Below are 69604 nucleotides of genomic sequence, written 5' to 3'. Positions count from 1 at the left end.
CCTTCCCCCCCCCCCCGTCCTTCTCTCTTCTCCCCCATTCCCCCCCCCCACCCCCCCCCCTCTTCTTCTCCCCCACCCGAGCCCCTCCCTGCAACCCAAAAAAAAAAAAAAAAATCCCAGTTCGTCTTCCCCTCGCACCCACCCCCCACGGAATCGGCCGAATGAACGGGATCTGGGTGTTTTTTCTTCTTCCTCCTCCTCCTCCTCCTTCTTTCCAGGTTGAAGGGGGTTGGATTTGTTTTTTGGGGCCGCGGGGGGGGGGGGGGGGCCGAATTGGGTTGGGGTTTTTTTTTTTTTTTTTTTTTTTTTTTTTTTTTTTTTGTTTGCTTCTTCTTCTTCTCCTCCTTCCGGGGAGGGGGGAGTTAGGGGTTGATGGGTTTTCAAAAATTTTTTTTTTGGTTGAAGATTAAGCAGGGAAGAAGATGCTTCTTCGGGGGGGGGGGGGGGGGGGTGTTGGGGGTTGATGAGTTTTCAATTTTTTTTTTTTTGTTTTTTTTTGTTGAAGATTAAGCAAGGAAGAAGATGAAGATGGGGAGAGAGAGAAAGGGGGAGGTGAGTGGAAGGGACGAAAAGTTTTGTTTTTTGTTTTTTAACTTTCTTTATTATTTTAATATTTAAAAAATATTAAACGATTTTTTTACTATTTTTTTAATATTTTATTAATTTGTTAATAGAAAATGGGGTCTGGATGAAGCTACGTCAGCATTTAACTGACAATTTAATGCCAAGTAATGGAAGGTATAACATTGACACAAATTCGTAAGATGAGATATGACATTGTTAATTTTAAAAGATGAAATATGAAAGTGTTGTGACATCAATAATTAAGGTAGTTCTTTATCATTTATCCTAAAACTTTTTATATTTTATCTCACTTGATCTCAAATTGATCTTCAATAATGCCAAAGTTCTTTATAGTCATGTAGCCCTATCAAAATTTCTCTCGAGGCACGACCATCTATAGCTAAGGCAATCAAAGGGGACCATCGTGCTACTGCTGCTAGTAGGCTGCTAAAGCATTAACAGGGAAAAGCACTCTTCCCCTGTTTTTTTAACTTTTTAACTTTTTTTGTGTTAAGTGAGATATTTGTCGCCATAAGTGAGATATTTGGTAGCAGCTTGGTACAGAGGTTTGCATTACAACTTTAAAGAAAACACAGCATCTTAGATCAATAGAAGGCAATGCAACATACAGAAATAGACATCAAAATTTCTATAATACCAAACATAATTAGCAAGAATATGAAACAGGTATATTACGTGAAGAAATTGAATTTCCACCATAAAACCAATTGGCAATAGGGAGTAACCCAACTTTTTATAAGTACAAGCAAGGCAGGGAAATAATTTACTTTCAACACGTCCCTTCATATGCGGCCAATTTTCAAGCCTATCATGTGGACAATACAAATCGGATGACGTGAAGCACATATGACCATTGGGCTTGACACATGGGACAACCTACTCTGATACAATGAAAAAAATTGAAGTTTCACCATAAAACCAACGCCTTATAAGCATGCAAGATGCAAAGCCCCTTCTTTCTCTGATGTGAGATTCACTTGCAACAGTACGTGATACGATACATATGAATATAATACAAGTACCAAACCTAACTTATCACATTCCTAACACATTATCTCACCCTCCCTAATCGCTTGAGCTAACCCTAACAAGTTTACAGGAAGTTTATAATAGCAATGAATTAAGAATTTACACCATAAAATTTGAAGGACAAAGAAATGTAAAATCAATTCCAAACAAATGCACTCCCAACATAAATCAAATTTCAGAATCAACTTATCTCAATCAAATGTCGCAAAATTGTATTGATTAATCAACTTAATTTCGCCAACGAACCCAACATCGCTCTGCAAATTCAACAAATTTTACTAACATATTCACAACCTAAATATCTGCATATATATAAATAAGAACTAATCAAGAAATTAACATGGATTAATCAAAGGGTACAACCGCAGAAGAGAAAGAAGAAGCAAAGCATACAAGCCAAGGCCAAAGACTCCACCACAGTTATCAACGTCCACAGCACATCATCGAGTATTGAGAAGCCGAACCCCCCGAAGCTCTGCAAGTTCAAACTCCACCCAGAAGTGAAGTACGACAGGTTGAATATTTCGGCCCACGACCGCCGGAATATTCCTAATGACGGCATAGAGAACTCGAAATCCAGACAGCTGAAAGCTGCCGAGTACCACCTTGCTGCGCACATGATGGACTAACAGATGATCTCTCTCAAATACTTCTTTGTTCTGGCAGAGGGCTTTCTAGCATGTTCATAACAAAGTTGGAATATTAAGTAGGATATGTCTTGTATTATATGCTTAATTAGGTAATATTTATGATTGACACGTGTTCCAACTACGATTTATTTGGGTGGTGTTAAGAATTTGATGTGGGGACGACTGTCAGGTAACATATATATCCATTTTAACACAAGGAACTAATGAAAAAAAGTTGAAAATTTTGAGTTTTAACAATAAGGACAAACTAAAGGGTAAAGTGAATAGTACCATGATTGACTTTTTAGCAAAGTTCTAAAAAATGCTAGGTGCTAATCGGGCGGCGGGCTAGCGTCTAGGCAGATTTAGGTAAATTTCTTGTATATTTTGTAAATAAGTGCATATTGACACTTACAAAAAATTATACTTGTATGAAATCCATGAATAAGATAATAAAATAATGATAAAATGCAAAAAGAGTATTCAACAAGTCCAAAATTTAAAAACACATTAAGCATACATGCCATATAACCATAGTGAGGAGTATTGTAGTTAGACACATGTACAACAAGTTCACAATTTAAAACAACATAAAATGGAAAATAAGAGGAAAATAAGGAAATTTAGTAATATAAGATATTTATCTTTAGCATCCCGGAATTTAAGTTGATACACAACACACCTATTCTATAAAATTAACAAAATTTCAAGGTATAATTAGAACTTAGACTTTAAACAAATTTCACCAAAAAAAAAAAAAAAAACCACCCAACCGCCTAGTGCCACCTAGGCCGCCTAGGGCCGCCTAGAGCCACCTAGAGTCACCTCGATTTTTCCAGCCGTTTTGCACAAAATCGCCTAGGTTCCAAGGCGCCTAGGGCGTTTTTTAGAACACTGCTTCTTAGTGTAAAAATGTGGTTTTTCATTAAAATGAACAATACTGGAAACTTTTCGTTAAAGTTCTCTTTTAACATACAGTGACATAGATTCTACTCCTTTTATATTATGTCCGGGAATGTGGTTTCATTTGCATCTTATTCTAAGAATTAGAGTGGGAAAAGGTTCCTAGCCATCCATGAGAGATGATAGATGCTCTCACAATGCAACAGTGGTGGAGTCATAATTTTTGTATAGAAGGGGGCACAAATGTCTCAATTTGTAACGTTCTCTCGATCTTACAAAAATTACTTTGTCATGTTTGAGCAACCGATCAACATCTTTTATGTATAGTACAATTTCGTTTTCATTATCCTCTTCCTTAAACCTAACCCCAAGCCTTTATGACTTTCTTCTTCTCTCCCCCGCTGATTCTAGCCCAAAGTCATCTTCAAAATTCACAAGAAACGAATTGTCTGAATTCTATAGGAGCCACCAAATTTTTCTATGTGAAAAAAAAAAGGTCAGGATTGGCATGGGTTTAATTACAAAAGAGAGAATTGAATTTTTATCGTGAATAGTGAAATAAGTGTTGATGTTAGAATAATATTACCGTCTAATGATAATAATATATTTTAAACGATACTTCTCTTTACATGTAAGTGAAATATTTTAAATTTGTAACCCGTGAAAGAAGTGTTCCTACGAATGAGAAGAGAGACATTGAATCCAGACAATTGCTCTTGCAAGAGGGAAGGTCATCAGCTTCTTCGGTCGAAACGAAACGGTAGTTTCTTTGGACTGTTATGGATCATGACATTGAGATGATGACGGGAGCCATGACTGCTGACTCTTAGGTGGTGAGTACACATCTCTATTGCTATCTTAATTGTGATATTTATGTTTTTTTCTTTTTCTTTTTTTCCAAATAAACAGAATAATATACTATATAAAATACAGTTTGAGCAATGAGTTGCTATCCAATAGCCAACACGATATTCTCTGGATTCTCTTAGAGAGAATTTTGATGATCAATGAATTGTGTTCATTTATTGTATATTATACGGTTAGTTTTCGTTAAGTACTGTTTGTGTTAATTTTAAATAAAATAATTTAAAATGATTTTAGACTGCATAATATATGATAAAGAAACATGATTTACGGATCTCCGAGATCCTCACAAACAGACTCCAAAGAGGATCCGGATTCATCTTGTAGGTTATCTACTAGGTTATCTACTATAGTAGCTAAGGCTTTGAACACCATACCCTGTCATTCTCAATCTTTTATTTTATTTTATACTTAATAATTTTGAATTTTCTTTTTCTTGCAGAGGAATTTGAAATTCTGACCTAATCGGGTTTGAATGGCAGAAGACAATGCAAATTCCTTCACGAATATAACTTCTCCTAAATAAATCACTCTCATTAAGTTTTAGAATCTGCTGGCTAAAAATCTTTTGATATAACCAAAACCGCTTATAACGATGATATTTTTCAGAGAAGCATTACCAGAAATCTTCACTATTAATTACTGTCGTGTTAGTCTTCTTGTCGTCGTGTATGATGTTGCTATGAAGAAAGCAACAATTAAAATTTTGGCCATGTTCGACAAAAAAAAGCCAGATTTTGCCCACTAATTAGTTTTGCCATGATTTTGAAAGTTAGATAAGGACACCGACATGTGCCTCGTAGGGACTTTTTTGTTTAGTAAGCTGTAAACCAAAAGAAAGTTTACCAATAAACCAAAAGGAATTTTAATGAAAAACTTCCGGTACTGTTCACTTTAACGAAAAATCACATTTTTACATTAAAAAGTTAATCCTGGTATTATTCACTTTACCATTTGTTTTGTCCTTATCCTTAAAACTCAAAGTTTTTAAACATTTTTCATTAGTTTTCTTTAAACCAAAATGTCAATAGAGCATGAAGACCTTTGATTGAAATACTCAAAAAGTAAATAACAATTAAAAACCAAACCATAAACATATGATTTTTCATGAATAGCCAAATAAAGACGAAATGTCACCGATATATAACATTAGTAATTAGTTTTGCCATGATTTTGCAAGTTAGATAAGGACACCGACATGTGCCTCGTAGGGACTTTTTTGTTTAGTAAGCTGTAAACCAAAAGAAAGTTTACCAATAAACCAAAATGTTATTAGAGCATGAAGACCTTTGATTGAAATACTCGAAAAGTAACTAACAATTAAAAACTGTTTATGACTTTTCATGAACAGCCAAATAAAGACGAAATGTCACCGATATATAACATTAGTAATTTGTTTACCATTTCGTAAGAGAATTGTAATTCAGTTCAAAATATTTTAATGATAGAATGTTTAGAGAGAGGGGAGACTATTCTATTCTAAGATCAAGGCGCCTTATATGTTTTTATGAGGACTTACAAATGGGGACTTATCTCCTTTTTTGGTTTTTGTAAATCACCGACAAAAAGAGATTGCCGATAGCAATACTCAAGTATTTTAATGATAGCTATGATCCTTAACTTAACCAACCCTAGTTGGCATTGGTTCAAAATATCCACCACATCTAAAGATTTGTGCTTTCCTTCGTATTAATGCTTAAAATGCTATTTTCACCGTCTATTTATATTATTTTTTTAATAAAGATGACATTCATATACATTAATAGGCCGTACCTCTATTAAAAAAATAATACAAAAAAATAATAAGTGTACAACTCTATAAATATATATTTTTTTGTTGGTGCAGAAACTGCGCTTAGATTATTACAAGTGGCGCAATGCAACCAAATAAAAAAAATATTGCCAGCTTAATACCACTAAACTCATGTGTTTAGTGCGAACGTGTCAAGGTTATTTTTGACTAATGCTCGTGGGACATATTGCATGTTTTGATCCAAGAGGTAGATTCTCTGTCCTCTCATTTTCTGTGTCTTTCTGTTTTATGTAATCATAGTTAAGTCACGTCAATATTTTATATTAATTTTTTTATAAAGATAATAAGATAAAAATAAATAATAATATAAAATCTTAACGTAATTTAATCGTGACCATACAAATAAAAGAACACGAAAAATGAAAGGGCTGAGAATCTGCCTCCCCCTTGAAAACAAGTTGTTGTAAACAAAATTCTTACCTTAAACTGTCTACGGATCTTCGATGGGTGAAAGTACACAAGAGAAAACGCTCTAGTGCGCAACATACACTGCACGCCTTTTCTGGCATTTTTATTGGATTTTTACAAAGTATATCCACACTTTAAAAAAAAGTGATGTGATTATTTAAGTTTTTTTTAACAAACAATATTATTTACATTAAGAAATGAGAAAATGAATTAAATCTTACAATAGCTAGTAATAATATGGTTCAAATTCGCTTTTAACCAATAATATGGTTCAAATTCGCTTTTATCAAAAACCGAATATAAGATCTCTCACTTACAAATAATGAGGAATAACATTAGAATGTAGTACTAATAGACAATGTTTGTTTTAGTTTACTTATAAAAACCCAAAAAATATAAATAAAAAGGGAAATAATTATCCACACATTTTCATACGCACTTCTCCTGATATTGACTTTAAATTATTTATTTATTTAATCTCTTTTTTTTTTTTTTCAAGAAAACTAATGAAATAGGTTTTAAAATTTTGAGTTTTAACGAAAATGACAAAATAAAGGGTAAAGTGAATAGTACTAGGATTGACTTTTTGGTGTTAAAATGTAATTTTTCGTTAAAATAAACAGTATCGAAAACTTTTCGTTAAAATTTTATTTTATGTTATCAAAGTATTCAATCTCATATCTAAAAAAAAATACTTGAGCAAAAGTTAAAACAAACAAAGACAACGCGAGGAGGAGGTGGGGGCTCCACAGCATATGACCCACTGAAAACGATGGGCCAGAATTTTTGGTGTGTTCCCATCAATTGAGAACCTGGATTTAGAAAATAATCGAAGTAGACCAAGAGCCTAGCCCAACAACATGGGCCCAGAATCTGGAGAACCCGAAAAGAAACCCTAACCCTAGTGACCTCAGATTACGCCATCCCTTGCACGTGACAAAGCATCTGATTACAAAAGTGAATATGAAGCGCCGCAGCAGGTTACCCTATTAGCGCAGAAATACAAATTGGCTCACCAGGACCGTCCGATTTCCCCCCACGTCACCTATCCGCGTCAACCCGCGTTTCAGCGGCTCAGATCGCTGGTTGCAGAGCTACTGCTTGAGCGAACGAAGCAGCTCCTCTCTCGTCCTTCTCTCCCTCTATCTCACTCCCTCTTCCAAATCCAATCCCAATTCGTTTTCTCGAGAATACAAAGAGCATATTTTCTCTGGAAATTTGTGTGAGCTTTGAGAAGATGAAGGCTATGGAGGAAGTTGTGGAGGAAAACGAAGTTAAGCCCTTGACTGCCAAGCAATTGGAGCTGTACGAGTCGCAATCCGAGTCCGAGTCCGAGTCCGAGGACAGCGTAGGCGAGGAGGAGGAGGACGCCGACGAGGATGACGACGACGACGACGACGCGGATGAGGACGAAGACGACGACGATGAGGACGAAGAGGACGACGACGACGATGTTCACGAGGTCGTACAGTCGTCTGGTGGCCCTCCGGTTCACGCGGTGGACGACGAAGACGACGATGACGAGGACGAGGACGACGAAGGCGGTGACGACGATGACGATGGCGAGGGAGATGACGACGACGACGACGACGATGACGAGGCTGAGGAAGAGGTATAAACGCAAGCTTTACATTTTTCCAGTTTTTTTTTTTTTTTAATTATTTATTTTTGGTTTAGATTCAACAGATCTGGTATTTTTATATGTTTTTGTTGTGTTTATATGAAGAAATAATTTTTGATATTATTAATCTGATTTTTCTAGCGGCCTGGTCTTGAAATTCAAGTTGGATTTAAATTTTCTTTTGATTTTTTCCTATATATATATATATATATATATATTTAATTTTAATTAGATTTCATATATTTTTCTGCGATCTGTTAGTCTGTGTTTTTGCAGTGGAGCATGGCTATGTAGTTTATTAATTTGTATTATATTTGAGATTTCTAAATATTTATTTCCTCCAGTGAGAAGATTTCTCTTTTAGCCAAATTTAGAGAAAAGTCCTCCATCAGATATTCTTGCAGCTTTTATTTCTCTGCCTCTGCTAGGCTTGTCATATAACTTTTTTAAAATTATTCTTAAAGCCTTTTATTAATTTTGTTCTGTTTTTTTATTTTTATTTTTTTTGGTACAGATTAATTTGGTTTCTTTGTTGCTTGTTGATTTGATCCTTTATTTTCAGTAGATCGAAGAGCTTTTCCTTTTTACCCTTGTGTAAATTCGGCTATTTTTATATGTTTTTGTTGTCGCTGTGGCTAGTGTTGCTTTTAAATCGAAAAGATTTTCGGCCTAAAGCCGTTTGAGATTACCGTTCTTCCTTCACAAATTATGTCTACTTTCGTAGTTACCCGTTGTCGGAATTTGACAGCGACAAGCCTAACAGATCTGTCTGTCTACCAGTTATGTTTATGCTGACTGTCGTAGTTGCTCGTTTATTGTAATTGTTTGAATGGCAGCTTCTGTTATCGGCTCATTTGTTCATTGTGTATGTTTCCATTTTGTTATGGTATGTGCTGGTTCAACTGCTGCTGACATCTTTTGAAAATCTGCAGGAAGAGCTAGGAACTGAGTACCTCGTCCGCCCAGTAGGTCGTGCTGAGGATGAGGAAGATGCGAGCGATTTTGAGCCCGAAGAGAATGGAGTTGATGAAGATGAAGAGCAGGGCGATGATGCTGGTGGGAAGGTGGAGGCTCCCCCAAAGAGAAAGAGATCGGACAAAGATGACTCAGATGACGACGACGACGATGGTGATGGAGGAGAGGACGATGAGAGACCCTCCAAACGATAGGGGTTAGAGGACGGACCATTAACAAAATGGGTCAGTCTCTTGCTCTCACTCACGCTTAAACTCATCGTCACGCTTGTAGAAAGAAGGATAGGATGAATTCGGAATTCTGTGGTGCCGTTTATGTTGGTGTAGTAGTATGATGGTGGAGTAAATTTCGTAGGTTTACAAGAAGCTTTTCATATTTGGTTAATGCTCAGTTGATGTGAGTCAGTCAATTTGAAAGGGGTTGGTTTTAGAGAAGTTAATGTAAGTTTAAGTTTAAGAAACTTGATTAAGCTTGATAGTCTTCTTAATATTCTCTTGTGTTTTTTTATCTGGTAGGGTTGGTTGCAGGTTTATTAGGTAGGACCCTTTTGAACTCTTGAACTTTTGGTTGGTTGAGACTTGGAACTTGAAAGGTTGGTAGATCTCAATGTCTAATCCGATGATGGTTGATTCTATTTCTATATGTAATGGTGGACCGTCATTTTTAGCTTGTGAATGAATAAACTATCATCAATTTATATGAATTTTTGCACAAATGACCCTGTAAATTGTATTGATGATTGATGAGATTGAGAGTTGAAACGGGGAGGTATAGGTTTGGAAGTGTTTTTAAAATTGGTTTTTATGAAAATATTTTCGGCACGAATTTTTTGTAAAAATTCAAGTGAATTTGTTTTTTTAAAATTTCAAAATGCTTCTTGCAGTAAGCATCAAGAAGCACATAATTAATATTTTTTGCATGAAGCACTTGAAGTGCTTTTAGAATTCAAGATATTTTTTAATAATTAGTTTCTCATAATGATTACCATGAATTTCATAGTCGAGTAGATTTGCTGGTTATGATTTGTGCAGCTCCTATAATTATTCGTTGAGTAAAGAGTTTTTGTTATTTAAACTATGATTAAACATAGCGTGGGCTTATAAATAAAAACACAATTAGTATATTTTGAAAGGAAATATTTGCAAATTAAAGAATAATAGCTGATAACATATGAATAATTTGAAGTTAAATATGAATAATGGTCGTTGATTTTATTTAATTACTTTAATTTTATGCCTATGAATAAATAAAAATACGTGAAAAGTTAAAAAAAAAAATTGAAAATCATTTTTATTAAGATTTCGTCGCACAGTACGAAAATTATCCAAACTCTGATTAAAGCAAACTCTTCAAAATCCGCCGACAAAAATTAGGAGACCAAATAAAATAGGAAAAGCTAAAAATAAAAATAAATAAAAACAAATAGGAAAAGAAAATTGATAAAAATATCCAAGACGGCAGTGGCAATGGCATTGCTTAGTAGTTACTTCTCTCGGATGGAAACGAATCTTGACGATGGTCGGTCCTTGGATCCTCTAATCAAATTTGTATTAAAATATGGAGTTTTAACACTATTATTTTAATTCATATTGCTTCTCTAAATTATAAAAGTATAGAAATAGGATAAGACTATAAAAATAAAAATATGATAAAAAAATGAAAAGACAAAGTTTGATAGGTGGGTAGAGCCCAAAATTGGAAACATTTAATTATAAGAAAAACTAATAAAAATGGTTTGAAAACTTTGAGTTTTAATGATAAAGATAAAATAAAAGGTAAAGTGAATAGTACCAGGTTTGACTTTTTAGTGTAAAAATATGATTTTTCGTTAAAGTGAATAATACCGTGAACTTTTCGTTAAAACTCCCATTATTATAAGCGTTATGGTTCCATTTACTTGAATCAAGAGTCATCCTCAAACTAAATAGATAATAGAATTTTGTGGATATTACCCAAATTGCAAGATTGGATGGTACAAATTTGGCGTTGCATCTCTCTCTCTCTCTCTATTCAAAATTGAATACATAAATAAGACAACCAACACAAAAAGGGAAATTTACGGTGAGTTTGAAAAATGTGATATGATTTGAACTTGGAATGAAAATTGAAAATCTAGTTTTTAATCTCATTCGTCTGAAAATCACCCTTAGCTCGTTCTGTGCAATGTGAAACCAAATTTAATTGTCTTTGTAGTTTGCATTAATGATAGAAATTCAATATGAGTCGTCAGGCCTCCCTTTAGGCAAGTTTGTTCAATGTGAGGTCGATCTGGTAGTACCCTAATGGAAAACTGGAGGTGAGCGGATCGATCGAGTTTGTTAAATCTGCTCCTAGACGGTGTTTTGTGATATGATTTGCTACCACGATATCTTTCTATAATGTTCCTATAAAAATATAATTTTTTTTCACGTCATAATTGTTTTAAGAATTTTCATCTCTCACATGATATCGCAATAATGAACATGGACGCTCCCATCTCTTTCTGTATGAAGTTGTATTTGGTCTAATCCGATCTATTTACACGTTTAGGCAGAATTCATGAAAAATCAGAAATGTTACCCGCAAATCCACATCCACACCGTCAGATCCAAATCCAACGCCCCATAAAAAACGAAGGGCACAAATTTAATTAATGAAACGATTTAATAGTTAGAAGAAATGGTGCTATCACAAAAGAATTGTAAGCATGTATGGTTGTCAGTTGTCACTCATTAACTCGCACCGTCTCTCTCTCTCTCTCTCTCACACTGCGTCTCTGTTCCTCAGTCGTTTTTCACCTTCTTCTTCTCTCTCTCTCTCTCTCTCTCTCTCTAAATTGAATACTCTGCATCGCAGCGTATATTACAACGCAGACATTGCATTTGCTTCCTCAGATTTCAGCGGCTGATCGAATCCGATCTGTGAAATGCTTGCTCATTGATCTCTCATCTCCGTCCGATACGCGGCCTTCCAAAGATGATGATCTTTAGCCCTGTAACTGCCGGCCAGGTACTCAATTTCTCAGCTTCTACTGTTTTCTTCCAGATCTTGCTCGAATTCAAGCCCATGCTTCTTGAATTTGTGTAATTTTGTCACTGATTCTGGTATAAAGTGGTGATTTTTGTTGAAAGATAGTGATGATTCTGTTCCGTGTGGTTGCAGGTTTCGTTCTTGCTCGGAGTTATTCCGATAATCTCAGCTTGGATTTATGCCGAGTATTTGGAGTACAAGAAGAATTCACTTTCTTCCAAATTGTGAGTTGAACAATTGTTGCGCTTTAGCTCAATTAATTTCTATGCATTTAAGCATAGCACTACCGAAAGCTCAAACTTTGTATGTATATGTATGTGTAAATTTTTGTAGTTTTTTGCGTATGTGAGTGATCGAAATGAGATCGTTCGGATTTGTGCTGAGTGAGATTGGTTTTTAACATTAGTAGGTGCTCCGAGGTGAATTTAGTTGAAGTGGAAAAGGAGGCGGTTAAAGAGGATGACAGAGCTGTTTTGTTGGAGGGAGGAGGTCTTCAATCTGCCTCCCCGAAAGCTCGAACTCCATCTGGATATCCGCCAATTTTCAGGTTTCTAAATGACACTCATTGGACTCCGAGTTGTTAGTAAATGATTGCTAAGCCATGTGCTAACGCCTAACGGTCATTATATGTGTTTAGGTTCATGTTGATGGAGTCGTCTTTCTTGCTTGATAATCGGCTGACACTTAAGGCAATGTAAGTGAATTTTTTCATGGCTTGAATAAAAGGTATATCCTTTTTTAATGTATCAGAATGATGACCTTGCCTCTCTTTGTGTCTCTCTTACAGATCTGAATTCAGTGTTCTGTTAGCATACTTCTACTTATGCGACCGCACGGATTTCTTCAATGCATCAACAAAGGTGACATTGATAACTTAGTTATATTATGTTAAACATGTCCCTCTTCATTATCGGCAATGTTTGGTTTCGAACAAAGCAGTGTCTCTCAACAAAATATTTGATAAAAAGAAAGTACTGCCAAAATTCATCTCTATTTCAACTTTTTTTTAAATATCTTTCTGTGATGAGCCTTATGTTGTTGAATGTCATCTGTTTGTGCAGAGTTACAATCGGGATCTTTTCATATTTCTATACTTCCTTCTCATCATAGTTTCAGCAATGACTTCTTTCACGATACATAATGAGAAGTCTCCATTAACCGGGAAAGCCATACTGTATTTGAATAGGCATCAAACTGAGGAGTGGAAAGGGTGGATGCAGGTTGGTAATTTTGTAATCTTTTATGATGTATGCTTGTTTATGTGCACTTTTTGGTACCGATGTCCAATATAAAAAGCCATTAGGTCTTTATGTATGATTACCAAACCATGCTTTTGTCATGGCGATTAATAATACAAGTCATCTGGCTTTCCATGTCGGTCTTATCATCATTAAGGTCTAACTCTTCTTTGCTCTATGTCACAGGTGTTATTTTTGTTGTACCACTATTTTGCTGCAACAGAAATTTATAATGCAATCCGAGTATTTATTGCTGCATATGTCTGGATGACTGGATTTGGAAACTTTTCTTATTATTATGTTCGCAAAGATTTCAGCCTAGCAAGATTTGCACAGGTATTGGGGGTTTCCTAGATCTCTAAGATTGTGTGGGTGAGTTTGCCATGTTTAGCATTTATATAACTCATCTCATTCCTTTTTGTTGTGTAGATGATGTGGCGGCTTAATTTCTTGGTACTGTTTTGCTGCATTATCCTTAACAACAGTTACGTGCTGTACTACATCTGTCCGATGCACACTCTATTCACTCTTATGGTTTATGGGGCACTTGGTATTATGAACAAGTACAATGAAATTGGGTCAGTGATAGGTGTGAAAATCGCCGCTTGCTTCTTGGTTGTTATCTTGGTGTGGGAAATACCTGGAGTGTTTGAATTTCTTTGGTGGCCATTTACATTCCTCCTTGGTAAGTAACTGGTACAGCTTTATTTACCATGTCAAACGTTGCAGACCACTGACCAAAATTGCTAAACAAATTTGCAGGCTACACAGATCCTGCGAAACCAGGTTTACCCCTCTTACATGAATGGCATTTTCGGTCGGGCCTTGATCGATACATATGGATAATTGGAATGATATATGCTTACTATCATCCAACTGTAAGTCTTGATTAAAATCCCGTCCATTTCGCCCATTTTCCAGTCCAATTTTGTCATTGGTGTAATTTTTCGTACTTGACTGGTGGACTCAATATGAAAGCATCTGTTTAGGTTTTGTCATTCTTTGGAGTCAGTAGCTAACCAATTGGCATTTATCTTTATAGGTTGAAAGATGGATGGAGAAACTGGAGGAAGCAGAATGGAAGCGTAAAACATCGATCAAATCAGCTGTTTCTTTGATGGCCTTAACGGTATTATAATGTCGTATTCAGGAAAATCCCTGCTTCTTAAATATTGATCACTGACAGTCTGAATTTCCAGGTGGGGTACCTATGGTTTGAGTATATATACAAGATGGACAAACTTACTTACAATAAATATCATCCTTTTACCTCATGGATTCCTATAACGTATGGTATCTCTCCTTGAATACTTTTAACAAATTGAATTGTATGTAAGTTATTCTATATACTAATATAGCATCTTGTTCTTGTTGATCAGGGTCTACATATGTTTGCGAAATGTCACACAGCAATTCCGCAGCTACTCTTTGACTCTTTTCGCGTGAGTGGCTGTCTTGTGATATCTCTGTTTTTAATCTATTTTATCTCAACCTTTTAGAGTATTATTTGTTTTGGACAGCATTAGGTTTAACTCTAAAACATTATGGTAGCTTTAGTTTTTAGTTTTAGTTAGAAAATGCGCCTTTATCTTTAATTTCGAAAGGTTCTTTTATATTTAAAATTTCTTTTCTTTTTGTCCTTGGGACATTGTCTTTGGTTTACCAGATGGCTTGGAAAGATCACACTGGAGACCTACATCTTGCAATTCCACGTCTGGTTAAGGTAAGCGTTTGATTGTTCCTGCAGCACGTTTAAGGTTTCACTAATAAGACTGGCTTTGCAAGTACCCCCCCTTTCCCTTTGTCAGCAAATATTTAGTCAGTGAGAATCGGTGGCGCATTGTATACATATTTCCGATTATGTACATACCTATGTTGGCAGATACCTTTCTTACTCTGGTTTCTGTGTGACTTTGCAGATCAAGTACCCCTGATGCTCAGCCTAAGTTGTTGCTTTCTATCATCCCGGATTACCCAATGTTGAACTTCATGCTCACTTCTGCCATATACGTTGCTGTAAGTAAATGACGTTATTTGCTGTAATCAGAAGAAGATACTCTATTTCTCATGGTTTAAACTTTGCTATAATGCAGATCTCTTACAGGCTTTTCGACCTGACAAATACATTGAAAATAGCATTTGTACCTAGTAAAGATAACAAGCGCCTTGTCTCCAACATAGTTACAGCTACCGCAGTTTCATGTGGGTTATACTTCATCTCCTTCGTCTTCCTAAAAATCCCCCAAATACTGGTAAGTTTTATGCCTCCGAATTGGTTAGTTAATTCAGTCCGAGCCCATTTCACATTGTTCAAAATGGTAGTACGGGTGTTTCCCTGCTTCATTTGTTTACTTCAAAAGTTCTCACATGGTTCCCATCTCACACTGCGATTTTATTACTCTTAAAACTCCACAGGCTTGAGCAATCAAATATGTGAAAGATATGGAACAACACAAGGCCAGTTGCTTCTCAAGGTTTCTGTGTCACGGGAAAATACCGTTCGACCGCAAGAGTTATTGCATCTGTAACCCGGTGGGGATATCAATTCATCGGCTGCTAATCAGAGCACTGGGTTGTTAATCAAAATGCAGATCATTGTATCAGCTCTGTTTTTCATTGTTTTGTCTACGTTGTAATAGTATTAGATTTCGGGACCTAAATTGTATAGGGAAGGGTGAGTAATTGAATTGATTTGGCCTCCAACCAGGAGGATACCTTTGCCATTCTTAATACTACCAAATGTCGACGTTTTTACTAGTTTGCTACTGTAAAAATACTTGGAGCCATGGCTGTTACTTTCTTTGTAGATATGAACTATGAATGCAATTTACCCCCCTTCCCGTTAATTTATAGAGTGCAAGTTGCGGCAAACATTTGAAGCATTCGGAGTTGAACAGAGCATTCGTTTTTGCACTCGAGCACCTATGTTCGATCTCTCCCATACAATATTGTATGATACATACTAAATATTTGAGTTTTAAAAATTTTAAACACCTGCAAACTAACTAGGGCCTGTTTGAAATTGCTTATGTAGGAAGCACTTTTACCAACGTAAGAAGCATTTTTATTAGCAAAAAGCGCTTTTCGTTCTTCCAATACAATATCAAACAAGCCACTAGTCCTAAAGAATTCATCAACCGTGAAAAGTTAACCGCTGTACTCTCAAGGCTCAAAGGCGGCCTCAAAATAGCCTTTGTCCAACATTCAAATTGGTTAATAGAAAACTAAATCCAAATATAAAAACAGCCTTCATAAACATGAGCTAAAACAAAAAGTTCTCCAGAAATCACCAACAAGCCTACGCCTTTTAGCTATAAGTAGTAATCATCGGAAAAAAAGCCTACAACGACATTCGTTTGGTACAAATAACTAAAGACCATTTTCAAATGGGCAGTGAAAGACGACATTGCAGGAAGCAGCATGGGGTTCAGACCCTTCTTGAAATAGAAAACAGTTAGCAGCAACACAGGGTACCTTTCATCCGAGGCGTAGCTGATAATCCCTCAGAATATGTGTACAATGTCATATGCAAATGTCCAGAACAACACGAATGATAAAAGCCCGCCCAGAAAGCCATCTAGTATAATCTGGGTCCAGCTATCAAAATATGAATCAACTGCAAACCCTGTCTTGGCAATGAGTCCGACCGAGGTGACGGTCATGATAAGAAAATACCAAATAAATCCGGTAAGGCCAGTGAATCCCAAAATTCCAGCAATGATCCCACCGATGATAGACATAAATGTTCGGCTGCACGAAGGAAAAATGCAGACATTTAAGTATTAACCCAGAAAGTTATAAGAATGTATTTTCTAGCATGAAAACGTTTTGTAGATAACAAATCATTTGGTTTGACATCTTCCCGCATGCTATATGATTCATCCACAAGGTCATTATGTCACACAGTTACACTAGCCAGACGTGATACAGAAACCGACATGATTAATAATTTAATACATGGAACTGTGATCCCTCCCAACATTTAGCAAGATAATTTATCATCGATTACTGGAGGATTGACATAGAAAGCAACATTTTAAGGCTTAACAAGTCCACATAACAACACATGGGAGACATAAAATAGGTTTCACGATGGGCCATGAGTTTGTCAAACAAACCTGTAATATATAACTTTCATGTTGCTTTGCAAATTTTCAGCGTTGAGGGTTGGCACATCAAATGCGGCCTCGCTAGATTTCTTCTCAGATGCACCCATACCTTCTTCTTTCTGTGAGCTGAGAATTAATTCCTGAAGAACAAGAAAAAACGAACCAACCTTCCCTCAGTTCTGTATAAACCATCAGCCTAATGTCATTGGGATAAGTAATTAATGCAAGTTCAACAGAGCAGCTAGTCCATAAAAATGCAAACCATAGCGTAATAGGGAAAAAGAACACAAACTTAAACAGGTAAAACTGTGGAGGAAGCAAATATACACAAAACTTTCAGAACACACGGTACGGAACTCCCAGGCATTCGCTACACTCACAAACATACCGCAAATCTGAAATTTCCACCAGAGGGGAAATCTATAGAGTACAAGTTCTAGAATCACATAGAAGACTCATTGCTGCTTCGCAAAATTACGATGAACTAAACTATCGAGAATTCAATGCAAAAACAGCACATAACCAGCTAAAACAAGTCCCGTAAATTGCCAATCTTCGCACCTGAAATCCAAATCAGACGCTTGATATCGCTCACTCAGCAGAAACTGAACTGGGTTTTTTCGGTGCCCGAAGATTTCTACGTTTCGTGAGATTAGATGGGCTGGGCTATGTCTTCGGTCTGGACTAAGGTTTTCATAGTATAGGCACAGTGTGCTTACAGATTAGTAAACGAGCCATTAGTGTCCCGAAGATTTCTAGGTCTAGGGTTTTTCATAGTATAGGCACAGTAAAGTAACCAGATTACAAACAAGTCAACCACTAACATCGCACACCATGAAAATTACACATCAACAGAAACAGAATCACATAAACTCCAAACAATTACCCTGAACTTCTACGAATTCAAAACCCACCCCCCTGTTCTGGAACTAAAATTTACAAAAATTAAAACCTTGCCCCCAAAACTCCAGATTCAGTGTAATTATCGAAAATCTAGTGGAACAAGATCTGTAATTTGTGAACTATCATCCAATTTGCTGAAATACAACACAAAGGAATTGAAGAAATTGCAGAGATGAACTTACAGTGAGGAGCGATCGGAGGGCTCTGCTCTTCCAGTTTGCAGAACGAATGAGAGCTTTGTTTTTGCCTAATTGGGTTTATGGGTCTTTGAAGGAAACCGAGTCCGAGTCGGAGTGTCCGACCCGTCAATCCTCTTTTGATTAATTTTCCAATCTCGCCCCGAACGTTTATAAATTTCATAATTTGCTCACCTACTGAACATGAAATCCCATTTCTGTCCTCCCCTTCTTCACTTGGGCTGTATTTTGGAGCCATCTTCTCTGCAACCCAACCATAAAAAGCCTTCAAATTCTTCAACGTTAATTGGATATCGAGCGTCCCAGAACACAAAAAATTGATCTTTTAGCTGTCATTTGATTAGGGTTTTGAAGTTTGCTTCAGATTACACCCATTAACAACCACTTATGAAACTTTTTTTCAGATTACACTCATTATCTCAAGTTTTGGGTCGAACTAATCCATTGACGCATATAGTTCATGGAAGAAAATCGAGTTATCCGGGCCCTGGCTTCCGCTTCGTCAGTAAATGTTTTCGTAGGTGCATCTGAGACTTGGAACAACATGTTGAACCGTGTGGTTGGCGTCCTAATGTTGTAGCGTATACCTGCATGGTGGACGTTATTTGTAGGAATTTTACGTTTCATCAAGCTCATAGTCTTGTAGAAGATATGTCTGCTGAAGGTTGGAGTAGGTTATACCAGTATTGTGTGGGGGGTTTGTAATTGGGTACGTTTAGATGAGGCCTTGGTTTATCTTGATAAGATGATAAGTGAAGGGATCTGCCCCAAAATCAGTACATGGTATGTTTTTGCACCGAGATAGCTTACAGACATGCTTACACATTAAAGTCCGGTTACCTGTGAATATCTAATTAAGTTAGTTCATACATTCGTTCCAAGCTTCCAGAAGTCGAACATACTGTTAATGCAGTTGTAAACCTTGGAGGCCATGGAAAATTGATGTACAGATGGCTCTGGCAGCAGCAATATTCGGTCTGCACTGGAACTCTTGCATTGCCTGAAGTCCGATAGTGGCAGATTAAGAGCAAAAGCCAAAGCAACATGTTGCCCAGGATGCTGCAACAGGTTACTGATCTTTACCTCTTTTTCTTATGGCATATTTGCTTTGCGATCTTGTTGTAGCACTGTGCAAGTATTTTTATGTAAGTAATATACGTAGTTTCATTCTTTTTTTTGGTCGAAAATGTAATCTGTGTGATTTGCTCACTTATTTCCTTATCATGTTCATGAGTTGTGAACAGAAAATTTTGGATGAACAGATGCAAGTAGTGCAACATATTGTAAGAGTATTTTCTTACTGCATTTGGCCTTTTCGGTCTATTTTTCCAAGTTCCCATGTAATCTGATATTATGTGAACAAATCGAACGATTATACAAACAAAATGAAGCGTGAAACGTCATTGGATCAAATTATTTAAGAACATGATCTCTTCTGTCTAGCAAAGAAAAAGAAAAAAGATCCTTAACAGGGTAAAGTAAATGGCAACCAAACTGGTCCCATTTGTTCAGGTTCTATTCCTTTGTCAAATAATATTTAGCAATCCGGCCGTCAGCTCCTTTAGGGTAGATACCGCCAGTGACACGTTCATCACCGCTACCATATACGATCCTCAGTATCTCCTCTGGAGTCCTGTCATATGCAACCGAGTACTTGTCTCCAGCGAGAATGTTGCCGCTGATTTTTCCCTCAGCACCTCTGTATTCGTGAACCACAAGGCCTTCATCGTTCAAACCTGTGCGTCCTAGCTTATTCCTTAGATCTGAAATGCGATTTGTGAACTCAGCCACTGTAATACCATACGGTTTCACTATCAGGTTCGCGTGCTCATATAGCAATGCTCGAATCACTGCATCTTGGCCTGATTCCACGCCCAAAAGACCTGCAACTAGCTGAACATGACCAACATGCACATTCAGGTTCACAATATTATTATGCAATAAAGATTAAATTTGGTTATGCTTTTGAGGTAATGTTCTCTCACCGGACTTATTTTTTTGGACAAATTCTAAGACTATACATCTGGATGATGAATCATGTTGATTTTGTCGTAATGTGCGGTTGTGATTGACAGTCTGAAAACACGAAAATTATACGACATAGTACTTTTAATTCTCGGTATTGTGTTTGAAGCTTACCCTTTTGGAAGTAGCACCTTGGAGCTTAGGGCTTGCACCAACATAGCCAGTGAGACCAACATAAGGAATGAGATAGGAAGCAAGGAGATAGTTGATTGAATTGGCATAAGGGTCAAATGGTGGATTTAAGGGACTCCCAAATGCAGAATCAAACACGAGCAAATGATTCTGCACTTAAATTCAACAATGGCCTTGGGAAACCCTTCACAGTTTTCTTAATAGCACTGCACAAAAAAAAAAGAAAAAAAAAAAAAAAAAAAAAAAAAAAAACCATATAATTTTGTTAGAGAAACGCTCTAACTATGTAGCATTTGTAAAACATGAATGATTTCCGCATATTTATTTTTCGACTATGCACTCCCTATTTATTGTCTTTGATTATTTTTTATTTTATCCAATCTAAATGGCAGAACAGTCCATGGAGAAATGAAAAAGTTACAAGAAGATCATAAATTAGAAAGAAAAAAAAAGTGAATAGAAGATTAACCTCAAGTGTCCAACTTCTTGCCATCCAAATTGCATGATGACATCCCTAGTGAAGCGGTCCAAATGTGCCCTTTTAGCACCAACAGGAGTTGGACCTCATAGGGTTAAGCTCGGATCAACTGTATCCAAGCCATGCCTGAAAGCACCATATAAAAAGAACTCAGCTTCCAGATACTCTAAATTCAAAGGAAACTCCAAAAGATTGACGTCCGATTGCGTGACAGAGGAGGAGCCATCGTCGTGGTGGTGGTCCAAAATTGATTCGGATGAGCAAGACAGGGGGGAGGAGGATGAGGAAGGCGGCAATGGCGGTAGCTGTGGTGGCATAAGCAAATGTAGCCATGTTTGTTACAGTTTTGAGTGTGTCTCAGTGGGATGGACATGGTCATTTATATAGCATTCTGATGAGCTCATAAGTTTAATGCACATTTAAAAAAAAATAAGAAAGAAAAATCTCATGAGATTGAGAACATCTGTCTTTGCATGCATGCTGGGTGTATGTGGCTGATGATCGGGGATTATTCTTTAAGAAAGCAACGATTTCATGTTAAATTTTTTTCTACAATTTACTTTTTCAATTAGGTAATATTTTTAATTATCGAAATCGTTTGGATAGAATATTAGCAAGTATTAATATTTGGATTTTTACGAATATGAAGTCAAATAGATAAAATAGAAGTTTCTTTTCAAGTAATGTTTATTACGCTTAATTGTGTCTCAATAATCGGATTAGAATGGACAACTCATTATATTCAATTTTTCATTTGGAGGAAATTGAGAGGTGGATAAGACGTTAAGAAAACTTATCATTCTAGTTCTATCCTTTGAGGAGAATTGGTATTGTAAAGTTGTTTTAAGAGTATCATCTTCTACCTTTAAGTTGTACACAATGTTTCATTTCTCACTTCGACATATCTTAAATAGTTAGGCAACAAACAAATCCTTTCACACATATACGTTAATCACGTTAGTTGAAACTTACTGATGCAGGTGTGTCCTACAAATATGATATGACTAAACTTCAAATCTCCCGGTACTATTCACTTTAACGAAAAACCATATTTTTACATTAAAAAATTAGTCATGGTACTATTCACTTTACTTTTTATTTTATTATTATTGTTAAAACTCAAAGTTTTCAAGCATTTTTCATTAGTTTTTTTTTTTTTTTTTTAGGGTTCAAAAATGTAATCCGTGTGATTTGCTCACTTATGTGTCATGTTCATGAATTCTAAATATAAAATTTTGGCAACAGATGCAAACTGCAACGTATTATAAGAGTTTTCTTATTGCATTTTCCCTGCTCTGTTAATATAATATTATGTGAACAAACTCGAAGGATTTATGCGAACAAAATGAAGCGTGAAACAATTCCTTACATCAAATTAATTAAGAACATGATTTATTCTGTCTAGAAAAGGAAAAAAAAAAAAAGAAAAAAAACATTCTGAAGAAGGTAAACTAGATGGCAACCAAACTAGTCCTATTTGTTCATGTCCTATTCCTTGAGAAATTTTTAATTGTGACGGGAACACAGGTAGTATACTATGTGTTTTTATGTAAGTGGTGAGAAATTTTATTTTTTAAATTATTAACTTTTTAACATACATATCTCACCATTTATATAATAACACGTGGTGTGCCGGTCACATTAAAAAATCTCTCCTATTCCTTTTTCAAATAAGATTTAGCAATCCGGCCGTTAGCTCCTTTAGGGTAGAAACCGCCAGGTACACGTTCATTACCGCTACCATATACGATCCTTAGTATCTCCTCTGGAGTCCTGCCATATGCAAGTGAGTACTCGTCTCCAGCGAGAATGTTGCCGCTGACTTTTCCCTCAGCACCCAATTGTTTGGGAACCACAAGGCCTTCATCTTTCAAACCTGCGTGTCCTAGCTTATTCCTTAGTTCCGAAATGCGATTTGTGAACTCAGCCACTGTAATGCCATATGGTTCCACTTTCAACTCTGCGCGCTCGTATAGCAATGCTCGAATCACTGCATCTTGGCCTGATTCCACACCCAAAAGACCTGCAACTAGCTGAACATGATCCACATAATCAATGATGTTAGAGCTGTTAAATTCACAGACCCTAATTGACGGATTTTTAGTTTAGTTGAAATTATGGTGAAAGTTCATGGACCATTTCTAAATTTTACTCTTCAAAACAGTTGTGTTTGAAGTATAGACCAATATAAACATAAACTGTTTGATTTTAGTTATAGGTTAATGTTTTCTTGTCAGACTAATTTACTAAACAAATACAGTAGAGCCATGTTTATTCTTGTCATAAAATGCGATCAAGATTCACAGTCTACAAAACATAAAAAGAATCTAATAGAATACTTTAAAATACTTACCCTTTTGGAAGTAGCACCTTGGAGCTTAGGGCTTGCACCAACATAGCCAGTGAGACCAACATAAGGAATGATATAGGATGCAAGGAGATAGTTGATTGAATTGGCATAAGGGTCAAATGGTGGATTTAAGGGACTCCCAAATGCAGAATCAAACACATTAGCAAATGATGCTGCACTTATATTCAACAATGGCCTTGGGAAACCCTTCACAGTTTTCTCAATAGCTCTGCACAAAAATTAGAAGAAAAAATAAATAATTTTGTAAGCTTTCTAACTATGTACCGTTTGTAAATCAGACATGAATTCCACAAATGTATTTGCTGATAGAATTCATTCAATCTAAATACTAGAAACAGTCTGTACGGAAATGAAAAAGTTAGACGAAAATCATAAATTAGAAAGGTAAAAAAAGATTGAACCTCAAGTGTCCAACTTCTTGCCATCCAAATTGCTCGATGACATCCCTAGTGAAGTGGTCCAAATGTGCCTTTTTGGCACCAATGGGAGAGGGACCTCCTTGGGCTAAGCTCGGATAAACTTTATCCAAGCCATACCCCAAAGAGCCATACAAAAAGAACTCAGCTTCCAAATACTCTAAATTCAAAGGAAACTCCAAAAGATCGACGTCCGATTTCTGGACGGAGGAGTTGCCCCCGTGGTACCAAATCGATTCGGAAGAGCAAGACAGCGGGAGGAGGATGAGGAAGACAATGGCGCTGGTGGTGGCATAAGCAAATGTGGCCATGGTTACAGACTTGCAGTTTTGAGAGTATGTCTGAGTAGTGGTGGACTTGTCCATATATATAGCACGGCTGATGAGCTCACGAGTTCAATGCACATTATCTTTGAAAAAAAATATATATATATCCGTCATGGGTTTAGTGACACGTGGCAGAAGGATACTCGGTCAAAGTTTGAATAGCCAGCTGATGAGTCTTTTGATCTCAATCCCTTACAATTATTTATTATTTTTTCAGGAATTTAATTTGGATTATTGAGGCAGTTACTTAGGATCCTGAATAACGTTTGTCCTTGATGCATGGTTCGTGTAGGTAGTCGACGATCGGGGATGATTCATGATTTATAATTGTCAACAAACCACACGTTTTCAACGAATTGTCAACAAACCACACGTTTGCACGTTGAAAGTTTTAGGTAGGGGGCCGATGAATTCAATGAAAAATAAAGACAGATGCTTAACAACAATCCAATCCAAGGGGATCGCCGATGAATCGTGCCGTACGGGAATTGATTTAGATTGTGGTGGCGCGTGAAAGAACTGGCGTGAAAAAGAAAGACCAGAGCTAATAGGAAATCCAAACAAAAATATATCCCAAAATTCCAAAAACTTATTTTATCTGCCATGAATATATGAGTTTCCTTCCTGATTTAAATACAACTAGCCTTCATACATGCGCTTAGGCGCGTGCAAAAAATATTTTTTGAATCACGGCATGCTACGCACGATTACATATTTTTTGAATCACATTATTATTAGTCTACTGTGAGGCTAAGCTCATCCCTCTCAACCTTAGTGTAAATAATATTGTTTGTTAAAAATAAAAAACAATTATTTGACAACTAATTGAATCACATTATTATGTGCGTGTGAAAGACATTTTTGATAACCGGCACTACACATCTCATAAGATGTTTTGAACGTGTTTAAAAATAGAAAAATAATATTTAATAAACAACTGAGTGAATCTAATTATTGCTAGCCCATTGTGGGGTACTAAAAAAAATAACTATAAAAAACACTATTTATATGACGTAAATACCCTTGCATTATTTGACGCTTTATTTTGGGTTACTTTTAAAATTTTTTGTTTGGGGGGTATTTCTGTACAAAACATTTTGGTGAAGCCTGTAACCCCAAATGGGGCTACGCGCTTTGTATAGTAGTATAGAAGTATATCCTAGGGGTGGTTCGGGGATCCCAAACTGAAAATTTTCTAGATGGGAATTTGAAGACCAATCTCAAACCAAAATTTTGGTATTCCCAATTTTTAAGATTTTCGAAATGTTTTCAGTATTTTGGAATGGATCAGGATTGGATTTTAGGTTTTGGGCTTTTGAATTTTTGGGTTGAAATTTGAAAATTTTGAGCTATGGACTGAAATTTGGGCTTTTCGCCTAAAATTTTATTCTCTAATTTCATATCAATTGAAATTGAAATTTTTTTTATCTCATATCAATTTGAAATTTCATACCAATTTATTCATACCAAGTCAAATTGATGTTCCAAAGTTTTAAATTACTTAATTTCATACTTCTATTTCTAATATAGTCTATTATCAAACTACTTAAATTCACCAAAGCAATGGAGGGTTTCCTCCCTCCTTGTTCACGTTTGCAGATAGTTTAACATTGTACAATTAATCACGTCGTTGGAATTCAAGGTAATCTCCATAGATGTACTTTGACTTTGGCTGCCAATCCCAAGAGACAAATAGGCTTCTAGAGTTTCTGCTGTTTGAGGAAATTCCCAGTTTTAATCTTTATTTATTTATGTATTATATTAGTTATAATTCATGTCATCGCTCATGTCATTTAATGAATGATGATGTGGATTGTAATTTCAAAAGTGCAAAAGAAATGTCAAAATATTAACCCCCTGATCCTATCTCATAGATAAAATAGAAGCTTCTTTTTCAAGTAATGCTATTTAGGCTTTGTGTGGATTGAATTAAAATAAACAACTTGTTATATTAGATTTTTTACCTGGAGGGAACTGGGAATTAAGTGAATCAGACATTAATGAAACTTATCCATTGTAATTAACTATTTTGAGGGGAATTTTTGTTTGACAAGCAACGATAGATTGGTATTTCATTAATCATCTCAAACGATACATAGGTGCCAATTGGGTACAATGCTCCAATGATCAAGAAAATGATATGGAGGAGAATTTGCTTAAGCAAGACAACAATAGTAAACCTCTAGTCGGCTACCACATGTACGAAAATTTCACACGCCACCATACAAACTGTCACAGAACGATAAATATAACATATTTGTATCAGCAACTGCGAAGGGTCACCATTGAATGGCAAGGCCACTTAAAGTTATCACGGAAGTGAGACCATATAGAGTCATCTTAGGTAGATGAGACCAAATAACACATCGCTCAATTCAAAAACCATATCTAGCCATGTCGTTGCAGCGCGACCACAACATTAGCTAGGCAAGACAACATAACTAAACTAAGCTAAACTAAACTAAATTAAACTAAGCTAAACCAAACTAAACAAAACTACTTCGGAACCACAAGTCAAAATAACTTTATATTACTTTCAATATTAGGTGGTATCTTATGATGCACAGCATACACAATTTTATGAATCGAATTTAATATGGCATCATACGAAGAGTGGGGTTAGTAGAATTTATCTTCGCTCCTCAAACTTGTAACAAGACAACACATCTAGCTTGCTTCGTTTGTGGTAAGGGAATGGGGCTTTCATAGTCAGTAGAATTTATCTTCGCTCCTCAGACTTGTAACAAGGCAGCACATCTAGTGGCTTCGTTTGTGGTAAGGGAAGAGGGCTTTCATAGTTGGAATGGTCTTAAGCTTGAATGGTTGTTTAATACATTGACTTTTGATGTAAACATCTCTATTCAAATTTAATAAAATTCTTACCTTTGAAAAAAAAAAATCGAATTTAAATATCCAATATTTTTATATACTTAAATGGGAATCGTTTTAGTATATTTAAATTCAAATCAAATAAGATACACAAATCCAAACAAATCTTTTATATGCTATTTAAATTTAAATCAAATAAGATACACAAAGCAAAACAAATCTTTCATATGCTACCATCTACTTAAATATAATCTATTGTTTGAAACGTTACACAAATTTATACAAAAATATTTGTCACTTTCCCTGCCCTCAGTTTTCATATCAATCCCGGTTTTCCTACACTAGTTGTTCTACCCTTCTTTGTTCCCTATCTTCTTCTATATCGTCATTGTCAGCGTCAACGATAATAATCCCGTCTTCATCGTCATCTTCATACTCTTCGTCATCATACTCCATATCATCCTCTTCGTCTTCATCAGAATCTGTACCTCCACCGACGGTGTGAAACTCGGGAGGAGGGCAGTCTTCTGTGATTGCCTCATCCCTCTTAATCACAAGATGCCGAATGACTCTTTCATCCTTGTCTAGCATGGTCTTAAAGTATAAATATACATCCTACTCGGAATTTGACTTACGAAACGTGAGAGAAACAAAGTAGGGAAACCTTATTTCTTAAGAGTAAAAATTAACTCTAATTTTCTATATATAATACCAATGGTTTCATGGGTTTATATAGAATCCAATTTCTACTTTATTAAAGAGATGTAACTTTTCATTTATAAGTATACATCACTTATCAAGGGAATACACCTAAACAACATAACCTTTCTAAGAAATTGGTTAACAATATTTTTCATTCAATTATTAAAATTATATATTACAATATTTCATATTATAATATATAATTTCCAACAATCCCACATGAATGAAAAATTAGGAAGAATTTGAGAGTACAAGCGGATAAGAGATGCATCGGGAGATGTGTCTTTTGGACTTGAACCTACCCTAGTGAACACTTATCGGATTTACTTGATGACTCAGTGAATATAGAATCTTGAATTGTTCACCGTAGTAGTAAACCAAGACAATAAGCAACACACACCACTAATCTTAATATATTCTGGTTCATACAGTTGTGTTCATTTTGGTCCTGAACAAATCCCAGATTCATGAGAGCTTTAGAGAAATTAGCCATCTCATACTCATAGAAGCGACCCACTTTTACTCTCACATAGGTGACCACTGATTAAGAATAATCTGCTTTATTCCACTTATTTATAAGATATCACTGTCTAAGTATAAATATACATCCTAAAACTTCTGCAGACAACACACTTCTTCCACCATAGGAATGAGGTATATAATGTGTTAACTTCTTTAAATCATGCCCAACCAGTTTGCCTATTGAACTTAGACCATGGTATCTCCAATCAACTAAGTTAGGTTTCCGTTCGGCTGATTCATTAGTTATGTTGGCTTTAGCCTCATTCCCCTTCATGATCAACTTACTCTCTAGTCTAACCTTTAATAATTGGATCCACTACTAGGTTGACTATTTTTAATGGTGTGCACAATCCATTTGCTAACATTAGGAAGTAGACTTCCCCCACATTTAAGGTATCTGTAGAAGGTCTATAACCTTACCATACCTTAAACAATTACTCATTACAAGAGATGCCATTTTGATTGTCTCATCCAATTAGCAAATTACGTTTCCATTCTTTGTAAGTAAATCTCATATCTCAAAAATAGATAAGTTACCCCCACAATTCTTCGATAATTGTGGTTAATTTCTAACGTTATCGTTAAATCGAACATGTTTTGTTCTTTTAAAAGTAGGAAACAACAAAGATAGACCTTATGTATCTATCTTCCTAGGCCTTCATGCCTCACTAGCCATTATGGGAAAAGCACTTCTTGGCTTCCATCATTTCCTTATTATGACTAACATGCATGACTATTCATATGCTTACTTAATAAGCATCATCATGTTTAATTTAATTTTATATGCTTACTCTCATCATTCCTTTGACTAGGACCCCCACACTTTTAATGTGTAATTCTTCGCAAGGAATTGGCTTTGGTTTTATCCATGACTAACATAGCTTATGAGCAAGACTCATTTTTGTAGTTGCCTTCACATGTTACTCATTTATCAGGAACTGCTCATCATTCTATATATGTGCTAATTCAATCAATGAATTTGCATATCATACAGCCTATATCCGTAGATGCCCGGCCACAACATTAAAGATTGCATTATGATCTTATAGCTAATTGGGAAACAAAAACCTCAAACATTCATGTTTCCGTATCACTATGGCTTTGAAGCCCTCGCACATCTACACTATACAACAAGTTCGGTGCCATATGTATAATGTCATAAGAAAAACCTTCTCTTTTGCAAAGAAAGATGCTTCACAACCGCTACTCTGAAATGGGATGGAAACATGTGGCATATGCAAATCAATCCATTTGATTGATACCAAACTTTAATTTCCTTGACCAAAAAAAAAAAAACTTTAATTTTCTGAACTTGCCACCACAAGCACAATGCTGCTTGGCTACATATACGTTCATTCAAATGGAAAGCCACATTTGTTTTCGGTTCCACCAAATGCCTTTTCATGTTTTTTCTGTAAAAAACATCAGCCGGCATATCAAGCCCATATATGGCTTCGTCAAAGCATATGCAATGGTTTGCATCTTTCTTATCAAGACATGATTTGTCTGGATCATGAAGCCGCTCCATCTTCCATTTTAAATAATAGGATTCTCTAAACTAATGTACTACTGCATATCAATTTGATTCTCTTGTAGGACACTTCATAACAACATGGTTAAGAAACCATTTTTAAAAGGCGCAAGCGAGACTGAACCCCCAAGTCCTCATCATCGAAATCAAACAATCATACCAATTATAAACAACCATACCTGTTCACCTTGGCCTTATCATCACGAACCCAAACTGAAGAGATCGTATAGTTTAATTTATACATACTGGTATGTTTCCACCAACAGACACGAGTATCTGCATGAGTCAAACTCCATGGCTAGCCAAACCGTTTGGCGGTTCTAAATCCATTGATTATAAAAACTGATTCGCCATTTCTCATCTTTCTGCCACAAGTTCTTGGCCGCATGTATATCAATTAAATGCATCAAATTTAGATGAAGTCCTTTCCTTGAAGAGGACCTTATCCCACGAATTGATACTAATCTGCACTATTAACTATCATATATTTATGTTCAGTTTTATTCAAAGATTTATCAATCAAGTCAAAACATATAATCGCAAAACCTCAAATCAGAGTTACAAACATGATTGTGTATATGAAACACAAGTATTAAACAGACACGCCATTCATTTCTGTCTCTCAGTCTTTCTTTACCAAAAGGTACTGACTTATTGCCTTAATAGCTGCCAGATTTTAAAATCACACCATGCAAAAGGCACGAATCAAGTAAAGACTAATGCTTACATTCCCTTTTGCTTTTCCCGTAAACTGCATATACATCTTACAATCGCATATTTTTCTAATTACTCCAAATAAATTTCTATCTTTAGATTGTTGGAGCAATATTAGAAAATATGAAAAATAACAATATGATTCCAATGATAATAATCATAAAGAAATTCACAACATCAATTATATATGAGATTAATATAAACAACTAGAGAGAAAGTTCGAATAACTGACAAACTTGGAGATTGAGGCTTTCATAAATGCAATGTCCTAAAGATAGAATTTCACCCTTACTCTTGTGCTTGTAGTTCGGTAGGCGTCCATCTCCTAGGATCCAACAATCTATAATCCGAAGTCAAAGCACTTCAATCTTCAGACTCTGGCGAACTTTATACATTCCGTACTCTCAAGACATGACTCGAAATTTGACTCACGAAGCATGAGAGAAACAAAGTGGGGAAACCCTATTTCTCAAGAGTAAAAATTAACTCTAATTTTCTATATATAATACCAATGGTTTCATGGGTTTATATAGGATCCAATTTCGACTTATTAAAGAGATGTAACTTTTCATTTATAAGTATACATCACTTATCAAGGGAATACACCTAAAAAAATATAACCTTTCTAAGAAATTGGTTAACAATATTTTTCATTCAATTATTAAAATTATATATTACAATATATAATTTCCAACATTTGATTCATCTAGTTCTTCGTGGTAGATATCCAACGGTCCATTTAATTGGTTTTCCTTCTTTATCAATTTTGTTTTAATTCTTTTTCTTCTCACATTTTAGGATTTTTTCTTTATAGAACAGATGACTCATTATTTTAATCAACTGACTTTAGTCGATAAATAAATAAGGCTATAAGAATATAACAATATCGTATTAGCCAAACCCTAATGACATAACTAGCTTTGAGGCGGAACTTGAAATTTTCACTGAGGTGGAATATTAACTTTTCTTTTTTCTCCATCTATGATCAATTAGGGTGAAATGAACCAATTTTGCTTCGTGAGATAGGCTAATTTAAAAAAAAAAGAAAAAAAAAACACAATTAAATTTTGAAGCGCCAATAACAATTCTCTTAATTTGTCCAAAAAATTTGCACCAGACAGTAGCTCAACCTAGTCTAAGCGTAGTTTTGCCCTTGTGAACCCAATGTACAAAACGGGTCGTTTTGCAAGTCCAAAATTTAACTAGCAACAAGGGCGGATTAGTATCGAGACATTTCAATCAACACTGCTACCCAAATTAGTTGCCCTGTCAAGAATCAAATTCAAATCGAGCCATTGGAGATCGAAAAACCAATTCCGACACCACAAGTTCAAAGATGAACCACCAAACTGATCATATCGGGAGCATAACAAGGAGTAAATCAACTCCGTCGCGGGTTATCGTATTCATTAGGGTTCATCCCATGAGGTAAATAGCTATCCATCAAATTATATGGTTTCATAAACTCCATATACATAGTAATGCATTGCCCAACATCACTTGCTTTTTAATCACTCCTTGCGTCCAACCAGTTCCTCTCCCTACACAAACCCAAGTGCAAAATGTAGGCAGTGCAACAACATTATTGCCTTGACCCGCCACGGAAATATAAACTACCCTAATTTCTGGCAGCTCGAATTTTCATATAGCGGTCTACGTTCTTGTGAAAATGGGGAAATAATGGAAGAAATGAAGACGATTAAGAATGATGAGACGGTATACAAACTCTCTGGTGTTGCAGACTAATGGTTATTGGATTCTATACTTATGATTAATGATGTCAAACTTTCCTCAGGCATTCTCTTCTGAAAAAAAAAAAAAAGCAAAAAAAAAAAATATACCAACAGGCCAACATTGAACATATGAACTTTCTTATCAGGAATCAGCATCACTAATGCTTGGATAGTGCGAAACAAACGGGAACAACTTGGATACTCACCATTTCTTTCCCTTTTTCTTTCTCTTGTTAGCACTGCCACTGGTGCTGCCACCACTCTTGGTACCAGGTCCAGATTTGGCAGATGGGCTCTCAGTGGAGGTGCCGGTACCAAAATTTTCAAACATGCCAGTTTGCACTGCATTCTGTAACCACTCGAAGAATTCTTCCTCTGTCATGTTCTCTTCCAAGTTCGATGTTGGCATCTGACCTCCTCTTTGCCCCGAACTTGTTCCCTTTCCAGTATTATGCTTAGAGGTCACACTAATGTTAACATGAAAACTTGGCTTGTGAGTGTTGGCTGGACATCTCATTCCCTACAACAAAATTTAGCTTCATGCACATCTGCTTTCAATGTGACAAAAACTGTGTGTGGGTGCAGAAGGCGGCTTGAGTGTTATTCTAAAGGAAAAAGAATATCCACGATAAACTCAGTAGAATAGTTCAAATTGAATTACCTGGCAAATATACCACTCAGTAGCATTGTATATCTTGCTATCCGCACAAACAAATGCGGATGGAGCATCTATATGCACATACAACATTGTTTAAAAAAGGATGATCTTGCATTACGTAAATTTCAGCAAACTATAATTGTACTGGTGATAGTTCTTTTTTATTCTCTTTTAACGCAAAATTCTAAAGCAACCTTTCTCCAGCATATATAAATGCACATACCTTCTGCAACATTCCAAAGAAGAAGGGTTGGGAAGATTGTTCAACCCACCCATCACCATCTTTTGCTTGATGAAAATCTTTGCGATCCTTTCAAAAGAGAAATTCCACAAAGAGGAGTACATCAGCACCAGGCGAAAAAATCTCTAACAGCATCATCTTTAAAGATGCTAAACCCTCTTTGATAGATGCAAACTAATAGAACATCATTAAACGCTTTAAAGGTAAACGAAAACCTGGCACCACCGTGCTTGAGATTTTGATTTCCTGGTGAGCACCCAGACATGAAAATTGCCGCACTTATTGCAGGCGATTCTCCTTGAATCCCCAAATGGGTCTTCACCATCGGCTTTCGGGTGTGCAAATCCAGGGGGAAAGACACCCTGCCCTCCATTCTAGGAAACACATTGCAATATTAGGTAAGGCGGAAAAACTTAGAACACGTAATACTTGACATCCTTCAGAACTATATTCAGTAAATGAACAACTAATTCCTAGCAGAAGCCATAGCAAAGGGACGTATCCAAAACAACATAAGCTTCTACTAACAATTCCAAAGTTAATCACAAAGTTGAATGAAGGGATCCCCTTGGATTTTTGGGAACCGACTGACAGGCTTCACTGTCAAGCATCAACCCCTTCTTACATTCCCCATGGATATGGAAGAGATTGGTCAAAAAATTTTGAATTCTAAAGCCAATTACAAGAAAGCATAAAAATTAGATATATATTACCTTTTGTGCAGTACTTTGAAATCTACGGAAAAGGTTCAGCAGTTCCTCTCTCCTTAATTCGTCGTCATATGTTTTTCGCTTCAAGGAATCAAGCAAAATCCGAAAATGATTAAATAATTAAATAAATTATTTTAGGATTTAATTAATTATTTTTTACCAACAGACTCATCATTTCAGATGAAGTCTGAAGTGTGGTGAAAGAACGTAGAAAGCAACCACCCCTATGAGAAGATGTCTCCCAACAGATGCATCTCTTTTCCATACCTGTTGCAAACATGCATATATAATCATATTATACATACATCCATCTGCATGACATTTAGAACACAGAAAAACATAATTCTTCTTCTACAATCCAAAACATTCTTACAGAGAGAACTACAAAGAAAATCGCCAGAAGTTAAGTTTTCTGGTGTTGGAATTTTAACTTGATCGTTGAATCCTGTTGAAGCAGACGTCCGTAGAACTACAAGCACTGAGTATGGGCGAAATATCTGTTTCAAGGACATTGCGGTATGCAAGCCTTGATCTTTAGTTTCTATTTAATATTATTTCGTGTTCATACTCTGTTAAGTTAGTTGTATACATTCATCATTTATTAGCATATATAAAATTATCATTGATTGTTGATATTATTCCAACAAATACTTGATAATATTCTATCCAAACGATTTCGATCATTAAAAATATTACCTAAAAAAGTAAATTGTAGCAAAATTTTCAACATGAAATCATTGTTCTCTTAAAGAATCATCCCCAATCATCAGCCACGTACACCCAACGTGCATGCAAAGACAGATGTTCTCAATCTCATGAGATTTTTCTTTTTTCTTTTTCTTTTTAAATGTGCATTAAACTCATGAGCTCATCAGAATGCTATATAAATGACCATGTCAATCCCACTGAGACACACTCAAAACTGTAACAAACATGGCTACATTTGCTTATGCCACCACAGCCACCGCCATTGCTGCCTTTCTCATCCTCCTCCCACTGTCTTGCTCATCCGAATCGATTTTGGACCACCACGACGACGACTCCTCCTCCTCTGTCACGCAATCGGACGTCGATCTTTTGGAGTTTCCTTTGAATTTAGAGTATCTGGAAGCTGAGTTCTTTTTGTATGGTGCTTTCGGGCGTGGCTTGGATACAGTTGATCCGAGCTTAACCCTAGGAGGCCCAGCTCCCGTCAGTGCTAAAAGGGCACATTTGGACCACTTCACTAGGGATGTCATCACGCAATTTGCATGGCAAGAAGTTGGGCACTTGAGGTTAATCTTCTATTCACTTTTTTTTTCTTTCTAATTTATTATTTTCGTGTAGCTTTTTCATTTCCCCACGGATTGTTTTGGCATTTAGATTGGATAAATTAAAAAAGAAAAATTAGTATTCAGTCCTTAATTTTTAATGTTCATTGATTAAAACCTTATTAGTTTTTAGATTTTGATCAAAGTCATTATCATTAATATATTAATGAATTACATGTAAGTTACATGATTTTTATAATAAAAATTAGTAATTGATTTAGAGTTTTAATACTCACACCCTTATTAAACTCCTAATTAAATTTCAATTCAAACATTTCTAAAATATAAATAATAGAATTAGAAATAAGTGTGTACCCATTAAATTTTTATAAAAATATTAATATGTACCCAATCTTAAATATACCAATTTGTGATATGAAAAATGTACCCTTTTTTTTAATATAAAATGTACCCATTTTTTATATAAAATTCATTCAATCTTTTCTCTAATCTATTTTTAAACTTATATGAGTACGTTCTATTTCATTGATTTGAGAATGTATCTATGTCAAGTTTAATAGAAGAAATTTAATAATGTTATTAAGCCTAATATCTTCCTTTTTTTTTTTTTGAAAAATGTTTTGGTACAATATTTTTTGGTTAGTTTTTTATGAACGTACCCATGTGTGTGTATGTATACACACACAATATACTAGAGAGTATAATTTATCTTTAATTTTTTTAATCCCATAAATGTAACATCCCACATCGTCGAGGGGAGTGGATCATGTAATCCTTATATGTATATTCTCATCCCTACCTAGCACGAGGCCTTTTGGGAGCTCACTGGCTTCGGGTTCCATGAGAACTCCGAAGTTAAGCGAGTAGTGCGCGAGAGCACTCCCATGATGGGTGACCCACTAGGAAGTTCTCATGTGAGTTCCTAGAAACAAGGGTGTGGTGGGGGCCCAAAGCGAACAATATCGTGCTACGGTGGAGTCGAACCCGGGATGTGGTGGGGGCCCAGGCCGGGATGTGACAATTTAGTATCAGAGCCAATCCCTGGCCAAATGTGTGCCGACGAAGATGTCGGGCCCCTAAGGGGGTGGATTGTAAAATCCCACATCGCCCAGGGGTGGATTGTCTCATCTCTACCTAGCACGAGGCTTTTTGGGAGCTCATTGGCTTTGGGTTCCATGGGAACTCCGAAGTTAGCGAGTAGCGTGCGAGAGCACTCCCATGATGGGTGACCCACTGGGAAGTTCTCATGTGAGTTCCCAAAAACAAAATCGTGAGCATGTGGTAGGGGCCCAAAGTATACAATATCGTGCTACAGTGGAGTCGAGTCCGGGATGTGGTAGGGGCCTGGGCCGGGATGTGACAATAAATTATGGGGTCTTATTTTAAATCTCATTAATATAAATAACTACAAATTTCATTTTTAAGTTAAAAATATAATAACCTACATAGAAATACATTATTATATTAATGTCAGGGACTTCAATCAAAAACTAAAAATCACAAAGATTTTAATCAAAGAACATTGATAGTTAGGGACCGCATCTAAGGTGTCCAAATTAAAAATAATCAAAGACAAGAAATAGGGAGTGCATGGTCAAAAATTAAAGGGAAATTTAGAAATATAACCAAAAATTGTACTTCAAATAGCATTATAGCTATAATTTTAATTTTATACCCTTAATCACTGAATACTTATATGCTGTTTTTCTAAACCCACCTGTAACCAGTATCCATCCAAGTCAGTTCTGACGGGGAGTTGAGATTGAAAAGCTGAGCCTTGGTTCATTCATTTCACACGCGTTTTTGCCTCCCTATCTCTCTCTGCCTTCTTTTCTTACCATCTCTAGTCTTAAAAAGCTTCAACTTTTAGCTTCTGGGTATTCAAAAGAGAAGAAACATGGAGGAGAAGGAAGAAATCGGTAGAATTAGAACATATAATTATCAATTTAACTTCTTTAACTTGTATCTAAATTAAATGATCGTTGAGTTGTATTGAGTTTTCTTCTAAATTTTCAAAATTTTCCATCTGAGTTTTATCTCTGATTATCATATTTGGTATTGGATAGCTGCTGGACTTGATTCATCATCATTATCATCATCATCATCTTCTTCTTTTTCTCTCCAAACTTTTTCCATTTTTTTAATTTATAATTTTGGGTGAAAAATTATAATCAATTTTTCTAGCTGGGTGGAAAATAATTCAAGAAAAAAGGTGTTTGTAGCCACTTTTTGGGGATGGTTTTATGGGGCATGTGGCCATCTGGAACCCACATGGTGGGGGTGGGGGGACGGAGCTATATTGTGTGTTGGAGAAAAAATAGAGGAAGGTGGGGGTGGGGCAGAGCTGCAGTGAGTGTTGAAGACAGAGAGGTTGAGCTTACAGAACCTACATGGTGGTTATAGCAGGTAGGAAGCTCAACGTCGGTAAGGTATTAGGGAAAAGAACACCGAGATTTAGGTAGACGGAGACTAGGCTCGACGACGTAGTCATGGCAATAGCCACCATCTGTGTTCAATGACTAGCAGGTCGGCTTTGCCGACAAGTTTTTTTAAAAATTAAGAGCGAAAGAGAAGTTTCTAGCTGGTAAGGATAGATTAGTAATTTCAGATCAACTTTTGGTTATAATTATCATAAACTTAGAAGTGTGGCTATAATACCATATAAGGTCCGAATTTTAGTTATTTTTCCAAATTTCCCAAAATTAAATATGCGGAAGTCATTTCTGCTTTACAAATGCCCTACATAGTTAGAGCGTTTATCTAACAAAATTACATGTTTTTATTTTTTATTTTTGTGCAGAGCTATTAAGAAATCTTTAATATGCTACCATCTACTTAAATTTAACTTATTGTTTTAAACGTTACACAAATTTATGCAAATTCTTACTTCTCTGCCCTAAGTTTTCTTATTCTTTCTGTTTTTCTACACTAGTTGTTCTACCCTACCTTATTTCATGTCTTCTATATCATCATTGTCATAAGTTGTTTAATCCGATATATAGGAATATATATGTAGAAGGATGGGGATGGAGCCAAATGTGTATACTTATAACATTCTGTTGAAGGCAATGTGTAAGAACAATGGGGTGGATGGTGCTCGCAAACATCCTGTTGAAATGTCGAAGAAGGGCTGTTTGCCGGATGCTGTGAGCTACATGACTTTAGTGTCTGGCATTGTGTAGACGGGGGAAGGTGGAGGAAGCTAGAGAGCTTGCTGGAGGATTGATCCCATTGTCCTTGTTTATAATGAATTGGTGAATGGGGTGTGCAAAGAGTGTGAGATTATAAGGAGGCTTCGGAGTTGTTGGTTGAAATGGTGTGGATAAGGGAATAAGAGGTAACGTTATCATATACTCAAAAATTAATAATATGATCAATGATACGAGGAACGTTTGAGTCTGCTCTTGCAGTTTTGGCCCAAATGTTCGTGAGAGGATGTAACCCTAATGTTCACACCTATGCTTTCTTGATAAAGGGTTGTTTTTGTTAAGGATATTGAAGGACCATCTACTAATCATGAGCATAATACATTAGAATAGTACTCAGATACTTAGCTTAATTGTTAAGTTTTGGTTTGTTAGAGTTAGTTGTGTAAAATGCTTAGTCAGCATTATTGTGTATTTATGTGTATATATACACTTTGTACTTTGGGAATGTTTTAATGAGAATCATTCTTTCACAAACATTATCTCTCTCTAGAAACTTTCTTTCTCTAAATTCTCTTTAGGATCTTAAATTTCTTGCAGATCTCTTATCTTCAACATGGTATCAGAGCCTCGGTCTAACAACTTCGATTCTTGCTTCCGTGCATTTTCTTGCTCTTTTCTACTTCCCAAACAGGTCTTACCTATTTCTTTTCTGCAAATTGTTTGCTAATTCAATGGCGACATCTACAAATTCTTCTGATTCTCTTTCTCCTGCCATTTCTTCTGGCCCTAATTCTCATGGCTCTTCAAACACTTCGATTGCCTCAATTACTATTCAGAATATTGCTGGAATGGTTTCGACTAAGCTCAATCGTCAGAATTACATTACCTGGCGTAGTCTGTTTCTTCCTGTTTTGAAACGATTCAAGTTTTTAGGGCTTATCAATGGCGAAGATCCTTGTCCACCGGAGTTTGTTCGTGACTTTTCTGGTTCTCAAATTCTCAACTCAAAGTATGAAGTTTGGTGTGAACGCGATCAGATTATGATGATTTTGATCAATTCTACACTGGCTGAGGATTTTCTTCCACTGACGATTGGAATGGAAGATTCGCATTCTCTTTAGCAGTCGTTTGAGCGTTGATTTGCTGGTGCTTCGCGCACTCATGTCCACAGTCTTCAATCTAAGATCCAAACTATTCAAAAAGGTGATTATTCTTTAACTGACTATCTCAATTCCATCAAAGATATCTCTGATAAACTAGCTATTACTGGTGAGCTGATCTCTGAGAATGATCTTGTTGCTTACATTCTTTCTAGCTTACTAGATGAGTATAAATCCTTTGTTGATTTCATCGAGACGCGATCTGAAGATGTGAATGCTGATGAACTTCACGGTCTTCTTCTCAGTAAAGAAATCTCTTTCCAGAAACGTCAGACTCGATCATCTTCCTTCTCCTCCGCACATTTTCATGCTTATACAGCACAACAAAATCCTTCTGGTTCCAATTCTTTTTTATGGTGTTCTTGGTCCTGCTTCGAATCAGAATCGATCCTCCTCGGTTTTCTTTGGTCGTCTTAATCCATGTCAACTGCGTAATCAGCTTGGTCATCTTGCCCTCTTTTATGGTCGTCTTTCACAGTTTGCGTCTCAGCAATCTTCGGGCTTTAACAACACTCATGTAGGCATGTCTGCCATGACATGCTTATCTTCTCCAAGCTATTGGCTTACTGATAGTGGTGCTTCGCATCATGTCACTCCTGATCCAGTATCCCTTAATTCAACAATTCTATACACTGGTACTGAACAACTGTTTGTCAGTGATGGTAAAGGTTTCTGCATTTCTCATACTAGATCTGCACTTATTCGAACTGCTAATGCTGTGTTTAGACTAAATAATGTTCTTTTAGTTCCTAAAGTGTCTCATAACTTGCTCTCAGTCTATCGTTTTGTTCATGACAATTGGTGTTCTCTGACATTTGATCCTTTTGGATTCTATGTCAAGGACCTAAGAACTGGGATGATGCTTTTCCAGGGCCCCAGTGAAGGAGGTCTCTATCCATTATATTGGAATGCATCTAATGTTGTATCTAGTGTTGCCATTTCACCTCATGCTCTCCTGATAGCTCAAGCTGACATTCATATATGGCATCACAGGCTTGGACATCCTTCTAGTATAATGTTAAATAAGGTTGTCAATAAAAGTAATCTACCTGTTGTTGGTTCAGTACATAAACAATCTTTTTGTCTTGATTGTCAATTGAGGAAGGCCTCTAGATTACCATTTTCTACTCTGCCTTGTACCTCCACTAGGCCATTTCATATCATTCATGCTGATGTATAGGGTCTTTCCCCTATTCCTTTATGTACTGGATATAAATACTATCTCATTCTCATTGATGATTTCATTAAATATAGTTGGTTATACCATTTGCACTTCAAATCTGATGTATGTTTTGTACTTCAAACTTTTGCGTTAAAAGTTCAAAATTGGTTTGATGCCAAGATCCAGTGCCTGAGATTTGATTCAGAGGGTGAATTTTTAAGTTTTGTTTTGCAAGATTTTCTTAATGCTCAAGGTATAATCCATCAATTGAGTTGTCCTCACACTTCAGAATAGAATGGGTGTGCACAGCGAAAACACAGACATGTTGTGGAAATGGGTAGGACTCTGTTATCTCACAGTGGTTTGCCTTCTAAGTTTTGGGTTGAAGCATTTCAAACTTCTGTGTATCTCATTAATAGGCTAACATCTCAGTCTTCCTCTTGTCCCTGGGAATTATTATTCAAAGCTTCACCTAAATATCACACTCTGAAGACTTTTGGTTACGCATGTTATCTTTGTTTGCAACCTTATAGTTCTAACAAACTGGACACCAAGAGCAAGCTGTGTGTATTTTTGGGGTATAGTTTGAATCATAGTGGGTACAGATGTTTAGATCCGATTACCAATAAGATGTACATGTCAAGACATGTTGTCTTTGATGAAGCTTGCTTCCCTTTCAAGCAAAGTACTTTTTCCCTTCCCACTTCCTACTTATCACCTACTACACTTTTAGACTCTCCTATTTCTTTTACCATACCGATTCCATCTCCATCATTTCCATCACATCTACCCCATGTTTTCCCCTTATCTACTCCACCCACTGCCTCACCTACTACTGCACCTCCACCTACAGATACTGGTACACTTTAACCTATAGATACTGGTCCTTCCATTTCCCTCATTGTTAATGCTCATCCCATGGTTACAAGGGCTAATGTTGGTATTCACAAGCCTAAAGTGTTCACTGCCACTAAACATTCTCTTTCTTCCACTGTTGACTCTCTCACTGTTATTCCTCATACACCAACCACTTATCTTCAAGCCTCTAAGAACTCAAACTGGTTAACAACAATGAAGGATGAATTTCAGGCCTTGCAGTCCACAGGTACTTGGGAACTAGTACCCCCCAATCCTCACTATAATTTGGTTGGGTGTAAATGGGTGTTTACACTTAAACACAAGGCTGATGGCTTTATAGAACAGTACAAAGTCAGGCTTGTAGCGAAAGGTTTTCATCAACAAGAAGGTCTTGATTTCTCTGAGACTTTTAGCCAGTTGCTAAACCCATTACAATTCGAATTCTTCTCTCTATTACCATCACATATAATTGGTTTATTCATCAATTGGATGTGAGGAATGCATTTCTACATGGCTATCTCAAAGAGGATGTCTACATGGTGCAACCTCCTGGTTTTATTGATCACCCTAAACCGCATCATGTTTGTAAATTGAAGAGGTCACTCTATGGTCTAAAACAGGCACCCAAGGCCTGGTATGAAGCATTTTACAGTGCTATTCTTTCATTGGCTTTCTCTCTTCTTCTTACGATACTAGTCTTTTCATCAAGCGTGATTCTACCATTACCTTTATCCTCGTCTATGTGGATGATATCATCATAATTGGGAGCTCAACTACTATTTATCAGTCCATCATCTCCAAGTTGCAATCTTTGTTTCCTGTCAAAGATTTGGGAGATATCCATTACTTCTTAAGCATTGAAGTTCATCAATCCTCTACCAATCTCTTTCTTATTCAATCCAAATATGCCTTGGATTTACTTAAGAAATCAGACATGCTTGGTGCCAAACCTTGTTCTACTCCAGTGAGTTCAGCTAAGTTGGATCACTTTGGTTCTGTGCTCTCCGATCCTACATCTTATTGGTCAACTGTTGGTGCTATTTGGTATTTGACCTAGACACGACTTGATCTGGCTTTTGTAGTGAATCATGTTTGCCAGCACATGCATGCTCCTTGAACTATACATCTCCAGGCTGTTAAGAGGATTTTAAGGTACCTCAAGGGCACCATTAATTCAGGATTATGGTTTAAACCAGGCAAACAGTGTCTCACAGCTTGGTTTGATGCTGATTCGGCAGGTTGTACAGTAGACCGAAGATCAACTAGTGGCTATTGTGTTTTCTTAAGTCCTAATTTGATCTCTTGGAGTGATAAGAAACAAACCACTGTGGCACGGTCTTCTACTGAAGCAGAGTATCGGGCCTTAACTAATACTGCTGCTGATATCACCTGGGTGTGCAAAATATTGACGGATATTTCTTTTCCTCTTTTACAAACTCTTGTGATTTGTTGTGATAATCAGAGTGCTATTGCATTAGCCAAGAACCCAATTTTTCATGCTCGAACAAAGCATGTCGAGATTGATTACCATTACATCCGAGAGAAGGTTCTTCAAGGTCATATTAGCATTCATCATGTTGCTACTCTCTTTCAGGTTGATGATATTTTTACTAAATCCTTACCTGCAAACAGATTTGCTACTCTCAATCACAAGCTTTCAGTTTGCTCTCCTCCCTTCAGCTTGAGGGGGTGTGTTAAGGATATTGAAGGACCATCTACTAATCGTGAGCATAATGCATTAGAATAGTACTCAGATACTTAGCTTAATTGTTAAGTTTTGGTTTGTTAGAGTTAGTTGTGTAAAATGTTTAGTCAGCATTATTGTGTATTTATGTGTATATATACACTTTGTACTTTGGGAATGTTTTAATGAGAATCATTCTTTCACAAACACTATCTCTCTCTAGAAACTTTCTCTCTCTAAATTCTCTTTAGGATCTTGATTTTCTTGCAGATCTCTTATCTTCAATAGTTTTGTGGAAGGGAGAGTGCACGAACCTCTTGACTTGTGGAAGCGGAAGATTTGCGAGGGATTTAGGCCGAATATTGTTGCATATACTACTCGGATACATGATCTCTGCACTAATGGAAAAATGGGGGATGCTGTATCTGTTTGCTATGAGATGGAGAGGAATGGCTCCCCAAGACCACATATAGCTCTCTTATTGATGGCTTTGCAAAAGCAGGTACCCTTGTTGGCTGCCCTCCATCTGTACAACATGATGAACCGTGGTTGCCGCCCTAATGAGTTTTTGGACGGTCTATTCAAGGCAAACAGATTTGAAGAAGCTTATGGAATTGTTAGCGAGATCGAGGAAATAAGGATGGGACTGAATTTGGAAACTTACAATACCACTTTGAATGATTTTTCTTCAGGCTGGTAAGGGGAAGGAAGCCTGATACCATCACATACAATACGATTATATATGCCATATGCAAGCAAGGTTCGATTAGCACTGCCATCACATGGAATGCACTAGTGCGGTGTTTCTTTAGCATTTTAGGTCATTTGGGGCCAATCTGCATATTGGACAATATAGTTCGCAAAGCCTAGGAAATGTGAATGCGATGCTCTTATAGAGAATCATCTAATTTTATGATATGATTAGCCCAACTATTGTTAAAATGTGACAAATGCACCGGGCTAGCTTACAAAGTTTCTTACAAAATAAAGCTCTCTTACCTGTGAATATCTAGAGAAGCTCATACGCTCATTCCTTACTTTCAGAAGTCGAACACGCTGTTAATGCACTTGTACCTGTGGAAATTTTCAGGTCGACGGGCCGAGGGCCCACTCCAACAACACCGATACTGTCCCCACTTAACCACCTGTACAATCCTCAAGTGTGGGGTTTTATCACAGAAGGCCTCGGTATTAATTAGAGAGGGGTATTTCTATTTAAAGCATTCTTCTCTTCTCCCTCTGTCCGATGTGGGACTAGGGGTTCCAACACTCCCCCGCACGTGAGACCCCACTTATGGGTCACACGTGGAGCCATGTCGGGACTCACCCAATCACGCGGGGCCAATGGGGACCCACCCAAACACGTGGCATCTTTGGCCTACGTGGACAATCACGCGGGGCCAATGGGGACCCACCCAATCACGTGGCAGTACGGGCCCGTCCCCTGGCTCTGATACCATGTGGAAATTTTCAGGTTGACGGGCCGAGGGCCCACTCCAACAACACCGATACTGTCCCCACTTAACCACCTGCACAATCCTCAGGTGTGGGGTTTTATCACAAAAGGCCTCGGTATTAATTAGAGAGAGGTATTTCTATTTAAAGCACTCTTCTCTTCTCCCTCTGTCCGATGTGGGACTGGGGGTTCCAACAGTACCCCCTTGAAGGCCCTGGGAGATTAGTGGCTCTGGAGGAAGCCTAGAATCCAATGCAACATGTTGTCCAGAAATTCTCCAACAGGACACTCATCTTTAACTCTTTTTCTTATGGCATACTGGCTTTGCACTCTTGTTGTAGTAATGTGCAAGAATTATGTATGTGACCCACATAGTTTCGTTCGTTTTTTTTTTTTTTTTCTTTTTTGGGTCAAAAATGTAATCCGTGTGATTTGCTCACTTATGTGTCATGTTTATGAATTCTAAATAGAAAATTTTGGCAACATATGCAAACTACAACTTATTATAAGAGTTTTCTTACTGCATTTTCCGTGCTCTATTAATATAATATTATGTGAACAAACTCGAAGGATTTATGCGAACAAAATGAAGCATGAAACGATTCCTTACATCAAATTAATTAAGAACATGATTTATTCTGTCTAGAAAAGGGAAAGAAAAAAAAGAAAAAAAAAACATTCTGAAGAAGGTAAACTAGATGGCAACCAAACTAGTCCTATTTTTTAAGTTATTAACTTTTTAACACACATATCCTACCATTTATATAATAACACGTGATGTACCACCTCATGTACCGGTCATACTGAAAAATCTCTCCTATTCCTTTTTCAAATAAGATTTAGCAATCCGGCCGTCAGCTCCTTTAGGGTAGATACCGCCAGGTACACGTTCATTACCGCTACCGTATACGATCCTTAGTATCTCCTCCGGAGTCCTATCATATGCAACTGAGTACTCGTCTGCGGCAAGAATATTGCCGCTTACTTTTCCCTCAGCACCCAAGTCTTGGGGAACCACAAGGCCTTCATCTTTCAAACCTTCGTGTCCTAGATTATTCCTTAGTTCCGAAATGAGAGTTGTGAACTCAGCCACTGTAATGCCATATGGTTCTACTTTCAACTTTGCACGCTCGTATAGCAATGCTCGAATCACTGCATCTTGGCCTGATTCCACACCCAAAAGACCTGCAACTAGCTGAACATGATCCACATAATCAATGATGTTAGGGCCAATTTTACTCTTCAAAATTATTGTGTTTGAAGCATAGACCAATATAAATATAAACAGTTTGATTTTAGTTACAGGGTAATGTTTTCTTGTCAAACTAGTTTACCAAACAAATATAGTAGAGCCATGTTTATTCTTGTCATAAAATGCCATCAAGATTCACAGTCTGCAAAACATAATAAGAATCTAATAGAATACTTTTAAAATACTTACCCTTTTGGAAGTAGCACCTTGGAGCTTAGGGCTTGCACCAACATAGCCAGTGAGACCAACATAAGGAATGAGATAGGATGCAAGGAGATAGTTGATTGAATTGGCATAAGGGTCAAATGGTGGATTTAAGGGACTCCCAAATGCAGAATCAAACACATGAGCAAATGATGCTGCACTTATATTCAACAATGGCCTTGGGAAACCCTTCACAGTTTTCTTAATAGCTCTGCACAAAAATTAGAAGAAAAAATAAATAATTTTGTAAGCTTTCTATGTACCATTTGTAAATCAGACATGAATTCCGCATATCTATTTGCTTATCAAATTCATTCAATCTAAATACTAGAAACAGTCTGTACAGAAATGAAAAAGTTAGACGAAAATCATAAATTAGAAAGGAAAAAAAGATTGAACCTCAAGTGTCCAACTTCTTGCCATCCAAATTGCTCGATGACATCTCTAGTGAAGTCGTCCAAATGTGCCTTTTTGGCACCAATGGGAGACGGACCTCCTTGGGCTAAGCTCGGATAAACTTTATCCAAGCCATACCCCAAAGATCCATACAAAAAGAACTCAGCTTCCAAATACTCTAAATTCAAAGGAAACTCCAAAAGATCGACGTCCGATTTCTGGACGGACGAGGAGGCGCCGTGGTGATGGTTGTGCAAAATCGATTCGGAAGAGCAGGACAGCGGGAGGAGGATGAGGAAGACAATGGCGGTGGTGGTGGCATAAGCAAATGTGGCCATGGTTGCAGACTTAGTTTTGAGAGTATGTCTGAGCAGCGGTGGACTTGTTCATATATATAGCATGGGTGATGAGCTCATGAGTTGAATGCACATTAAACATAAAAATTTTGAAGAAAAAAAAAAATTAAAAAAAATCCCTCATGGGTTTAGTGACACGTGGCAGAAGAATACTCGTTCAAAGTTTGAATAGCCAGCTGGGTCTTTTGATCTCTATCCCTTACAATTATTTATTATTTTTTCAGGATTTTAATTTGGATTATTGAGGCAGTTACTTAGGATCCTGAATAACGTTTGTCCTTGATGCATGGTTCGCGTAGGTAGCCGATGATCGGGGGATGATTCATGATTTATAATTGCCAACAAACCACACGTTTGCACGTTGAAAGTTTTGCTGTAGTTGTCCTTTTTGGGTAATATTTTATAATAAGAAAAATATTAAGAAGACTCTTTCAGAATAAAACCTCACAATTTAACATTAATTTTGATGCAAATATTATAAAATGTGGTGTAAAAAATATGAGGTGATAGAAAATATGTGGAGAATCTTGTTTTTAATATCTCCTTATTATTTATCTTTACAATAATGCTATTATTATCATTTATTTGTAATACAATTTTATTTCCTCCTTCAGATGGCATCTCATGTGACCAGAGATTTTTCAATGAGCTCGGATAACAGAGTAGTACACCACACGTTGCTATATAAGTAGTGAAATATTTGTGTTAAAACAATAACAACTTAAAAAATAAAACTTCATTCCACTTATATAATAGCACATAATGTACTACTTGTGTTTCGAGCATAATGAAAGATTTTTCCAACCACATTAATTTCAATTAAAAATAATTTAAAAGCCATTTAATTAAACAATTTATGATGATTGGAGTTTAGGACCTTCCTTCCCATTGATGTCTGCTCCTTCCGTCCTCTTTCTTTTTCACGCCAGTTCTCTCGACCATATAATCTAAACTGATTCTCATACGGCATGATGAATCCTCAATCGGTCCCCTACTTGGATTATTGGTAAGCATTTACCATTATGTTTCATTGAATTCCTATTTTTAAGTCTTTTTTTTAAATGAAAAATAAAGACAGATGCTTAACAACAATCCAAGTAGGGGATCGTCGATGAATCATGCCGTATGAGAATTAATTTAGATTGTGGTGGCCTGTGAAAGAACTGGCGTGAAAAAAAAAAAAAAAAAAAAAAAAAAAAGAGGAGCAAACTCCTCGTAAACTTTTATTTGATCCTATCTTTATTCTCATCATGCCGTATGAGAACAAGTATGAGAATGACATGGCAACTAGAATTGATTTAGAGTACGGATTCTCAACTAAAAGTTAAGATGACTAGTAAATGACATGGCAATGCCTTCAAATAAAGTATTTTGATAAAGGAGTTTTGTGAAGTTAAGATGGATCCGGCCTTCATCTTCCTCCTCTGCCGTTTACGTCTGCAACTCTCCAACAACAACAAAAAGCTCTGCAATATGCCATTAATGAAATTCATCTTTGTCTTTGATGCAGTGAATCAGTTGCCCGCCATTTAAAATAATAATACAAATAAATAAAAAATAAAAAAAAACCAAAGCTAATAGGAAATCCAAACAAAAATATATCCCAATATTCCAAAAACTTATTTTATCTGCCATGAAAATATGAGTTTCCTTCCTCATTTAATTACAACTAGCCTTCATACACGCTCTTACGTGCAACTACACATTTTTTGAATCATATTATTGTTAGTCCATTGTAAGGCTCATCCCACCCCTTCTCATTTCGTGTAGATAACATCGTTTGTTCAAAAAAAAATTTATTTGACAATTAATTGAATCACATTATTATGCGCGTGCGAAATACTTTTTTTATAACATGCACTACGCTTCTCTTAAGATGTTTTGAACGTGTTTAAAAATAGAGAAAATAATATTTAATAATCAACCGATTGAATCCAATTATTGCTAGCCCATTGTGGGGTACTAAAAAAAAAAGCTGCACAAAAAAAATTAATTATAAAAAAAACTGTTTATATGACGTAAATTGCTTTTAACTTTTTTTGTTTGGGGGGTATTTCTATCCAAAACTTTTAGGTGAAACTCGTGACCCCAAATGAGGGATGCGCGCTTTATATAGTGGTTCGGTATGGGATCTCAAACCGAAAATGAGATCCGAATCCCAAACAGAAAATTATTGGGATGGAAATTTGAAGACCAATCCCAAACCGAAGTTTCGGTATTTCCAATTTTCGAGATTCTAGAAATGTTATGAGTATTTCAAGATGGATCGGGATTGGATTTTCGATTTTGGACTTTTGGGTTTTTGGGTTGAAATTTGAAATTTTTGGGCTATGGACTAAAATATGGGTTTTTTGCCTAAAATTTTGTCCTCCAATTTCATATCAATTGAAATTTAGGCTTTTTACGTCATACCTATTTGAAATTTCATATCAATTGAAATACAAATTTATTCTTACCAAGTCTAGTTGATGTTCCAAATTTTCAAACTACTTAATTTCATGCTTCCATTTCTAATATAGTCTACTATCAAGGTACTTAAATTGTAAGAACCCGTCCCCAATTATTACGATTTTTATAATTTTTAAATGTGAATTTACGAAAATGCCCTTCGAGGCAAAGTGTTGACTTTTGTTGACTGCCGTGTCATGTCATGTAAGGTTCAATTTCTTAGTGTATCCTCATAGTACTCATCGCCACGAACGCGTGGGCACAAACGGATCGTGATTTGGAGTTATAACAAATGAGTTATTAACGTTTAAAGTTGGGGGCATTTTAGTAAATTGGTTTATTTCTAGAATGCTCTAAATTTTTGGAGCAAAATATGGAAAGCCACGTGTGTGGCCCAGATTAAGGTAAGAGTGTTGGGCGGTGGAGATGAAATATAAAGGAGAGAAAGGGGGGAACCGGACCAATGAGAAAAAAGAGAAAGAGAGAGTGATCAATGGGAAGAGAGAAAAATGAGGGAAATGAGGGAGGAGAAAGAGGAGGGGAACCCGCCCGGTTCTTCTTAACCCATGCCCAACCCGGCTTCTTCACACCTTCCGACGCCTTTGCATGCGAGTTTTCCGGCAAATCGCCGCCATTCATCACCTGGAAAACATTCCACTACCCTCCCTCTTCCTTTTCAACCTAAAATTATAATGAATTTGGTTGTATTTTGAGGAAAACATCACGACGGAACCATGGGCGCCATGAGGACCTTTGGCCGAGATCCACCAAACCTAAAACATTTTCCTTCAATCAACATCACCAATAAACTCTTCATGAACCCAGAAACAAAGCCCAATCAACCTTGGAGGCGTCGGAGCTTGTATGGAGTTGAATCAAGAACCACTCTTTAAAGGGTTTCCGACGGGTTTTAGTGGAATTAGGGCTTTTCCCGGCCAAATTGGCCTTAGTCACAGGCGGCAATCTTTTGTGACGCCTTGATATTTGTGCTAGAGAGTTATAGCGCGGACTCCAGGTGAGTGGGCTTTTGGTTTTCTATATATATACGTATGTATACTTTATGTTTTTTTCCCAGAAATTGTTTTAAATGAAATGTGATTGAAATGCCATGTCATACTTGCGTTATATTTTAGTATATACATTGGTGTAGTCATGTATAATGTTGCATGATGTTGCGGAGCCCAGGTAAGCTACAGGTGAGTACATTATGGTGTTAGTTGTTGTGATGTATATGGTTATGCATAAATGCATTTGGTACTCATTATCATGCACCCCGGTGTTAGTGCTCCGCCCGAGGTCAGGGCCAACCTTCACGTGATCGTTCACCTCCCACACCGTAAATTCACCTTGGATCCAAGGCAGGTGCCAACCTGTCGTACAGACCACATTAGGTGGTTCCGACTCGTAGGTGACTTGCGATACTTCGTACAGCCTTCACATGATTGTAGCACTTGAGAGTATTTATTTACACCCAGCCTGTCGTACAGACCACATTAAGTGGTTCCAACTCGTGTGCAGGTTTAAAGCCGTACAGGTCACGTTAGGTGACTCCGGCTGGCATATCATTTTATATTGATTTATTTCATCTGGCTTATTTATTTCATTGCTGAGATACTTGACATGACATATACTTGGTTTTCACTACTCTCAAGCATGATTTCTATATATGTATGTATTATTATTTTCTGGAAAATTATACGGGTTTTACGGCGAATGGTTATAATGTTTTTAAAAAGGTTTTTATTAAAAACTTTATTTTCAGGCCCACTCACCCTTATTTTTGCTCCCCTCCAAGTTTTAGATGCTGAAAGTCCGCATCAACGAGGATTTGTGGCAAATATCAGTATAAGTGGCTACCTCTGAGGGTATGATCCTTAACCACACTACTGTACTTTACTTATGCTCTGACGTTGCGTGCGAAACGGGCTTGTTCCCGCTTGCAGTGCACTTTGGTCCTTAGGCACTTTAAGGTTTAAATTTAATCACATTTTCCACATCACTGTACCTTATGGCTTCATCACCTTCCAGGTGTTGGCCAGCATAGCTCGATTCGAAGTCCTAATGGACATTCTGGATCGAGTTGTGTCATAAATTCAATATTTAACATGCATACAACCAAAATAAATAAATAAATATATATATATATATATATATATATATATTCGGTTCAATTCGAGATTCCCGAATCATTAAATATGTAATCCCGATTCCATACTGAAAAGTTCTAGATCGGTTCAATATGAATCCCAAAAATTTTGGTATTATCGGTTTAGGAATTTTTTGTTTAGTTTGAGATTTTCAAGAAAAATTTCCAGCCCTGGTATATCCTAAAAAAAAACTGTACAAAAAATTAATTGTAAAAAATACCATTTATATGATGTAATGATGCATTATTAGCTGCTTTTGAACTTTTCTTGTTTATGGGGCATTTTTGTCCAAATTTTTTTAGTGAAGCCCGTGACCCCAAATAGGACCTGTGCGCTTTATATATAATATAATAGTATAGATTTTCCTCGTGAAATATTAATATTCAACCATCACTGACACATCCCAACCCGAAATGTCCACTAGGACTTCGAATCGAGCTATACTGGCCGACACCTAGAAGATGACGAAGCCATAAAGTGATGTGGAAAATGAATGTGAATAAATTTAAACCAAAAAGTGCCTAATCAAAAGAGTGCGCGGGTGAGCGGGATTGAACCCCTTTCACATGTGATGTCAGAGCATGAGACAATATAGTAAATAGGATGAAGATTATACCACTAGTGATAACCATCTCCTGAGATTTGCCAGAATCCTTGTTTACACATAAGCACAGCTACTAAACCTAGAGGGGCGAAAAACAAAGTTGAGTGGGTCAGCAATACAACGTTTGTAAGAAAACCTTTATTTTCGAACATACTAACCCCTTACCGTAAAACAAGTATAGTTTCCTTAAAACATACTACGTAAGTATGTAACAACAATACAACAGCAATATAACCAAAAATATGCCAGGTCATGATATATCAAATGCCACAGTAATATAATCATGTGATAATCAAGTATAATCATTTGCTCATCAATCTATGCTAGCACACGAGTCGGAGTTGCATAATGCAACCTGTACGATAGGACTGGGTATAATCAATACATTCTAGTACTACGATCACGTGAAGACTGGTGTCGAGGCGTGGTCACATACGAGTCAGAATTGCCTAATGCAATATGTATGACAGGACTGACACCTAACTTGGATCTAAGGCGAGCGAATGGTGCGGATGTGAACATACACGTGAAGGACTAGCCCTGGGTGAAGTACTAACATCAAGGTGCAGCAGATGAGCATGTAAAAATATGTTTGAATGTCATGACAGTAATATCCTAACCATATAGCAGCATTTATCACAATCTAATATCACAATAACGATACTTGGCAATATAAGCGTAATAATGAAATAAATACGCATTTATGGAAACTATAATTATGTATAGATATAAAAACAAAATGCCCACTTAAAGATATGCAATCGAAACGAAGCCTCCAACCTTCGGGATACATTTCCCCTATACGTGAAATTACTAATTAATTTAGTTTATTAACACATAAATGAAAACTTGAATAAAACCTCCGTAAATTGCTCAAACATAGGGTTTGAATATACGAAATTGATCTACTCGACGTCACGGACCTACACAAATTAACAAAAGGTCAATGGGTGGCCGGACGTGCCGCCACAAGTGGCTGCACCCACTCGCCTACGCGCCGAATGCAAGGAAGCTACCCACACGTCCCCCACGCGCCGCGAGTACCACGGTACTTGCCTTCCCCACGAAGACCAGCGATTTTGTAGGTTTTTGGTTCTACTTCCAAAGCTCCTAACGAGCTCGATTCTACCAAATTCAATTCTACGAAGACCCACTTGAAGCTAGGAATGTAAAGAATCGATCTATAATTACTGAAAGTTCAAATGTGGTCCGTGTTGTCCAGGAATTTGGCCTGAAAGTGGCCAAACGACCATGGATTTCTTCCCAACTTTCTGAGTGAATTTCTAGTTCGATAGTTAACCAAACTCAGTGATTCAAAATCCATTCTGAAGTTAGGAATATAGAGAATAAGTCTATATCTATTAGGAGTCCAGTCGTGGTCGAGGTTGGTCGGGGATTTGGTCTGAAAGTGGCCAAATGGCCACGGATCCTTGTTGGAAAAATTTCAGGATCTCTTCCTCCGAGTCATTTCAACGTTGACCTTTCACTAAGATGTCTGAAATGAGTCACACATCCACAATTTCGATGAGAGGAATTCAAAACTAGTGTCCAGAAACCCTACCTTGGTCGAACTCGATAAGAACTCAATGGAGAAGATGATGAACAGTGACAGTGGCCACTGTGCAGTGCAAGCTCCACGCCTGGGTTTGAAGTTCACGACCTGAGCTTACAGAGATAGGAAAAGATAAGGCACGGTGGTGGTCCGATGATCTAACTCACCGGAGAGGTCGAGTGGTGGTGACTGGGGTTGGTGCATGGCCTTTCGGCCTCTCTGCGTGTGCAGAGAAAAGAACGAGGGTTTGAGAGAGTGTGAGATTTGATCTTTCTGAAAATTGATTGGGTGATGGGTTTGTGGAAACGTGTTCACTGATTGGGTGCCAGAATTGAGGGAAGGCACTTGATTGGTAGGGGGAAAAACAAGAAAAATGAAAGGAAAACTAATGGAAATGATTTGAAAACTTTAAGTTTTACAAAATAAATGAAAGAAGAGGGATTGGTGGAGAGTGGGTGAAAGATGAGAGGGCACGGGCTACATTTAAAGAAAGGAAGGGATAGGATTTTCTGATTTTGCACAGTGGAAAGGGCTTAGAAAACTGGAGGAAGATTCTCTACTCTCTTATTCTCATGCCCTTTCATCCCCTCATCCCACATATTATTTTTTATCTTATTATCTCTATAAAAAAATTAATATAAGATGTTGACGTGGCTTAACCGTGATTGTTCAAATAAGAGAGGATGAAGGGGTAGAGAGATTAGGAGGGTAGAGAATCCTCCTCCCAAAAAATGTCTCCCTATCTAATACAGTGTTTCTAACACTGATTGATTTGTACACACACGTGTACAAAAATACCCGTTATCCTCGTACTTTGACAGAGCGTAACTTTTTTGTTACAAGTATGTTTCAAGTCTAACACACGCTCACGCATTCGTATTGATGAGTACAAATTAAGTACAAAACTATGAAAAATAATTAGTAGGCGAAAACAAAATCCACGTCAGATTACACGTTTCCCAAAAAGGGCAAAATCGTTCAAACACGCCAAAGAAAAAGAAATTCCAGTGAAAAGTAGGGACAAGTCGTCACAATAGGCTAATAATAATGTGATTCAATTTCTCTATTTTTAAACACGTTCAAAACATCTTAAGAGACGTGTAATGACGGTTATAAAAAAGGTTTTTACACGTGAATAATAATGTGATTAAATAATTGTCAAATGATTTTTTTTTTTTTAACAAACGATATTATCTACACTAAGGGTGACGGGTGGGCTAACAATAATATGATTCAATCAATTATTTATTAAATATTATTTTTTCTATTCTTAATGTAAATTCTATAGAAACCGATTTTATTATGTGAATTCAGCTGTTTTAATTGTTTTATGAGGGGTTTCTTTTATCATAATTTAAAATTATTCATTTACTTCAAATATTTGACTTTTCTTTTGTTAATTTACGCATATAAATACATTTAAAACATGTAAGTTATACGTAACATGTTGTAATTCAAAAAATGTCTTCTACACACGATTGAGCGCGTGCATAAAGGCTAGTTGTACAATTAATCATGGAATGCAAGGGAATCTCCATCCCCCAATCTCCATAGATGTACTTTGACTTTGGCTGCCAATCCCAAGAGACAAATAGGCTTCTAGAGTTTCTGCTGTTTGAGGAAATTCCCAGTTTTATTCATTTTAAGTTTTAATCTTTATTTGTTTATGTATTATATTATATTATATTAGTTATAATTCATGTCCTCGCTCATATCAATACATTTAAAATATGTAATACATTTAATACATTTACTTCAAATATTTGACTTTTCTTTTGTTAATTTACGCATATAAATACATTTAAAACATGTAAGTTATACGTAACATGTTGTAATTCAAAAAATGTCTTCTACACACGATTGAGCGCGTGCATAAAGGCTAGTTGTACAATTAATCATGGAATGCAAGGGAATCTCCATCCCCCAATCTCCATAGATGTACTTTGACTTTGGCTGCCAATCCCAAGAGACAAATAGGCTTCTAGAGTTCTGCTGTTTGAGGAAATTCCCAGTTTTATTCATTTTAAGTTTTAATCTTTATTTGTTTATGTATTATATTATATTATATTAGTTATAATTCATGTCCTCGCTCATATCATTTAATGAAGGAAGATTATATTCATCACTTAAAATTACTTCTTCCATACTTTTTAAATTTTTTAATATTTTTCTATCAAGTGTTAGTGGTGTATAAAAAATATTAAAAAATTAAAAAAGTGTAGGAGAAGTAATTTGAAGTGTGTGAATATAATCTCTCTTTAATGAATGATGATGTGAATTGTAATTTCCAAAGTGCAAAAGAAATGTCAAAATATTAACCCCTGATCCTATCTCATAGATAAAATAGAAGTTTCTTTTTCAAGTAATGTTATTTAGGCTTCCTTATGTGTCTAGGATTGAATTAAAATAAGTAACTTGTTATATTAGATTTTTTATTTGGAGGGGATTGGGAATTAAGTGAATCACACATAATGAAATTTATCCATTTTAATTAATTATTTTGAGGGGAATTTTTGTTTGACAAGCAACGATAGATTGGTATTTTATTAATCATCTCAAACAATACATAGGTGTCAATTGGGTACAATACTCCAGTGACCAAGAAAATGATCTAGAGATGAATTTGCTTAAGCAAGACAACAATAGTAAACCCCTAGATGGCTACTACATGTACGAAAATTTTTACACGCCACCATACAAACTGTCACAGAACGATAGATATAACAGATTTGTATCAGCAACTGTAAATGGTCACCACCGAATAGCAAGGCCATATAAAGTCATCGCAGAAGCGAGACCGTATAGAGTCATTTTAGGTAGACGAGACCAAATAACACATCACTCAATACAAAAATCATATCCCGCCATATCATTGCAGCGCGACCACAACACTAGCTAGACATGACAACATAACTAAACTAAACTAAACCAAACCAAATTAAACTAAGCCAAACTAAACCAAACTACTCTGGAACCACAAGTCAAAATAACTTTATCTTACTTTCAATATTAGGTGGTATCTTATGATGCACAGCATACACGATTTTATGAATCGAATTTAATATGGCATCATATGAAGAGTGAGTTCAGTAGAATTTATCTTCGTTCCTCGGGCTTGTAATAAGGCAGTACATCTAGTGACTTCGTTTGTAGTAAGGGAATGAGGCTTTCATAGTCAGTAGACTTTATCTTCGCTCCTTGGACTTGTAACAAAGCATCACATCTAGTGGTAAAGGAAGGGGGCTTTCATAGTTGGAATGGTTTTGAGTCTGAATGGTTATTTAATACATTAGCTTCTGATATAAACATCTCTATTCGAATTTAATAAAATTCTTTACCTTTGAGAAGAAAAAAAATATCGAATTTAATATCCAACGTTATGATATTTTTATATACCGGTCTCTTAAATGGGAATCAAATCAACAGTTTGAGTATATTTAAATTTAAATAAAAAAAATACATAAATGATAAATTCAAACAAATCTTTTATACGCTACTTAAATTTAAATCAAATAAGATACACAAATCCAAACAAAAATTTTATATGCTATTTAAATTTAAATCAAATAAGATACATAAATCAAAACAAATCTTTCATATGCTACCATCTACTTAAATATAATCTATTGTTTGAAACGTTACACAAATTTATACAAAAATATTTCTCACTTTCCCTGCCCTCAGTTTTCTTATCAATCCTGGTTTTCCTACACTAGTTGTTCTACCCTTCTTTGTTCCCTATCTTCTTCTATATCATCATTGTCAGCGTCAACGATAATAATCCCGTCTTCATCGTCATCTTCATACTCTTCGTCATCATACTCCATATCATCCTGTTCTTCTTCATCAGAATCTGTACCTCCACCGACAGTGTGAAACTCGGGAGGAGGAGGGCAGTCTTCTGTGATTGCCTCATCCCTCTTAATCACAAGATGCCGAATGACTCTTTCATCCTTGTCTAGCATGGTCTTAAAGTCATTTATCCATTTCGCTTCCATCTCAAAGTTCATCAAAACGTAGTAAGCGTTCTTCGCTTTCTTTATTTGGTATGCTAGTCTTCGCATTCCCCAATTGCTCACTCTCCATATCCTGGCTTTCTTCTCCGCTAGAAACTCTGCAAGTAATTCATAGATAAACTTCAATATAACTTTGTCGATATATTTCAAAAGGGTAAGGGAACTTCATGCTATAAGAATTCCGATAAGTATAAGCCGCATCAGTAGAATAGAACGTTAGCAAGTTGCTATACAAATGTTCAATCTAAGCAATACTTATAGATAGATGAAATTCTATCAATTACAAGCTCACTTGCCATGTTAGGTGGAAAAAGAAATTATAACGTTAAAAACAAAAACAAAAAAGCTATCCATTCTTCAAATATGATTGCTAAACTAAAACTGCTAAAGATTATTTCATGGGCAACCTAAATGTGACACCCTCACAGGTCAACATGTAGCAGGGAAACCATTAACACTACAAAACATCCACACATCATCACAGCATTTTAACTTCTTTCGATCTCAACTTCTGTTTCGTGTCTCTTTACCATACACAGTAGTAAGAGAGTTAGAAGGCAAAAGTTTGAATACACCAAAATTCATGATGAACCTATCATATTTGTTTCAGTAATAACAGATACATTACAAAGAGAGTTAGAAGAGAAAATTTTGCCTGCATCAAAGTTCATTGCGAATCTATCGAAGTTCACGGAGACATTACTAAGAGAGTTAGAAGTAAAAAACTAACCTTCAATTTTCTCTTTGACACTCCCAACCTCTTCGGCATGTTTCTCATGAATCAGATAAACCAGCTCATAGTGGCGCACTGTAACAAGGGAAACAATAAGTTATAACCAACCAACAATGGTTAAACACTAAATAATATTTTCCATTTGTTCTATGAACTATTAGAAGACAATTTCTTTCACCATTTTAATCAAACAAGTCAAACCAAGAGGCAATCCTACTAGCAAGAAAAATGAGCATGAACCGCACTTACTTCGTTCTTCATTCAAATCGCTTTGCAGCTGAAGCTTCAAAAATTCATACACCTTCTCTGCATAGAAATGAAAACAAAGTCAATAACTGCAAGGCCCCAAATGATTCTTCGGAAAAAAGGGCAATCGCTATTCCTTTCGAAAAGCAGCAATCCGTTTGAATCATGATAGCTTACCTTCTTCGGCATCTGCAAACTCAGGGAGAACGTTACCATCTTCCTGAACTTTCTTCTGCAATTCATAACAAAGTCTCATCTCAAAACCATCCACAAATAAACTTAAGCAACCCAAAAAATCTTATCTTATCCACCTTCATTTAAATTTTCAAGAAAAATAAAATCTTTCAGAACGCAAGGCTCATACTTGAATGGTGAAACACAATAATTCCAAGAAACAAAACAAAGCAAAATAAATCCCTCAGAAGCCCACAATTTGAATGTATCAGAAACCTGAATTTACTAACTTTAAATCCCAAATAACAAATTTTGAGCATTCTACAGCAGCCAAAAAGTAAAGGGTCGCACTCAAAAGTCGTTGAATTTCGGAAGCCAAAGTTACAAATAAAAAAAAATCATAAACCCAAAATAAAGAAGTGAAAAGGAGTAAAAGAAATATGGAGTTTGTGTAGAAATATAAACAAAAGGGAACCTGTTTAAGCAGCACAGATTCAGGGAAAGGCCCAGTGGCCTCATCCGGTTTCGATGCAAAGCTGTGGTTGTCTTCCTTCTTCTTCTCCTTGTTGCTGTTCTTCTTCGCAAAAACAATCACCGACCTTCTGACTGTTACTGGGAGCTTCTGAGCTGGAAATGGCCGACGAGAAGAAAACGAAGAGAATCCATTTGAGAATTGCAAGCTTGAATTTTGGTTTTTGGAGGAGGACCCATTTGTGCAGACCAGTTTTAGAGCCGTTGGAGTGAGAGAAGCTACAGAGAAGGAGTGTATGAGTGCCCCCATTGAAGATGTTTAGGAGCAGAGAGAGACCCGGCGAGGATATGCGATTTGCGATACAAGTAAAGGAAAGGAAAGGGGTGGTTTCGTAATTTCCGTAGAGTTATATCTTGATGGTTAAATCCTGTCCGTCTGTAAGGTTGTCCTGGTCCACCGTTGATTCATCTAGTTCTTCGTGATAGATGTCCAACGGTCTAGTTAATTGGTTTTCCTTCTTTATCGATTTTTTTTTAATTCTTTTTCTTCCGATCTTTTAGGTGTTTTTTTTTTTTATAAAACGGATGACTCATTATTTTAATTGAAAATATGACTTTAGTCTCTAAAATTTAATTTTCTCTACATAAAATCAGACATAAGTTTTTTTCTTGAATAAAACTCATTGACTATGTGACATTCCACATCACCCAGGGAGTGATCCTTATATGTATATTCCCATTTCTACCTAGCACGAGGCCTTTTGGGAGCTTACTAGCTTCAGGTTCCATAAGAACTCCGAAATTAAGCGAGAAGGGGGCTAGAGCACTGGGAAGTTGCTCGTGAGTTCCCAAAAACAACACCGTGAGGTAATGGTAAGCCCAAAGAGAAGAATATCGTGCTACGGTAGTGGAGCTGGCCCGAGAAGTGATCCGTCCCGGGCCGGGATGTAACAATTGGTATCAGAGCCTAACCCTGGTCGCGTGTGTGCCGACGAGGACGTCGGGCCCCTAAGGGGGTGGATTGTGACATCCCACATCGCCCAAGGGAGTGATCCTTATATGTATATTCCCATCTCTACCTAGCACGAGGCATTTTGGGAGCTCACTGGCTTTAGGTTCCGTAGGAACTCCAAAGTTAAGCGAGAAGGGGGCTAGAGCAATCCCATGATGGGTGACCCACTAGGAAGTTGCTCGTGAGTTCCCAAAAACAAAACCGTGAGGGAATGGTAAGCTCAAAGCGGATAATATCGTGCTACGATGGTAGAGCAGGCCCGAAATTGATCCGTCCCGGGCCGGGATGTGACAAACTAGATTTCACATCAACAAATTCATTAATTATGTTTGACACATTAAAAAAAAATCAGATGCCTAAAATACCCCTATTTGAAATTTTTTGTTTTTTATAAACCCTATTTGAATGTTTGATGTACATAATTAATGCCATGCGGGTGGATGGTAAGGGAGAATTAATGATTGTACAAAAAAAAAAAAAAAAAAAAACATTAATGTTATAAATTCATTGCCTAATATATAATAACATAAAACATGTCTAGTATATGTTATCATACATGCTTAATTAAGTCAATAAAATTATATTTACATATTAATGTAGGTAAATTATTTCTCACACACACACACATATATATATATATGCCTGATATATGTAAAATTCATGCAAAATAATTTACCTACAAAAAAAAAAAAAAAAAACATTTGATTCAAATAGTGCACCTACTATTAAATTTTTAAATGTTAGATTGCTTAAAAAAAGAAAAATAATATACCCAATATATGTAAAATACATGAAAAATAATTTACCTACATAATAATAAACCCACATATGCAAAATACATGCAAACTAATTTACCTTATAAATTCATCGTTTAATTTTTAAAAGAAAAAATGTTTCTACTAGTTTTTTTTTTTTTTTTTTTCCAAAAATAAAGTACCAATTATTTAATTTTTACGAAAATTCTGTACATATTGTGTTATATAGAAAAAAAAATTACATATTGTTTTTTTTTTAATGAAAATAATGTAACTATTGTTTAGTTTTTACAAGAAACAATGTATCTACTTGTTTATTTTTACCTTCTTTTTTTTTTTTTTAATTCTCACAAGTAAATGTATCGACTTTTTCAATAGAATGTATATTGAACTAATTAGATTTGGATTAGGAGATTTCACAAAAAAGAAGAAAAAAACCTTTTTTTTTAATTAATTAAAAGCAAAAAAAACTTAAACTAATTGAATGTTGTTGACAAACAAAAGACAATAAATTAAAAGTCTTACAAAAAAAAACCGTAATAGCCATATTAATGTTAGTGGTATGGTGTTAATAAATTTAAATGTATGGATATATTTTCTCTTACATGGCATCAAATTCAAAATTTGGATTTTATCTAAAGTTTAACAGTTGTAAAGGGCTAATCTAAAACACGCTTATTTTAATCAACTGACCTTTGTCGATAAATAAATAAGGCTATAAGAATATAACAATATCGCATTAGCCAAAACCCAATGACATAACTAAATCCGAGGCGGAACTTAAAATTTTCACTGAGGTGGAATATAACTTGTTTTTTTTTTTTTTTTTTTCCATCTATGATCAGTTAGGATGAAATGAACAAATTTTGCTTGGTGAGATAGGCTAATTTTTAAAAAGCACAGTTAAATTTTGAAACGCCAATAACAATTCTCTCATTTGTCCAAAAAAATTGTACTGAACGGTAGCTCAACCCAGTCCAAGCATGGTGTCGCCCTTGCGAACCCAATGTACAGAACAGGTCGTTTTTCAAATCCAAATTTTGACTAGCAACAAGGGCGGATTAGCATCAAGACATTTCAATCTCCATTGCCACCCTAATTAGGTGCCCTGTCAAGAATCAAATTCAAATCGAGCCATTGGAGATCGAAAAACCAATTCCGACACCACAATTTCAAAGCTGAACCACCAAACTGATCATATCGGGAGCATAACAAGGAGTAAATCGACTCTGTCGCGGGTTATCATATTTGTTAGGGTTCATCCCATGAGGTAAATAGCTAACCATCAGATTACATGGTTTCATAAACTCCATATGCATAGTAATGCAGTGCCCAACATCACTTGCTTTTTCATCACTCCTTGCGTCCAACGAGTTCCTCTCCCTACACAAGCCCAAGTGCTAAATGTAGGCAGTGCAACAACATTATTGCCTTGACCTGCCACGAAAATGTAAACTACCCTAATTTTGGCAGTTCGAATTTTCTTATTGCGGTCTACGTTCTTGTGAAAATGGGGAAATAATGGAAGAAATGAAGACAATTAAGAATGATGAGACGGTATACAAACTCCCTGGTGTTGCAGACTAATGGTGATTGGATTCTATACTTATGATTAATGATGTCAAACTTTCCTCAGGCATTCTTTTCTGAAAAAAAAAGAAAAAAAAACAACAGGCCAACATTGAACATATGAACTTTCTTATCAGGAATCAGCATCACTAATGCTTGGATAGTGCGAAACAAACGGGAACAACTTGGATACTCACCATTTCTTTCCCTTTTTCTTTCTCTTGTTAGCACTGCCACTGGTGCTGCCACCACTCTTGGTACCAGGTCCAGATTTGGCAGATGGGCTCTCAGTGGAGGTGCTGGTACCAAAATTTTCAAACATGCCAGTTTGCACTGCATTCTGTAACCACTCGAAGAATTCTTCCTCTGTCATGTTCTCTTCCAAGTTCGATGTTGGCATCTGACCTCCTCTTTGCCCCGAACTTGTTCCCTTTCCAGTATTATGCTTAGAGGTCACACTAGTGTTAACATGAAAACTTGGCTTGTGAGTGTTGGCTGGACATCTCATTCCCTACAACAAAATTTAGCTTCATGCACATCTGCTTTCAATGTGACAAAAACTGTGTGTGGGTGCAGAAGGCGGCATGAGTGTTATTCTAAAGGAAAAAGAATATCCACGATAAACTCAGTAAAATAGTTCAAATTGAATTACCTGGCAAATATACCACTCAGTAGCATTGTATATCTTGCTATCCGCACAAACAAATGCAGATGGAGCATCTATCTGCACATACAACATTGTTTAAAAAAGGATGATCTTGCATTACGTAAATTTCAGCAAACTATAATTGTACTGGTGATAGTTCTTTTTTATTCTCTTTTAACGCAAAATTCTAAAGCAACCTTTCTCCAGCATATATAAATGCACATACTTTCTGCAACATTCCAAAGAAGAAGGGTTGGGAAGATTGTTCAACCCACCCATCACCATCTTTTGCTTGATGAAAATCTTTGCAATCCTTTCAAAAGAGGAGTACATTAGCACCAGGCGAAAAAATCTCTAACAGCATCATCTTTAAAGATGCAAACTAATAGAACATCATTAAATGCTTTAAAGGTAAACGAAAACCTGGCACCACCGTGCTTGAGATTTTGATTTCCTGGTGGGCACCCAGACATGAAAATTGCCGCACTTATTGCAGGCGATTCTCCTTGAATCCCCAAATGGGTCTTCACCATCAGCTTCTGGGTGTGCAAATCCAGGGGGAAAGACACCGTGCCCTCCATTCTAGGAAACACATTGCAATATAAGGTAAGGCGGAAAAACTTAGAACATGTAATACTTGACATCCCTCAGAACTATATTCAGTAAATGAACAACTAATTCCTAGCAGAAGCCATAGCAAAGGGATGTATCCAAAACAACATAAGCTTCTACTAACAATTCCAAAGTTAATCACAAAGTTGAATGAAAGGATCCCGGGAGCCGACCGACAGGCTTCACTGTCAATTATCAACCCCTTCTTACATTCCTCATGGATATGGAAGAGATTGGTCAAAAAATTTTGAATTCTAAAACCAATTACAAGAAAGCATAAAAATTAGATATATATTACCTTTTGTGAAGTACTTTGAAATCTACAGAAAATGTTCAGCAGTTCCTCTCTCCTTAATTCGTCATCATATGTTTTTCGCTTCAAGGAATCAAGCAAAATCTAGAAAATATGGGAGCAAAAAGGGCCAGTGGTACAATCAGAACCATAATCAAATCGATCATAGAAAAAATCTCAATGGACATCAAATGATCACCTCATATGCATTCTGAAGTTTCTTGAAAGCTTCAGCAGCTTTTTCGTTTCCCATATTTTTATCAGGATGGACCAACATTGCCTGATAAGAAATATAACAAACTTGTTAAAGAAAAAGAAATATATTAACAGAACAGTATAGCATGTTATCCAGAAGCAGTACTTCTATATATGTAGACGAATCTTTGGAAAGATAAAAGTCATCATTCACTAAACAAAGTTAGATCTCAGACTCAATGCTTGGCCATACAAATCTTGAAACTTCCAAGAGAATAACATAACAAGAAACAACAAAGAAGTCAGGAAAAGATCCCTTTTCATGCTTATTAGAGCAAAGAAAGAATGGTACTTACCTTTTTCTTGTACTCCCGCTTCAGTAAAGAAACATCTATATTTTCGTATCGAGAAAATCCCAACGCGGAATAGTGATCAGTACAGTTTAACAGCCGAACAACTTCATCTTCAGAGGTTATCTCAGAATCAGTGCTACTGGTTGAGGGTACTCCTTGGCTACGATCGGCAGAAAACAATGGAACATTTTCAGAGGATGAAGCATGTGCCTGCTCACTGGTAAAGAAGTCTGGTTGACCTGGAATTCCAGATGTTTGTTCAGGGGATCCGTTGGGTCTTCTCTGCTGATTTACGTTGTACTTTAGGAAATATATCAGACAATCACTTGAGATAAAAGATAAATTCAACCCCAAAAGCAAACCCAGCCATCCAACATATGTCCAAGCACAATAAATTGAATACACAGTGGCAATGGACAGGGCAATACGCTCATGGCTCAGTGTGAATGCCAAACCTGAATGTCAAAGAATGTCAAAGCTCAGCAAGCTGTGATGAAGAAATATGCATACTTGAAAATTGAAATAGATGATCTGCACTTGAAAGGAGGTAAAAGAATCACCTCCTAAGAAGATTGCAAATCCTGTTGTCCAAAAGCTTCCATAGAACCACAACAAAAGAGCTCCACAAAAAGCAACCACCAAAATCGAGAGCATGAACCCAACGAAAAGTCCAATTAAAGCAGCAAAGACCTGGGAGTTTATTCAACATGTATGAGAGCATACTAATGCAAACTTTAACAGATACTCTTAAACTCACCCATCCGCCTCACCCATTGCAAAAAACAGATAACTATTCATAAGGAAACATACATAAAAGTCTGGATGTTCAACAAGTGAGAAGTAAACATTAGGAACCAGGGAGGTTTAAAAGGACAAAGGGACTCAAAACAGGTGCATTTTGCTGGGAAAAAACAAGTAGAAAAAATAAAGCCACCTATAATTATAAACATCCCAGCCAAAGAGACTGTAAGTTATAATGAGGTGAGTGGTCCGTAGCAATGTAGCAATACTAGGGCTTACCAATACAATCAGAAACTTGAACATCCCGACCATAGCAACTACTGAGAGAATGCTGCACCATACAACTGATAAGAAGGATGTTGTTCCCATCCGAGCTAAGCTATCAATGCCCCTTACGGTACAATCCAACCAGGCCATTGATAAAAGAAACAATATACCCCCAAACTGCATAAGCCACTTCAAAACAATTGGATATGCCTGCTCAAACTTTGTTTTGACATAATCACGGGCACATAGTGCCGTACTTTTTACGGTAAGAAACATTGGCTCGTGCCTCTGCAACCATTCACTAGCCATCTTCAAGAATGGCAAAGCTGATGCCTTCAAGTTTCTAAACAATCGGGTATCTGAAAACTCTAACCGAGCCATCAAAGTTCTCATATGCCATCTATTCAGGGAGGAACCAGATTTTTTTTTTGTATGTTTTCGGCGTAAGTGGCTTGGAGGTAATGTCCCATTTTCTTCTCTCATGCTTGGAGCTTCATTGTTTCCATTGCAATCTCCTGAATCACTCCGTAAAGGACTTGATTCCTCTGGACCCTGCATTGCATCCATACCTTGCTTCTCTTTCCTCAAAGACTTTCCAGATTTTTGTTTGCTTTTATTCTCCTCCACAGGATGATTGGTTTTACTCGAACTGGCTGAAAGAGCACTGCTTGGCTGGTCACCATTTGGCAGTTCTTCTCCAGGGAAAACTTTCACCTCACTTGCTTTCCCATGCCCTTTCGTTTCTCCTAGTGTACACCCTGAATCTGGACCCTTCTTTTTGTGCCTTGATGTCTGGCGATCTACAGCATTCTTCTGTTGGTTACCCTTCCGAGCCATAGGGTAAAAGACCTTAACGTACTGTAAGCTAAGTCAAGCTAGACGACTTACAATCGATTCAAAGCAGCCATTCCAGAAATACAATCTGAAAATAAAAAACAAACAGTCACAAGGATGCATGTATACATAAAATCAAAACTTTTTGTAAAGTACTTCCACGAATATACGACTCTTCATAAATCATCACATATCAGACAAGAATTTGTTTTGATAAATTGATTACCAAACTGAAAAATGGCAATGCATATATAAGTAAAAATCTAAACTTCCCAACTTTACTGATAACAGGACCTTTACTTAGAAAACTATTAAAGAGTAGAATTAGCATTTAGCAATGGAAAAGGGGTCGTGGATGGTGGACCCCATATATCAATATTGGGTAATCTGCATAACTTGTGAGGTGTGAATTAAAACAAAAACCCAAGAATTTCAATCTAACAAATAACCAAACTTACATTGTTCATTTCGCAAGAACCAAAATTCTCAGGAAGAAACACATAATACACCGTATTGTATCAACTTATCACCCACGAATCGATATAAATTTCAATTTAAAAGTAAAAATCGAAAAACCCCAACTGAGGTTTAAATCCCCAAATGTCAGAAAAATGATCAAACCCCATTTCCAACAATTCAGTAATCCCAACACACCAAACAAAAATTCGATGAAAGCAATAAAATTGAGCAGACCCCATATCATAAAACCACTGGAAATCAACATGGAGAGATTGGTACGGACACACCTGGAGCTCTGAGGCACACAGGGATCACTGAGAGAAGAAAATCATACCATAGAGCATCAAAGCGGGATGTTTGGCGAATTGGGTTCTTCTGGACATGGAGGACCTGAGCATCCAGTAATCAATCAGCAATCAGCAAGCAATCCAAATGTCACAGTTTTTTTGGGTCTGCGAAAAAAGGACAGAGAAGCACTCATGAAGAAGCTCTAAAGCCGAGGGAGGTTTTCTCTGTGTGCGTCTCTCTCTCTCTCTCATCCGAGACGTTGAATTGGGGTCTGTTTGGCTGACTGGATTTCTTTGTTCCGAATCCGGATTGGACATCGCCGCAGATTAACAGTTGTCGTGCCGCTGGACTACGCAGAGCTCGGGGTCCCACGTGTGCTTTATTTATTCGATTCCCTTTTTGTCTAAAGCCCATTAAAATGAAAAAAGGCCTTAAAGTTTTCTTTCGGTGTGGTATGACCGTGTGGGCCTTGAAACCAAACTTCCACTTGATGATTGCTCTACAAGTGCTTTTTGATTATGTATAGAGAAAATTTTTAGAATAAATTATACTTTCATACATTAGGTTTGGGATCTTTTTCAATTCTTTACAACATCTTCAAAATATTTCACTTTCATACCTTAAGTACTATTTTATTTCAAAATAATACATTTGTTACATTTTTCATCCATTGATCCGTTAAGTGCTGACGTGGTTGCCAAATATATTACACGTGACAAAAAAAACATTAAATTTTTTTTTAAAAAAAAAACCTTAAATCTTCAAAAAAAAAAAAAACAAAAACAAAAACAAAAAAATCAAAAGCTGCAACACATCCCTGCAACCCACCCCCACCCATTATTCCTTCCCCCCAAAACCAAAACCCATTAATCCCCCCATCACCCACCCCGCCCCAACCCGGCGCGCGAATGACCCACTCAAACCCACATTCCTCCATGACCCACCTCACCTAGAAACCCACCCTTTTCTACACATCCCACTCATTAAATCCACACCTATTGGGAGGATCTGGGTTGCAAGGAAAGGAGATGGGTTTTTTTTTTTTTTTCCTTTTCTTTTCTGGGTTGCAGGTAGTGAGTGCGGAGGAGGAGGTGGAGGATGGGTGCACAGTGGGTTTGGGGAAGACGGGAGGGAGAAGAAAGGGGTGGTTTTTATTTTTTTTTTTTATTTTTTTTTTTTCTTCTTTTGGGTTGCTGGTTGGGGGGGGGTGGGGATGGGAAGATGGGTGCGCGAAGGATGGGTGCGGAGGAGGATGTGGAGGATGGGTGGGAGTGGTTTTGGATTTGGGTTGCAAGGAGGGACAACGAATGGGGATGATGATGAAGGGGATGGGGTTTCAGCGGCGCCCGAGGTGGGGGGTGTGGGGAATTAGAGCATTCCCACCGTAGCAAATTGCTCGGGGGACAGTGTGCAAAACAAAGGCCCGAGGGCCGGTGGCAGGCCTCCAGCGTGAGGAAGCCCAGCGGAAGGGGGAGGCCCGAGCAAAGGGCCCGTGAGGGATTGCCAGCCCTTGAGCCCAAGGTGGGGATGACATCATGCTGACGCCAGAGTGGCGTCAGCCTAATATTTTATTTTTTTGTGTCAGGCGCGTGCACCCCACCCGCGCGTGGGGGCGCGTCCCGACAGAAAAATCAGAAAAAAAAGGGTTTTGTCAGTGACCGTTGGGAAGCCACGTGGCTTCCCACGGTGCGTTAGATCTTAACGGTCACTTAATGTGGATCGTTAGATCTCAACGGTAAAAAAAAAAAATTAAGTCAGATTTAATATCCACCGTTCGATCTGAGATCAACGGTGGATATTAAAATGCTTTATAAATAAAAAAAATAAATGAAAAAATAGTTTTAAAAATCTGAAAAGTTACCGTTGTGCCACGTGGCACAATCTGGAGCATTGGAATTCAAATTTTTTTATATCCAACGGCAGAGATTAATTAATTGAATAAAAAATTAAAAAAATTCAAAAAAATATCTGAAAAATCTGAAAAAAATTGTAAAAAAAATTTTTTTTACTTTTCTATAAATACCTTCTCATTATCATCTACCTTACACAACAATTTCATATTTTCTCAACTACTTTCAATATTGTTACTTATTTGTTACATTTATTTGTTATGTTGTTTGTATTATTTATTTTTTACTTATTTTCATTAAAATTAATGTATAATATCACTTACATTAAGAAAAAAAAATGTGTATATTTAAGGTTAAAATTATTTACTAAACTTGGAACTCTAGCCCCATGTTATGATTAACATGACATATTGTTTGGGCCCAAAATATCTTGGGCAGGCCGAGCAGTCATATGTGCTCGGCCCAAGGTAATAACAGATGCTGTGGGCCGGATAATAAAACCCGGGCCAGCTGGCAGGGTCAACCGAATCCTATCTCAAGAGGTCCAGATAAATAGGAAGGATTGAGGAAATCCTGGTGCGACCAGGATTCTCGACCAGCAAGAAATAAAGCCTCAAAGGGAGGAAGATTCAGAATCCCAGTGGAAGTAGGTTTGTTCGAACCAGAATCGAAATGGGACAAGGACTCCCAATCCAAATCAGAGGAGATTTCAAGGAATGGG

General features: G+C 36.7%; 8 protein-coding genes and 2 pseudogenes across 12 annotated transcripts; 3 read left to right on the top strand and 7 right to left on the bottom strand.

Annotated features, from left to right (window-relative positions):
- Nucleotides 1-685: 685 nt before the first annotated feature.
- Nucleotides 686-2305, bottom strand: LOC137730496 (uncharacterized). Its single transcript, XM_068469485.1, has one exon. The coding sequence runs from the start codon at nucleotides 2231-2233 to the stop codon at nucleotides 1964-1966; it is 270 nt and encodes an 89-aa protein (XP_068325586.1). The 5' UTR covers nucleotides 2234-2305; the 3' UTR covers nucleotides 686-1963.
- Nucleotides 2306-7337: 5032 nt separating this feature from the next.
- On the top strand, nucleotides 7338-9530 carry LOC137731469 (acidic leucine-rich nuclear phosphoprotein 32-related protein-like). The gene is made up of 2 exons (XM_068470583.1): nucleotides 7338-7843; nucleotides 8785-9530. Exons 1-2 carry the CDS (start codon nucleotides 7469-7471, stop codon nucleotides 9019-9021), a joined length of 612 nt encoding a protein of 203 aa, XP_068326684.1. The 5' UTR covers nucleotides 7338-7468; the 3' UTR covers nucleotides 9022-9530.
- Nucleotides 9531-11596: 2066 nt separating this feature from the next.
- LOC137730725 (protein REDUCED WALL ACETYLATION 2-like) lies at nucleotides 11597-15860 on the top strand. 2 transcript variants are annotated; one of them, XM_068469685.1, is made up of 16 exons: nucleotides 11597-11815; nucleotides 11969-12060; nucleotides 12246-12383; nucleotides 12474-12530; nucleotides 12624-12696; nucleotides 12898-13056; nucleotides 13261-13410; nucleotides 13504-13759; nucleotides 13837-13952; nucleotides 14117-14203; nucleotides 14274-14362; nucleotides 14454-14516; nucleotides 14741-14797; nucleotides 14994-15090; nucleotides 15168-15326; nucleotides 15490-15860. In XM_068469685.1, exons 1-16 carry the CDS (start codon nucleotides 11783-11785, stop codon nucleotides 15493-15495), a joined length of 1632 nt encoding a protein of 543 aa, XP_068325786.1. In that variant the 5' UTR covers nucleotides 11597-11782; the 3' UTR covers nucleotides 15496-15860. The 2 variants fall into 2 exon arrangements, with proteins under 2 accessions (XP_068325786.1, XP_068325785.1); XM_068469684.1 differs by having other exon boundaries at nucleotides 11598-11815; nucleotides 12243-12383.
- A 404-nt stretch (nucleotides 15861-16264) lies between these two features.
- Nucleotides 16265-18393, bottom strand: LOC137730726 (uncharacterized). The gene is made up of 3 exons (XM_068469686.1): nucleotides 18269-18393; nucleotides 17193-17323; nucleotides 16265-16824 (listed from the first exon to the last, which is right to left on the bottom strand). Exons 2-3 carry the CDS (start codon nucleotides 17288-17290, stop codon nucleotides 16578-16580), a joined length of 345 nt encoding a protein of 114 aa, XP_068325787.1. The 5' UTR covers nucleotides 17291-17323; nucleotides 18269-18393; the 3' UTR covers nucleotides 16265-16577.
- Nucleotides 18394-19442: 1049 nt separating this feature from the next.
- LOC137732381 (desiccation-related protein PCC13-62-like) lies at nucleotides 19443-22134 on the bottom strand (annotated as a pseudogene).
- A 326-nt stretch (nucleotides 22135-22460) lies between these two features.
- Nucleotides 22461-24091, bottom strand: LOC137732380 (desiccation-related protein PCC13-62-like). Its single transcript, XM_068471691.1, has 3 exons — nucleotides 23691-24091; nucleotides 23272-23497; nucleotides 22461-22951 (listed from the first exon to the last, which is right to left on the bottom strand). Exons 1-3 carry the CDS (start codon nucleotides 24068-24070, stop codon nucleotides 22574-22576), a joined length of 984 nt encoding a protein of 327 aa, XP_068327792.1. The 5' UTR covers nucleotides 24071-24091; the 3' UTR covers nucleotides 22461-22573.
- An 8088-nt stretch (nucleotides 24092-32179) lies between these two features.
- On the bottom strand, nucleotides 32180-67410 carry LOC137731546 (uncharacterized). Of its 4 annotated transcripts, XM_068470675.1 has the most exons (11): nucleotides 67080-67405; nucleotides 65465-66374; nucleotides 65005-65134; nucleotides 64448-64899; nucleotides 64096-64176; nucleotides 63903-64001; nucleotides 63416-63574; nucleotides 63219-63305; nucleotides 62999-63070; nucleotides 62544-62857; nucleotides 62303-62423 (listed from the first exon to the last, which is right to left on the bottom strand). In XM_068470675.1, coding segments are annotated over exons 2-11 (2220 nt in total). In that variant the 5' UTR covers nucleotides 66290-66374; nucleotides 67080-67405; the 3' UTR covers nucleotides 62303-62422. The 4 variants fall into 4 exon arrangements, with proteins under 4 accessions (XP_068326775.1, XP_068326776.1, XP_068326774.1 ...); XM_068470674.1 differs by lacking the exons at nucleotides 62303-62423; nucleotides 62544-62857; nucleotides 62999-63070 and adding exons at nucleotides 32180-32582; nucleotides 32724-32791 and having other exon boundaries at nucleotides 63215-63305; nucleotides 67080-67410; XM_068470673.1 differs by having other exon boundaries at nucleotides 62303-62857.
- On the top strand, nucleotides 34605-43655 carry LOC137731171 (pentatricopeptide repeat-containing protein At3g48810-like; annotated as a pseudogene).
- On the bottom strand, nucleotides 44984-46639 carry LOC137732205 (desiccation-related protein PCC13-62-like). The gene is made up of 3 exons (XM_068471505.1): nucleotides 46267-46639; nucleotides 45853-46078; nucleotides 44984-45606 (listed from the first exon to the last, which is right to left on the bottom strand). The coding sequence occupies exons 1-3, from the start codon at nucleotides 46599-46601 to the stop codon at nucleotides 45229-45231; spliced, it is 939 nt and encodes a 312-aa protein (XP_068327606.1). The 5' UTR covers nucleotides 46602-46639; the 3' UTR covers nucleotides 44984-45228.
- LOC137732087 (protein REGULATOR OF FATTY ACID COMPOSITION 3, chloroplastic-like) lies at nucleotides 56853-59363 on the bottom strand. Its single transcript, XM_068471380.1, has 5 exons — nucleotides 59015-59363; nucleotides 58543-58597; nucleotides 58369-58425; nucleotides 58117-58194; nucleotides 56853-57484 (listed from the first exon to the last, which is right to left on the bottom strand). Exons 1-5 carry the CDS (start codon nucleotides 59318-59320, stop codon nucleotides 57078-57080), a joined length of 903 nt encoding a protein of 300 aa, XP_068327481.1. The 5' UTR covers nucleotides 59321-59363; the 3' UTR covers nucleotides 56853-57077.
- Nucleotides 67411-69604: the final 2194 nt, after the last annotated feature.

This window comes from Pyrus communis, chromosome 4 (genome assembly GCF_963583255.1).
Source record: "Pyrus communis chromosome 4, drPyrComm1.1, whole genome shotgun sequence".
Classification (NCBI taxonomy): domain Eukaryota; kingdom Viridiplantae; phylum Streptophyta; class Magnoliopsida; order Rosales; family Rosaceae; genus Pyrus; species Pyrus communis.
Note: the sequence above shows the minus strand (reverse complement) of the source record. Positions and strands in the feature narration are given on the sequence as shown.

What these genes read in the sequence shown, in the direction of transcription:
- LOC137730496 (XM_068469485.1), bottom strand. Translation starts at nt 2,233, where the DNA reads ATGTGCGCAGCAAGGTGGTACTCGGCAGCTTTCAGCTGTCTGGATTTC.
- LOC137731469 (XM_068470583.1), top strand. Translation starts at nt 7,469, where the DNA reads ATGAAGGCTATGGAGGAAGTTGTGGAGGAAAACGAAGTTAAGCCCTTG. An exon ending in ATGACGAGGCTGAGGAAGAG is followed by an intron (nt 7,844 to 8,784) that starts GTATAAACGCAA and finishes GAAAATCTGCAG; the next exon opens with GAAGAGCTAGGAACTGAGTA.
- LOC137730725 (XM_068469684.1), top strand. Translation starts at nt 11,783, where the DNA reads ATGATGATCTTTAGCCCTGTAACTGCCGGCCAG. An exon ending in CGGCTGACACTTAAGGCAAT is followed by an intron (nt 12,531 to 12,623) that starts GTAAGTGAATTT and finishes TCTCTCTTACAG; the next exon opens with ATCTGAATTCAGTGTTCTGT. An exon ending in GCCTAGCAAGATTTGCACAG is followed by an intron (nt 13,411 to 13,503) that starts GTATTGGGGGTT and finishes TTTGTTGTGTAG; the next exon opens with ATGATGTGGCGGCTTAATTT.
- LOC137730726 (XM_068469686.1), bottom strand. Translation starts at nt 17,290, where the DNA reads ATGGGTGCATCTGAGAAGAAATCTAGCGAGGCCGCATTTGATGTGCCA. An exon ending in ATGAAAGTTATATATTACAG is followed by an intron (nt 16,825 to 17,192) that starts GTTTGTTTGACA and finishes TCCTTCGTGCAG; the next exon opens with CCGAACATTTATGTCTATCA.
- LOC137732380 (XM_068471691.1), bottom strand. Translation starts at nt 24,070, where the DNA reads ATGGACAAGTCCACCACTACTCAGACATACTCTCAAAACTGCAAGTCT. An exon ending in CAAGAAGTTGGACACTTGAG is followed by an intron (nt 23,498 to 23,690) that starts GTTCAATCTTTT and finishes ATTTTTGTGCAG; the next exon opens with AGCTATTGAGAAAACTGTGA. An exon ending in AAGGTGCTACTTCCAAAAGG is followed by an intron (nt 22,952 to 23,271) that starts GTAAGTATTTTA and finishes GATCATGTTCAG; the next exon opens with CTAGTTGCAGGTCTTTTGGG.
- LOC137732205 (XM_068471505.1), bottom strand. Translation starts at nt 46,601, where the DNA reads ATGGCCACATTTGCTTATGCCACCACCACCGCCATTGTCTTCCTCATC. An exon ending in CAAGAAGTTGGACACTTGAG is followed by an intron (nt 46,079 to 46,266) that starts GTTCAATCTTTT and finishes ATTTTTGTGCAG; the next exon opens with AGCTATTAAGAAAACTGTGA. An exon ending in AAGGTGCTACTTCCAAAAGG is followed by an intron (nt 45,607 to 45,852) that starts GTAAGTATTTTA and finishes GATCATGTTCAG; the next exon opens with CTAGTTGCAGGTCTTTTGGG.
- LOC137732087 (XM_068471380.1), bottom strand. Translation starts at nt 59,320, where the DNA reads ATGGGGGCACTCATACACTCCTTCTCTGTAGCTTCTCTCACTCCAACG. An exon ending in AATCTGTGCTGCTTAAACAG is followed by an intron (nt 58,598 to 59,014) that starts GTTCCCTTTTGT and finishes TATGAATTGCAG; the next exon opens with AAGAAAGTTCAGGAAGATGG. An exon ending in GTTTGCAGATGCCGAAGAAG is followed by an intron (nt 58,426 to 58,542) that starts GTAAGCTATCAT and finishes ATTTCTATGCAG; the next exon opens with AGAAGGTGTATGAATTTTTG.
- LOC137731546 (XM_068470674.1), bottom strand. Translation starts at nt 66,289, where the DNA reads ATGGCTCGGAAGGGTAACCAACAGAAGAATGCTGTAGATCGCCAGACA. An exon ending in TGGAATGTTGCAGAAAGTAT is followed by an intron (nt 32,792 to 63,214) that starts GTGCATTTATAT and finishes ATGTGCATATAG; the next exon opens with ATGCTCCATCCGCATTTGTT. An exon ending in CTGAGTGGTATATTTGCCAG is followed by an intron (nt 32,583 to 32,723) that starts GTAATTCAATTT and finishes ATTTTGTTGTAG; the next exon opens with GGAATGAGATGTCCAGCCAA.